Raw genomic sequence first — 72,089 nt, forward strand, 5'->3', positions numbered from 1 at the left:
TTTTAAATCTTTCTCTTTTTCACCTTAAACCTATGCTCTCTAGTTTTGGATTCCCCTATCCTGGGGAATAGACCTTGTTTACCCTATCCATTGCCCCTTGTGACTTTATAAACCTCTTTAAGGTCACTCCTCGGTATCCAATGCTTTTGAAAAAAATAGCCCCATTCTACTCAGCTTCGCTCTACAGCTTAAAACGCTCCGACCCTGGCAACGTCCTTGTCAAACTTTTCTGAACCCTTCCAAGTTTCACAACATCCTTCCTATAACAGGAAGACCGGAACTGCAAGCAGCATTCCCAAAATGGACTTACCAATGTTCTGTATAATTGCAAATTAGCTCCCAACTCCCATACTCCATGCACTGACCAACAAAGGCATGCATAGCAAAAGCCTTCACTACACTGTCTATCCACAACTCCATTTTCAAGGAGCTATGAACCTGCACTCCAAGGTCTCTTTGTTTAGCAACAGCCCCCAGGACCTTATCATTAAGGGTATAAGTCCTGACCTGATTTACCTTTCCAAAATGCAGTACGACACATTTATCTATACCCACTGGCCCATTTGATCACGATCCCATTGTACTCTGAGGTAACCTTCACTCTCCACTGCACCTCCAACTTTGATGTCGCTTACAAACCTAATAACCACACCTCCCATGTTCAAATCCAAACCATTTATATAAATGATGAAAAGCAGTGGACCCACTGGTCCTTGTGGCACACCACTGGTCACAGGCCTTCAGTTTAAAGAGCAACCCTCCATCACCACCCTGTGTCTTCTATCTTTGAGCTAGTTCTCCCTGTATTCTATGTGACCTTACCTTGCTAACCAGTCTACCATGATGAGCATCTTATCGAAGTCCATTTGGATCATGCCCACAGCTCTGCCCTCATCAATTTTCTTTGTTACTTATTCAAAAAACTCAGTTCTTGGTGAGACATGACTTCCCATGCACAAAGCCATGTTGACTATCCCTAATCAGTCCTTGCCTTTCCAAATGCATGTAAATCCTGTCCTTCAGGATTTCCCTCCGACAGCTTGCCCATCACCGATGTCAGGCTCACTGGTCTCCAATCCCCTGGCTTTCCCTTACCATCTTCCTTAAATAATGGCACCATGTTAGCCAACCCACAGTCTTCCAGCGTCTCACCTGTAGCTATCGATGATATGAATATCTCAGAAAGGGGCCCAATCTCTTCCCTGGCTTTGCACACAGTTCTGGGGTACATCTGATCATGTCCTGGGGATTTATCTACCGTCATGCATTTTAAAACATCCAGCACGATCTCCTAAACAATATGATGTGGAGATGTTTGCTTTGGACTGGGACGGATAAGGTTAAAAATCACACAACACCAGGTTTAAGTCCAACAGGTGTATTTGAAAACACAAGCTTTCAGAGCCTCGCCCCCTCCTTCAGGTGTTAGTGAGAGGTGTGGCATCAGACACAGAATTTATAAGCAAAAGATCAAAAGGTCAAAGAACTGATGCAAATATATTGAACAAACCTAAGATGGCTCTTAAATCTCTAATTAGTTAGAAAGTAGTAATACACCTATTCCAGAATTTCTTTCAAGCCACTGCCCTGAGATAACGGAAGGTTTTCTCAGTATACCAGAGCTGACATCTCAGGTCAGACAATGCATTTTAAGTGTGAGGCCTTGTTTAGAATCTGTATGTTAACTTGGAGTCATGCTTGGATTATTTCCAAAGTAGGAATTTATAAAATGCCAAGTTGGCTGTCTACAAACTGTGTGCTTTTTGAACACAATAGAATGTATCTGCAATTACAAATCTGCAAATGCAGATTCACCCCACAGATTTTATATGTGCGTGTGTGTGTGTGTGTGCACGCGCATGTGTGAGAAAGACTGCGAAAGCATGTGTTTTCAAATAAACCTGTTGGACTATAACCTGGTGTTGTGTGATTTTTGACTCTGTAATATGGACATTTTTCAAGACAGCACTATTTACTTCCCCATGTTCTCTATCTTCCATATTCTTCTCCACAATAAACACTGGTGCAAAATACTCAATCAGTATTTCCCCTATCTCCTGTGGTTCCACACATAGGCAGCCTTGCTGATATTTAAGGGGCCCTATTCTGTCCTTACTTACCCCTTTGTCCTTATTGTATTTGTAGAATCCCTTTGAATTCTCCTTAACCCTATTTGCCAAAGCTACCCCATGTCCCCTTTTTGCCCTCCTGATTCCCCTCTTAAGTATTCTCCTACTGCCTTTATACTCTTCTTGGGATTCACTTGATCCTGTGCTCTATACCTGACACATGCTTCCTTATTACTCTTGACCAAAACCTCAATTTCTCTAATCATCCAGCATTCCCTACACCTATCACCCTTGGCCTTCACCCTAACAGGAACATACTGTCTCTGGAGCGTTGTTATCTCATTTGTGAAGGCTTCCCATTTTCCAGTTATCCCTTTACCTGCTACATCTGCTGCCTCTAATCAACTTTTGAAAGTTTTTGCCTAATACCGTTAAAATTAGCCTTCCTCCAATTTAGAAATGTAACTTTTAGATCTGGGCTATCCTTTCCCATAACTATTTTAAAACTGTTAGCATTATGATCACTGGCCCCAGAGTGCTCCCCCACTGACACCTGACACAATTTTCTTGTGCACACTTAACAAATTCCTTTCCATTCTAGCCCTTGACACTATGGCGGTTCCAGTCTATGTTGGAAAGTTAAAATCCCCTTCTGTAACCATTATTCTTACAGATCACTGAGACCTCTTTGCAAACTTGTTTTTCAATTTCCTACTGACTATAATGCAATCCCAAAAAGATAATCATTCCCTTCTTATTCCTCAGTTCCACCCAAATAACTTCCCTGGGCATATTCCCAGGAATATCCTCCCTAAGAACACATGTAATGTTATCCCTAATCAAAATGCCACCCTCTCTCCTCTCATGTCCCTCCCCCATCCTTTATCATAAAGGAGAGGTTGACCCCCCTCTGAAAACTAAATCCAAAACACTCAAAAGAGGATCACCTCACCTTATAATCTGTAAAGGAGTGTGAAAAGTGGTTTAATCTGCCTTTCAGCAACTTCTAGTAGTTAAACTAGAAACTCACTTTACTGTCAAGTAGTAACAATTTATTTACCGAACTCTAACAGTGAACAAATTAACTAAACTATTAATGAACCAAATAAATAGCTTCTAACTAACTTCCCAAATAAAACAAGATTCTAATAGTATGCTGTTCCAATAAATAAAAGTCACAATTATAAAAAAATAAAATTTAATCTCCCAAAATTACAGCCAGGTTAAGTGTCTTCTAGAATATTCTGTGCCTTCGCCATCGATGCTTCTGCCAGGAATGCCTTCTCTGTCGATTCTTCCGTCAGGAATGTTAACTAGTTGTGCTGTGGTTAACTTTGTTATTTCAATTGTGCTTTCTCTAATACATAGACGAGGCCATGAGAGCCCACAATTCTCTCTTGAGAACTGAGGGCTGTTAACTCTGGCAGATGGCAGTTGGTTCTGCTGCTATGTCCAACTGACCTCTTCTTTTATTCCTTTGATGACAAAATAAATTCTCACAATAAGATTGGTCCTATGTTGTCAAACCAGAAGATTTAAATTTAATTGGGTTTTGGTAACTAAGTACTTGGCTAAATTCAAAACTTGTTGTCTTGGTGCAAACTGCTGCTGGGCCTGCTAAATATGCGGTTTGCTACGCATGTTTCAATTCTAATACTCTCCCTGTACTTGCAAACTTTCAATCTGCTGCTCACAGCCATCCTTTTTAAATCTCTAAGCATAGAAAAAACACATCGTCTTTTAAAGGGACCATACAAAGCTTTACCCCTAGCAGTTTACAAATACCAACTCTGACTTTCTGCCTCACAATTCATAAGTACTCTACCCAACTTTACAACTCTTCTTGATGGCATCTATACCCTGGAATATTAAGCTGCCAGTCCAGTCCATCATGGAGCCATATCTCTGCAAATGGTATGACATCCCAGTTCCATGTTTCCACCCATGCCCTGAGTTCATCGGCATTGAAATAAATAGTTTAATTTATCAGTCCTACCTCGTTCTCTGCTTTGTTCCTGCCTGCCCTGACTGTTTGACTTACTCCTTTTCCCAAATGTACCAGCCTCAGACTGATCACTTTCCTCACTGTCTCCGTGGGATTCCACCCACCTCCCATACTAGTTTAAATCCTTCCCAAGCAGGTCCAGCAAATCTCCCTTTCCATATTTTAGTCCCCTTCCAATTTAGGTGCAACTGTCCTAATACAGGTCACTTCGACCCCAGAAGAAATTCCAATGATCCAAAAATGTGAATTCCTCTCCCCTGCATTACCTCCTCAGCCACACATTCATCTGTTCTATCCTTCTATTCCTACCTTCACTAGCTTGTGGCACCGGGAGTAATCCAGATTTTACTACACTCGAGGACCTCCTTGTTTTAAATTCCTACGTAACTGCCTTTGCTCTCTCCTCAGAATTTCATCCTTTTCCTGTGCTAATTGTTCCAATGTGTACGATGACTTCCTGCTGGTCCCTCTCCCCTTTGAGAATACTCTGCACCCTCTCTGAGATATCCTTAGCCCTGGCTTCAGGGAAGCAACACACCATTCTGATGTCTCGCTGTAGGCATCAGAAACATCTGTCTGAGTCTCTGACTTGACAGACCCCTGTCACAATCAAGCGCTTGGTACCTGGCATATCCCTCATTATATTAGAGCCAGTCCCAGCACCAGAAACCTGGCTGCCAGTGCTACATTCCCCTAGGAGTCCATCACTCCCTACATTTTCCAAAATGGCATACTTGTTTGAGATAGGGATAGCCTCAGGAGGCTCCTGCACTATCTGCACCCCCTCTCCTACTTTTCATGGAGGTTACCCATCTACCTGATTGTATCTTCAGTTTATCTCCTTCCCTATAACTGCTATCTAGAACACCTGGACTCCTGTACATTCCTTAGTGCTCCTAACTGCTACTCCAACTGATCCATGTAATCTGAGAGAGTCATGGAGTAATTTTTTTTCAAAATACAGGATTTACAACCAAACTCACTTCCTGCAGACATAATCATCAATAACATGGAAACTCTCCCTAGCCTCCCACATCCAACAGGAAGAGCACATCACTCTACTAAAGACCATTTTTGCACCTTAACAATCTACAGACCCAGAAAATAGCACAGTCGTACTGCTCTAAAAAACACTGATCCAAGCTAGCTTTGTACCAATATTTCACAGTTTTAAAGTTTAATCAAGAGATGGATCTCAAGAAAGCATTTAATCAAAAAAGAACGACTCTACTCACCGTCACACATTTACAAAAAAAGAAGAAACAAACAGTAAGGTCACACCTTAAAAGCAGCCACTTAGCTGCATTCCTAATAAAGGTTTCTCCAAGGTAAGCTGTGAATTTTGCTGTTTGTTCATTCTTCTTAGAATAAACTTTGATGCCCAGATTACTTGGAATTAAACAACAAAGCAGCAGTTGTGCAGGTTTCTTTCTGAAGAAGGATGACTGGACCCGAAATATTAATTCTGATTTTTTTTCTTCACAGATGCTGCCAGACCTGCTAAGTTTTTCCAGCAACTTCTGTTTTAGTTCCTGATTTACAGAATCTGGAGTACTTCTGGTTTTTATTTATGTTTCTTTGTCTGTTTAAATCGCTTCCCAGGTGGCCACTGCCTTTGTCTTCTTTCCTCCATTTTAAATGCTCCCGTTTTGATGTTCTTTCCTCCCCAAAGTTCCAAAACAATGCTTATAATACAATAATTACTGCTCTTACAATTTGGGGAAATCAGCTCCAACACTGAAAATACCTCAAAAAATGAGCAGCTCCTACGGCCACAATTTTTTCCTACACTCCATCTTGGATTAGCCAGAATCCATCAGAATGTCCCCACTGGTGGGAATATCTTCTGAATATATATCCTGTTGAGCTACCTCAGAGTCTTCTTTGTTTCAGTAAGATCATGCCCTATTCTTCAAAATTGTGATGAGTATATACTTAACCTGGTGAGCTGTTATTGATAAGTCAACCTTTGTCTTTTTTTAAACTCAGCAATGCACTGGCACTCCCCTTGGTCCATCTTCCTAGCCAGCTGTAGACAGCTGTTTCTTCTAACTTCTTATTTAATTTGAGGACACTGGTTTGAGACTCGAGTTCCTCACCCTCAAACCCGACTTGAAATTCCAGCACACTATGGTTGTTACCCCCAACAGGATCCTTAACTATGAGATCTCTTATTAATCCGGTGTGGTTTCATCTTACTGGATCTAAACCAGTCTGTTCCAGTCTGGGCTCTATAAACCACGGGTCTAAAAATGATGCGCTTTGTAAATTTGTCCTCCCTGTTATCCTTGTCCATCTGATTTGCCCAGTCAAAATAGCATCATAGAGTCATGTAACGTGGAAACAGACCCTCTTGTCCAACCACCCCATTCCGACCATAATCCTGAACCCATACCTTCTGGCTCAGAGATAGGGACAGTACCATTGCACCACAAGAACGCTCCAGTGCACTGGTCCAAGCTGTTCCAACATGCACCGACCTGGAAAGTTCTAGCATATTTAGCTTGAATAGTGACCCATGATGATATAATCTGGTGTATGGATGCCATAGGGGCAGCATGATGGCTCAGTGGTTAGCATTGCTGCCTGGTAGCGCCAGGGACGTGGCTTTGATGCTGGCCCCGGTTGACTCTCTGTGTGGAGTTTTCCCTGTGTCTGCCTGGGTTTCCCCTGGTTGCTCCCACAATCCAAGGATGTGCAGGTTGGGTGGATTGGCCATGGAAAATACGGGGTTGCAGGGATAGGGTGGGGGATGGGTCTGGGTAGGGACACTGTGGTCTCAATGGGCCGAATGGCTTGCTTCGCACTGTGGGGATTCTATGACGAACTCTTGACTAAAAAACACCTAGTCCAACTCCTGAGTAGCTCAAGAACCGACATCCCAATCACTCAGCAAGACCTCACTCAGTTACTGAGCTATCTGTCCATGTGCTTGCACTGACCCCATACATTTAAACTGCCTGGATGGCACATGGTCTCTTAGAAAGGGGTTTGTATCCTTTCTTCCTCCCCACTCCTCTCAGTGATAGAGTTCTCTGAGGGATGGCGACTTGCACATTTTTGGTGAGGCTGGACTTGAAACGAGTGGAGATTTTGAGGGCAGTGGGTGCTGTGATGATGACCTCTGCTCTCCAAACTCCTTTAGCCTTTCAGGTGATTTCTCTCAGTTGCTCAAAAGATCCCCTGGCACAATTCGAAGGAATTTATAGGAGTCTTTTCTATGGTCCAGGTCGACGTTTATCCCTCAATCACTTCGCAATAGCAGTAGGACACTGTAGGATTTTGTTATTGGGAGAATTGGCCGTCATGTTTCCTTTGTTACGGCAGTGATTACATTTCACAATTTTACTGGTTATAAAGTGCTCTGAGATATCCTGAGACAAGCGCTCCAGAGACCCAGGTAGTGTTCCGGAGACCCCAGTTTGAATCCTGCCATGGCAGATGGTGGCATTTTCATTCAATAAAGATTTGGAATAAAGAGTCTAATAATGACTGTGAACCCATTGTCAATTGTTGTAAAAACCCATCTCGTTCACTAATGTCCTTCAGGGAAGGAAACTGCCATCCTTACCTGGTCTGGCCTACATGTGACTCCAGACCCACAGCAACATTGTTGACTCTTAGCTTTCCTCTGGGCAATTAGGGATGGGCAATAAATGCTGACCTAGCCAGTGAATTAATGAAAAAAATCCTTAATATTCTAAGGAAGGATTACTCGATCCAAACTATTAACTCTGATTTGTCTCCGCAGCCAGATCTGCTGAGCTTTTCCAGGAATTTCTGTTTGTGTTTCCTTCATGCTAAGCTTTGTAGACCATTTCTGAGAAATGTGGTAAGCTGTCATGAATTGGTACATTCTTCATAATCGTTCATATTTTGCTTCACAAGAAACACCATTGAATGTGACAAGTCTGCAAAGAAATGAAATATCTTTTCAACTTATTTTCCCTTTTGAACTTTGGAATATGTTTAGTGAAGCAAAATCTTTCATTACCTGAGGAGAACTGGAGCTGAATTCCTCCCAATACCTTTTCCTTTCGTGTATCTTGTTCTATCTGTTAGAGACACAACTGAGTGAAACCCAATTTCACACATCTCAACATATTTGGAGAAGATTTATTTTGTTCAAAGTCAAAATCTGTTTCACCATGAATCAAATTGATGCTGTGGCTGGTGCATATGCACTTACATTAGTGTATAACTCTCCTAAACCGGAACATTTATCAAATTATATCTCCATCCATTATTAATGCAGCTTCGAAACTACATCTATCACCTTGGGTGACTTCCACACATGAATACAGAAAGATTGGAAGGTTCTCTTTGGTAAATGTGTCTCCCTATTTTCATCAACATTTTCTGGGGCTACATTTATATTATTTTGTTCACCCTTTCAAAATGAACAACTTCACATTTTCTCAAAATATATTTATTTGCTAACTCTTTTGCCCACTTGCGTAACCTATCAATGTCTTTCCGTGTACTGTTTGTGTCCCCTCACAACCTGATTTTCCAAGATGTTGCTTGGCCTGCTGTGTTCATCCAGCTCCACACTTTGTTATCTCAGATTCTCCAGCATCTGCAGTTCCCATTATCTCTGATTTTCCATCTGTTATTGCGTCATCTGCAGAACTGGCTACAGTACCTCCCTTCCTCCAAGTCATTAATAAGTATTGTAAACAGTTGTAATCCCTCTGACTTGCTCTTCTAGCCATAGGTAGTGGCTCGTCCAGTTCAGATGTGGTCAATGGTATCACTAGGATGTTGAAGTCAGGCCAAAGGAAGCAGATCAGACCTGCACACTCAACTTCCTCTCGTCTATGCAATCAGCAGTGTACTGAATCAACCAAAGGTTTGGGGTTACTCCTGCATGGACAACTTGCTTGAAGTGTGGCTGTATGAATTTCTTATTTCCAAATATTCGTGAACGTATATTTGTTTCTCTTTAGCGTTGGCATGTCAGTAAGCAATGATGTACTTTGCTGTCAACATGAGAGTTAAACGTTAACCATGTAGGAGTACAGAGTGCAGTGTATTGTGGTGCACTGGCAGACTGCATTTGCCTGCAACATGACCCCAACTGGAAAAAATGCTGAGCAAACCAGTATGCATTAATGATTTTGAGCAACATGCAAAGAACATTCTTCCTAAAGCAGTGTATGATTATTACCGTTCAGGAGCAGATGAACAACAAACATTAATGGACAACGTGGCTGCTTTCTCAAGGTATTTTTGGGCATTAACTTAGCACTGAACATCTTTATTGATTGTGTGAACCTGACAATGTTATGTGTCTGAGGAAAAAAAAATCACTCCGTTAAACGCAAGGCACTTAGAGAATAAACATAAGGAAATATTCAACAGATAAAACTACTCGCATTTTGAGTCCATCAGTCTGCTTGAGCATGCAAATGTACATAATGATATTTTATACGTTGGATAGAAATGGCTGTTTTTCTACACTAGTGGGTGCTCCATGACAATGTATGACATTGTTCTGAACTTAAACATGGGTACCGCCTGTTTCATGCATCATCAAAGCCTGTTGCTTTGGTAAGATGTTGGCCGGAATAATTTCATGTGTAGACATTAAAATGGTTTGGTTGCAATTATCCCCAGATTGTGCATTGCTGACTGTTTTGCTCAATAGTTTAGTTTGACTTTGGTCAGGTACTGAGGGATCTTTCTCTGTTTGGTTGCTGAATGTAGCCCCTTTCAAATATCTGGCAGTGGGAGAAAAATTAATATTTTATTCAGGACAATAAGAGTTGATCCTGCAATTGTGAATAAAGTACAAGCACAGTGTCAAAAAAGAGAGCAAATTAAAATTCAGAAAAACCACAGAACAGGAGCCTGATGCTGTTCCTCTCAAGGTCCCATATCAATTTAGCCTTTCCAAAATATTGTTAAACCATTTTCTTTTCCTGCTCCTTTGCTCAAGCTACCTCAAGCTTCAGGAAAATTTTGTATAATTGTTCCTGAGAGTGCTGATGGCTGAATCTTTGTTCCCAGCAATATTACTAGGTGCTAATTTATGCTCTCGATTTTGTCTCATTGGTGGGCTTGCCAGGGTTTTGAGCCAGCGATCCTCTCCCCCAACTGCTTAAGCGTTCTTTCCCCTTGGATTCTATGGCGTTGTCAACAGCCTTTCGAACAGATCTGGTCCAGTTCGCTGTTGCCACTGGGTCAGAAAGTTGCAGGTCCAAGGACCACTCCAGAGGCTTCTGGATTACAATGGTGCTGGCAACACAATGCAGTGCAAAGGAAGAGATATTAAACCACATTTCTGCCTGCCCACTCAGAAGAACAGTAAAGATCCGTGCACACTATTTCACAGGAGAGCAGAGGAGGTCAATATCTACCCCTTGATCAGCATTGTAAAGTTGGCTGATCTGTTTTTTTTTGGATGAGCTTGCAATAGAACATAGAACATTACAGCACAGTACAGGCCCTTCGGCCCTCGATGTTGTGCCGACCTGTCATACCGATCTCAAGCCCATCCAACCTACACTATTCCATGTACGTCCATATGTTTATCCAATGACGACTTAAATCTACTTAAAGTTGGCAAATCTACTACAGTTGCAGGCAAAGCGTTCCATACCTTTACTACTCTCTGAGTAAAGAAACTACCTCTGACATCTGTCCTATATCTTTCACCCCTCAATTTAAAGCTATGCCCCCTCGTGCTCGCCATTGCCATCCTCGGAAAAAGGCTCTCCCTATCCAACCTATCTAACCCTCTGATTATCTTATATGTCTCAATTAAGTCACCTCTCAACCTTCTTCTCTCTAATGAAAACAGCCTCAAGTCCCTCAGCCTTTCCTCGTAAGACCTTCCCTCCATACCAGGCAACATCCTAGTAAATCTCCTCTGCACCCTTTCCAAAGCTTCCACATCCTTCTTATAATGCGGTGACCAGAACTGTACACAATACTTCAAGTGCGGCCGCACCAGAGTACAGCTGCAGTATAATCTCTTGGTTCCAGAACGCAATCCCTCTATTATTAAAAGCTAAAACACTGTATGCCTTCTTAATAGCCCTGTCAACCTGGGAGCAAGCTGTTCAACACTCTGGCCTCCTCCATCATAAAGTTCAGTCACTGCTGATTTTTCTTGCCCTTCCTAAACAAAACAAAAGCTCTTCCCAGTTTCTCGCTGGACTTATTGAGTATCTCTGGCAATTTCTGATTTGATTTTGTTCTCCTTTTGAGTTTCCATGCCTTGATTCACTCCCGTACCACTAACAAAAATGTTGAAATTGTTGCCGTGTTTTCTATAAAATCTGTACCGCCCTCATCCGCTAATCTCTGTGGTCCAACGCCCAGAGAATGCCTGGCTTTCTAGAAATCTAAGATGCCCTGTGCTTTGCTGGCCAAAAGGATTTTGGTGCTGCCTCAGAGTGGATTTTTCAATCAGCTCATGGAGATGATAACACTGACAAAGGTGTTGGCGTTGCAGAAGGATCATTCAGCCAACATGGAGAATGCCGGAGAAACTCAGCAGGCCTGGCTGCATCTGTGGAGAGAGAAACAGAGTTCAAGTTTCAAGACCTGTATGACTCTTCAGAATTTATAAACACGGAAGCATCAGAAATAGAAGCAAGTGTAGGCCATTCTGCATTTTGATCCTGCTCTGCCATTCAAAATGATCACAGCTGATCATTCAGCTTGGTTCCCACTTTCTGTCCATAGCCTCAGACCCCTTTAGCCCTAGGATCTGTATCTAACTCATCAGATCTTTCAGGAGGCTGTGAGGTGACCATTCAAAAGATATGCTGCTTTTCCTTAGGTTTGCCCTGGTGTTTTATTTCAGATACGCAGGAGCAGGGTATGTACAGAGTTCTGATTCATGAACAAAACAAGCAAAACCCTGTGGGCGCTGGGAATCTGAAATAAAAACAGAAAGTGTCCGAGAAACTCAGCAGGTTGGGTAGCATCTGTTGAGAGAGAAACAGAGTTAATGTTTCAAACCCGGAGTGAGTATCCTTCGGATTTCTGTTTTTGTCTCTGCACAATGGTGTGTTGCGTGGAGTTCTAGTTTCCCTGCTAAAGGAATAATGTTGTAAAATGTGAAAGAGCTCAGAATAGATTTACAAGGATGTTTCCAGACTTAGACGGTTTGAGCTACGGGGAAAGGCTGAATAGGCTGGGGCTATTTTCCCTGGAGTGTCGGCGGCTGAGGGTTGACCACATAGAGGTTTATAAAATCATGATGGGAATGTATAGGGTACACAGACAAAAGTCTTCTCCCCAGGGCAGGAGAGTCCAAAACTAGAGAGAATAGGTTGAAGGTGAGAGGGGAAAGATTTAAAAAGGAATCTAAGGGGCAATTCTATCACACAGAGGGTGGTGTGTGTATGGAATGAGCTGCCAGAGGAAGTGGTGGAGGCTGGTGCAATTAAAACATGTAAAATGCATCTGGATGGGTACATGAACAGGAAGGATTTAGAAGGATGTAGGCCAAATGCTGGTAAATGGGACTAGATTTATTTAGGATGGTCAGTGTGGGCAAATTGGGCTGAAGGGTCTGTTTACATGCTATACGTGTCTATGGCTCTATGGCTGCCCGAGCTGCTGGGTTTCTCCAGCACTTCTCTGTTTTTAACGCTTTAACTTCTCTGCTGTGAGACCTTTCCAGAAGGGTGCAGAGTCATTTCCCATATCTGCAAACCTGCTATTCATCATTTCAACAAGCAGTTTAACAATGGCCTATACCTCAGGGCATTGATGCTAAGATCTCCAACTGCACATTTTCCCACAGGGCGCTGATGAGTCAGAATGAAAGAGGTTTGAGAATTCCCTCAGTGGCTGACTTCCCTTGTAGCCAGAGGTTGTTGACTGCTGATTGTGCAGCTGTCAGAGTCTTATGGAAACAGCCAACTATGTTTCCTTATGAGAAACGAATTCATGGGTTGTTAGTAATCACTGCCGTGGCATGCTACAGCTCATCACTTATCCTTCACCAACCAACCATTCCGTCACTTGATAAGGTGAAAGTGCCTGCTAGGGGAATAAGGACTAACCTCTCCAATCAACACTCATTGTGATTTTCTGTTTCCCTAACAGCTCTGCATAACCAGGCTATGTTATCTCAGGAGGATAATGATCAAACGTGCGACTAGGCTCCTCAAACAGTGCTTTTGGTGCCAAGCTCAGTGAGGGCGATCGCTTTGGCATGGCCTACAGAATCTGAAATGTAGTGGTAGTGTTTTGCATGAAGTGGAACTATCTGAAGAGGAGCGCACATGGAGGATGGTAGGGCAGCAGGAAGTGGGACTGCTCTATCTGACGATGAAGGCTTGAATGGAGAATATGTTGCAATTGGGGATAGCAAGAATTACTCAGTAGCTTTGGCTAAACTATTGTCCTGAAATGTTACACAATCTGTCTCCAACATAAACACTCCTTGTTACATCCTGCATTACTCCATTCTTTAGAACTTTGGATATGTCTATCTAACTGCATAAGGCAGCCTAACAATGTAGGCTCATAGGCCCAAATGGAGCCTCCCTTGTGACTCAGGCAAAAAAAACACTTTTGAAGGAACTATTACTTAATGTCAAAATGAATAATTCTCTTGAACTCATTGTTCAACCAAATATCAGTCCTTATTGTCAGTCTTCAGTGTTTTTCGGTAGCCCCACTGCAACAATGAGATGGCCCCTCAATGATATTGCCACTGAAGTGGCCACAGAAGGAGGCTATTTGGCCCTTAGTATCCATGCTGCCTGAAAAGATGCTATCCAAATCATGTCCTTTCCTACTGTTGGACCATGGACTTGTGACTCAGCGTCTTTAATAATATCCAACCACCTATGAGACAAATGTTTTCAGGGAAACTTGCAGCTCCCTTTGCTTGGCCTCCAACATACTTCACCATTAAGAGGCATTATTCAGTCCAAGAAGGAATGTAAAATGAAATATGCTTCCCTTGCCTGCTCACTGACCTGTACAAACTGATCCATCTCCAATCAGACAGGAGATGTGAAGCAATTGTTTTAGCTATGCTTCTTTGGAATGAAGTTATTTGCTCTTCAATTCCAATGTTGTCATCTTCATCTAAAAAAAATTGCGAGCATGTTCCTCTGATAGTCAAGCAGCAATTGTGAAATGAAATCAGGAACCTAAACAAAGTTGTGCAAAAAGCTCAGCAGGTCCGGCAGCATCCGTGGCATAGAAAACAGAATTAACGTTTCGGGTCCAGTGACCCTTCCTCAGAACTGGAGGAAGCGTCACCAGATCCGAAATGTCAACTCTGTTTTCTCCTCCACTGATGCTGCCAGACCTGCTGAGCTTTTCCAGCAACTTTGTTTAGGTTCCTGATTTACAGCATCCACAGTTCTTTTGGTTTTTGTGAAATGAAACCATCTTACAAATAGCCGTTGCCTGCAATATAGTTGCTGCTTTATTATCGGATTATTGCAGGGTTTTAATACCATGGGCTGCCAAACTCTTGGGTAGAGACCATGTTGTTTAACAAAATGTTTTTTTACCAGTATATTCCGATTTATTCCTGCACAGGTGAGCAGGCTGACTTGGGAAACATAACTCAGCATTCACAGTTGTTTCTTGAAGCAGAAACAGTCTATTTTGTGACATCTAGTGGGCCCAGTTCCAACTGACTGTCATTCACTTCCAGAAGAGGAACACAATCTGGTGAACACATCTCTATCACATCTCCTCGGCTGGTCAAGGAGGAAGCAGCGGCACAGGTCACTGGCATTCTGATGTGGAGGTGCTGGCATTGGACTGGGGGTGGACAAGGCCAGAAGTCACCTGACACAGGTCCAACAGGTTTATTTGAAAACACAAGCTTTCTGAGTATTGCTCCTTTGTCAGGAGAAGTGAAGAGAAGCACACAGACGCAGAATTTATAGGGAGAGAGATCAATAGGCAGAGGGATGAAAAGATCATATGAGCGGCGTGAGTGGAGTATAAATGGGCTGAATAATAGGCCTCTGCAGATGATCAAAAGTATCAGAAGGAATGACCTATAATCCAATTAATTGAGGTCGAGAGATAATTACAAAAAAAAATAAAAATAAGGCGGTGCTGGAGCACCCCTTGTAGTTGAGCTTTACATCATTTCTCACTCTCTTATCTGTCTTCTTAAATGGAGTCTACACTCACTATTGAGCTGCTGACACTTTACTCACACCATCTGACACTTTTGATCATCTGCACAGACTCACTATTCAGCCTGTTGACACTCCACTCATGCTATTTGTATGATCCTTTCACCTCTCTGCCTATTGATCTATCTGCCTATAAATTCTGTGCCTGGGTAATTTTTTTTTGCTTGTTCTGACGAAGGAGCAGCGCTCCGAAAGCTTGCAATGTCAAATAAACCTGTTGGATTGTAACCTTGGTATCGAGTGACTGCTGGCATTCTGAACATTGCTAGAGACCAGGCTCTTGCTCATCCCTTAGTAGAAGATGATCCTGTGTCCTCCTGCCAACGCATAGACAATCACAGGAACGGCAGGCAGGTTTGCCGGAAACATTCGGGAAGCTGAATTGAACGTTGGAGGAGTACATCAAGAGTATCAATACTCTGCTCCAGCACGTGTCTCACAAAAACACAAGTTTCTGGAAAAGCTCAGCAGGTCTGGCGGCGTCTGTGAAGAAAAAAATTCAGGGTTAACGTTTCGGGTCCGGTGACCCTTATTCACCGGACCCGAAACGTTAATTCTTGATTTTTTTTCTTCACAGACGCCGCCAGACCTGCTGAGCTTTCCCAGAAACTTCTGTTTTTGTTCCTAATTTACAACATCTGCAGTTCTTTGGGTTTTTATCCAAAACATGTGTGTGTCTGCCCCACTCCATGAGCAGCTTAGTGGTTGCCATAGAAAACCAGGTCCAGCAGAATTCCGAGCAGCTGCTAGAAGTACACAGATACACCATTCCACTGCACAGCTATTCTGAACTGTTTATTTCTTTATTGTTCTAATTGTTTTCCACTAAGAATTTGTACTTAAGAATCTGAACCTAGGTACTTTTGTGCCTAAGATGGTGATGTACTAAACTAATCTTTCATCCTATTTGGCCTCTTGAGGTTAGCATACTTCCTGAGTCTCTTGTAGATTTACGCAGTCACTCTCTCTCACTGGCTCTGTCTCTGGGTCAACGAAGATCTCTCTCTCTCGTTGGCCAGCCTGTCCCCTCAGACCATTCCAAGAGCGAAGTCTGCAGGTGAACTCTGCTCTTTTATACCTTTTGGATGTTTTTCTGGAACTTTCTATAGCTCTCGCCCACCAGGGAGATACATTTAATAGTTTGAAACAAGGGTCAGCCATTTAGATGGCACGGTACTTTTAGTTTTTTTGTGTAGCAGGACCCTGTGCCTTTCTGTCTTGGGCTGTCCTTTGGTTAGTGGATGGGTTGTTGGGAGGATGTGTGTCAAGAATAACTGTTGCCTTTTATGTAACGCCATTAGCACGCTGCTGTGTTTGCAGTGTGTCTGGTGTGTGAGTTTGATGATTTCAGCGTTTCACTTGGCCAGTATGTACTCAATGCACCCAGCATCCCTTGCATTTTGGCCAAGTTAGCAATCTATCTGCATTTAGCAGCCAGGAGGCTGCTACACATGTAAGCCATATCAGGTCAGGAGGTCAGCTTTCCTTCCTTAAAGTACATTAGTGAGCCAACAATGTTCTGCAACAAACTGGTATTTATGGGTCATTTGCACTTTGTTTAACAGTGTATTTATTACTTCTGCATCAGCCCTGATAGATTTGCATTCATGCTAACTTGTTTCGGTCACTGCTTGATTTAGTTTCCTTTCAGTCCTTCTGAGGAAAAGTATTGGCAACCTCCCAGAAGGGGAAATCAGTAGAGTGAAGCTGATGCCAAGCACCCTCTTGAGTAACCCATGGTACTTGAGCCTAATAGCATTTCTAACTCTTTTATCTGCTTTCTTAGATGGAGTCTACGCCCTCGTGTGCTCAGAGATGTGTCAAAAGTAGATTTATCGGTGACTTTCTTGGGTCAGAGATTTAACATGCCCATTTGTGTTTCTGCCACTGCCATGCAAAGGATGGCACACCCAGAAGGCGAAGTGGCGACAGTGAGAGGTAATCATCGTTGTTGTCAGCTCAGTTATTTTCTAAGTGACTTGCATTGTAACCCTTGCTCGTTACATAACTGTTTCCTTCACACGTTGTCAATGATCCAATTGGAGCATGCTGAACCTCTAGGTCTGCCTTGGTTGACCCGAAATTGTTTCTAGAGCAGCTCACCCATAACAGCCAAAGATCTCATAGAACTTCTGACACAATGGCGTCCAGCACAGATGGAGTTTCCGCACCATTGTTTGTACTTGTTTTCAAAACAAAAATCACACACTGGCTACCAGGCCTATCCTCAAAACTAGTCACAGATTATCCTGCGCAGGGTGAATTTCTGTAATAAGCATTTAATAAAATGACAGTGTAAGAGGTAAAAGTAGAGTGACCATACAGTAAGTGGAGTTCGCTGTGCCATTCATAAGATTATCTAATCTTTGTCCTTGATTCCACTTAACTGCTTGCTCTTTGTAACCGAGGTAACAAGGTGTGGGGCTGGATGAACACAGCAGGCCAAGCAGCATCTTAGGAGCACAAAAGCTGACGTTTTGGGCCTGGACTCTTCATCAGAAAAGGGTTTCCAAAACATCAGCTTTTGTGCTCCTGAGATGCTGCTGGGCCTGCTGTGTTCATCCAGCCTCACATTTTATTATCTTGGATTCTCCAGCATCTGCAGTTCCCATTATCTGTGTCTTTGTAATCCTTGACTTGTCTGTAGTTCAAAAAATCCATCTCAGCCTTTTGTATGTTCAATGTTCCTGCGTGATTAACTACCCTCTTGCGTAGGGAATTCTGAAAATTCATGACCCTCCGAGAGAAGAAGTATCCCTTGCCTCCCATTTGTTTTTATGAAATCAGACTTGGAGAGACCCTTGAAAAGAAACTTATTTATAGACCCAAACACATCTTTGCTTTCAAACATTAGATGTGTTCTTTTTTAATTTATGAAAAGACAGATCAATGCATACCAATGAAACTACTATAGGCTTCTTAAACAAAAACCATTGTCGTTTAAAATCAGATTACACAGATGAGACACATCCATTGAAAATCGATATGTCTTGTGCAAATTTACAGCCATATTAAACAAAGCTGCGCTCAGTTGCTACTTTTAGATACCTTTAGATCTGTGTGCTATCAGTCTTCCCACTTGGATATTTACGTGAAGATAAATAACTCAAAATATTTATTGCCTCTATACACATGCAGTTGCAAGTCCTTTTTGCATCTCTAATACTTTTCATGTTTGCTTTCCATCTCCTGTTATTAAAGTAGCATTGAAGCGTTTTTTGTACTATTAATCATTGCCTTAGCAGATCTACATTTTTCACACTTTCCATTTGGCCGTGTAATTACATTCATTGATCTGGATTTTGTGGTTGAAATAAGCGTGCGGCTATCAGCACTTCCTATCATCAAAGTGTAACTTGGACACCAGGATGGTATGTGTGCAGTAAAGTGTTGAAGGTTGTTGTCTAAGGTCCAAGCTTCCGAAAACCTGCATCTCCTTCATCATTTAATTACGTAGAATACCATAATGCTCCTCATCTAATTGATAGCCTTGCAGAAAGATCTTATCCATACCAGCGTATACCAATCCCTTTTAACAACATCAAATTTTAAATACTGCCAAATAATCTCTCTGTCTCTGGAAATTGAATTGTCAAATGTGGTGTCTCATTCCAGTCATTATTTCATTCTCTTTGTTTTATTTTCTGTGTCTGATTTAGCTCTGACTTCACTGTAAGGAATGTGGACTGAACAGCTAAAATTGTTGCTTTTCAGACAGCTCCCAGGTACCCGATAGAGAAAGTTGTGGTTTTTGTATTCTTGCTTGATGGCAAATTCCAGTACGAAAGCTCGTGGAGAGTTTCCGGGCAAATATCTCTCCAGTCTGAAACACTCTCTGCCAATCACAAAGTAGCCCAGTCATATTTTTGTGTGATTCCATATAGCCAAACACCAACGCCACTTCTCCGCGCCCACGCCCCCAACGCTCCCCCCCACCCCCACACCATCTTTCTTTCTACAAGACTTGAGAGGTCATTTTTCTTTTCATGTGGCCACTGACCTGTGTGGAGTCGTGCTTACGTAGTACCAATGGTTAAGTACACATTCTGTGTGCTCAGGGCTGTTTGTTCAAAGAATTTCTGCTGACACTGTGCTCAAGTGTTGGACAACAGCCTACAATCCTTTGATTTTGAAATTTCCCTATTGATTAGAGCACTTGGAGTTATAAATAAATACAGAATGCTTTGGTGGCAATTTTGACTTGAGACCAGATGGATGCTGTTGATTGATCCATGCACGTCATTCTGAATGTGAATTCCATTTACTTCAATGGGAACAGGAATCTGGAGACAACTCTAATTAGTATTGCCTCTCTCACACAATCAACTAAAGTCAGCTAAAGGAATAAGAATCCACAACGGCTTAAATTAGCCTTCAGAATCATAGAGTCATAGAGTTGTACAGTGTAGAAACAGACCCTTCATCCAATCATCTGTGCTGACCAGGTATCCTGAATTAATCTAGTCCCAATTGCCAGCATTTGGCCCATGTCGCTCCAAACCCTTGTTATTCAGATACTCATCGAGATGCCTTTTAAGTGTTGTAATTGTACCAGCCTCCACCACTTCCTCTGGCAGCTCATTCCATACACACACCACACTCTGGATGAAAACGTTGCCCCGAGGTCCTTTTTAAGGTTTCCGCTCTCACCTTAAATCTATGCCCTCAAGTTTTGGGCTCTCCCACCCCTGGGGAAAGACCTTGTCTATTTATCTTGTTCATGCACCTCATGATTTTAGATACCTCTATCAGGTCACCCTTCACTCCCACTGACTCTCCAGGGAAAATAGCCCCAGCTTATTAAGTCTCTCCCTATAGCTCACATCCTCCAACATTGGCAACATTCTGGCAAATCCTTTCTGCACCCTTTCAAGTTTAACAATGCCAGAGATATTGTTGTTCCATAGTCAATAAAACTTCTCAGATCTACAAGAAAAGATACCTAGACTGGAATGGATGAGTCAGACAACCATTTGTCTTCTATAAAATCAGAATTGTATGGCATGTTCATTGTTGCTGGGTTGAAATCCTGCAGCTCCCTTCCATGCAGCACTATAGATGAACCTACACCACACAGACTGCAGTAGTTCCAGAAGGTAGCTCACCATCACCATCTCAAGGGCAGATAGAGGAGGGCAGTAAATACTGGTATTGCTGGTGATCCCTCCATTCAAGAAGAGTTTGCAAAAAGCCTGCACATGCTGTGATACATTGAGTTTCTCAGTTTTCAGTTGTGATTTTCAGGTCGCAAAATCCAGCAAAGATTGGTGCACGGTAGTTCGGTCAGAATGGGAACTCTGTTTGATGTGGATCTGTAACAGAGTAGCCAGCAAGTTTACATGATGAACTTTTGATTATAATTTGTAAATGTTTCTTTATGAAGTTTCATTTGTCAGCACTGTATTAAATGAGAGCTGAAACTGATTTTAAGCCAAAAAACTAAGCCAGAAAAAGTGCGGGGGGAGAATGAAAGAAATTTGAGTAAGTGAGACTAAACACCCAGATCAAAAAGTAAAACAGAAGTTAAATCTTCAATTAAAAGGCGAAACAATGACACCCCATACCTGCTGAGGAAAGTTGCCAGTGCCAGAGGGGTTGTTCCACAGATAGTAAGATATGTCAGACTTTTATAAAAGGTACTTAGAGTGGTATGAGCAAACATTTGTCTGTGGCTGTCTCGTCATATCTAGAATAGCATTGCAAGATCTTCTTCACTTTTATACGTTTGGAAGAGAAAGCGACTCCAAATGCTGTAAGCCAGGAACTGCTCCTTATGGAATGCTGCTCTGCTGGGAATCCCTGGGAGATGGCTAACAAGAAGGGAAAGTCACTGATACGGCCGTGGAGATCCTGGTGGATTGGGTGGTGGAGAGGAGGACCATCGTCCTTCCTCAGGGCTGACAAAAGAAGCCAAGGTCCCCAGACATTGCCAGCCTGGTTATGTTTATGGTCAGCTATGCTGCAAGAAAGTCAGTGACCTTCTGTGCTCTGTGATGGTTAAGTGCCATCATTTCTCTCAGCTACCTTTCACTCATTCTGCTGCTCCATGCACCTCATGCAACGGTCTGCTGCTCTCACTATTGTGTGCAACATCGTCACTCAATGCTCAAGCCAACTCCCTCCCCTCAAGCTTCGTTCTCTGTGCTTCGTATTAACTCTCTCTACTTCTGCTCCTGCACCACCAGTCACAGCCACCTTCATCTCCCTCAATCTTTCCTTGGGTCTCACTGCTGGAGAACATGAGGCTGAAAGGGTCAGCATGGGTGGTGGGGTGGCCAACATTGATCTCTGCTACTCCCTGCAAGGAGACAATGCTTTAGATTGTCTCTGCTTGTGTGAGGATGCCAACCTCCACGTCAAAGCAACCCAAGTAAACTTCATGTGCTGCTCTCCCATTGTCACCACTGGGAACGTATTCTTAACCTGCTCAACCTCCTATCCCCAGCTGTTTGATGAATGCCCTCTCTCTTCTTACATAGGCAACAGATTCACACCATACCCCTCAACCTTGGCCGTTCCACCCACCAGCTCCTCCTTCACTTCTGAGGAAGAAGCCACAGAAATCTCAGAGAAAGAAGTGGCAAAGTTGCCCCTGCATCCATTACCAGCTCACGGTATTCTGAAGCATTAGCATTTTCTGGTGAGCAGATCACTGCCACACCTCCACGGGCTTCTGGCACTCATTATATATTTATTCATGGGATGAGGCCGTTTCTGGCCAGGCCAGCATTTATCAGCTGTCCCTCATTGACCAGAGGGTCAACCAAATTGCTCTGGGTCAGGAGTGACATGTAGGCCAGACCAGTTAAAGATGGTAGATTTCTTCCCTGGAGGACATTATTGAACCAGATGGACTTTTCCTGACAATCAACAATGGATTTATGGTAATCATTAAGCTCATAATTCCAGATTTTTAAAAATTGAATTCAATGTCACCACCTGCCTTGGTGGGATTTGAACCGGGGTTCCCAGAACGTTACCCAGGTGTCTGGATTAATAGTTTAGCAATAATACCACTAGGCCATTGCCTCCTTAGCACCAATGGCAATGGACATTGACCGTACTCCATGTGCCCCTTCTTCCCAAGGGAATAAGAGCACTCCACTGGAGGAGAAAACCACATGGAAGAGTCTAGTTCCTCGTCCTCCACCTTGCCTGTGGCCCTCAAACCTGTGGAAGTTGCAGCTGTAGAGGAACAGCCTCCCTCTGGACAGGACACTCTCAAAGCAACCAAGTAAACTTCACGTGCTGCTCTCCCATTGCCACCACTGGGAACGTATTCTTAACCTGCTCAACCTCCTATCCCTAGATGTTCGATGAATGCCCTCTCACTTCTTACATAGGCACCAGATTCACACCATACCCCTCAACCTTGGCCGTTCCATCCGCCAGCTCCTCCTTCACTTCTGAGGAAGAAGCCTCACCAAAGGCCACTGGGTAATCTGCCCAACTTTTCTAGTCCTGCAGGTGTCACTGCAGAACAGACTGCTTCCACCCAGCTGCAGAGCTGGGAAATGCACCCGGGTGTAGAGGGAGGAAGAAGGAACGCGTCATTGCATATTGAACATCAGATCTGCCAATATTAAGCGATCACCTGTCTGATCAACTCTCTTTTTTTGGTTCCAGCACCAGTAATCCAGCTACATAAACTGCATTCCCTTCACAGCATGAGGTGTTAGAACCCTATCTCATTCGCCGACCTCCACTGAACATAACATGTTGCCAGGCTTGAAGTTGGGAGCATCAGACATTGTGTAGCCTTCAAACAGTTGCCAATGTTCACCTTTATTAAAACAAAGAATGAACAAACAAATAAAAAACCCACCGTTGCTTTTTTTGGGGGTGGGCACATGAGCAGGAGCTCATTGCCTTTAGAGTAACAACAACCCCCTTCTACCAACTCAATTCCATTGGAACTGGGTGTCAATGAAGTCTGTCTGCTTTATTGCATCCAACTGTTATGGACCAGACTAGATAGCCTCAATATTAGGAATGTAGCCTAAACCGTAACTTTTTCTCATTTTAAAGTAAATGTCAGCTGCTGTGTTCCAGAAACAGTTCAATTGGTCAAACTACTCGACATTAAGCAAAGCACAATTTATTCAAACGCTATAATTAAAATACAACAAAAGAAAGAAGAACTTGGAATGATTTAACAGAATAATAGGTTATTTTACTGCTGAACAGTAACTGCTCCAATATAGTAACATGCCATAAACACATCTGTGACAAAAAGGCAAATTAAAAAAAACAGATTGTCTCACATATACTCCTGTTGGCAAGAAAGCAATACATGCAGCAGCTCCCTAGAGAGAGAGAGAGAGAGAGAGAGAGAGAGAGAGAGAGAGAGAGAGAGAGAGGGAGAAATAGAGATAAAGATAAGAGAGAGCAAGAGAAAGAGAGAGAGAGTAAAGCAGCCAGGAGAGACTCTGCACCTTTCAAACCTGCTGAGACCCCAGAAATGACTACTGATAGCTAAACCTAAAAATCCTGGATCTCTGAGAGCTTGACCACGCCCATTCAGGTTGCTTCTATTGTTCCAACTTTTACACAAAAACCCAAGGCATGGCAAGTTGTTTATCCTCTCATTGACTGCTTGGTGCCTGACTCCCAGTCTCTCTCTTTAAAAGAAGCCAGGATAAAACACTCCTCTTGAAGCCTACAGCATTGGAATTCAATGCTGCACTGCTCTATCATGCTGAAGATAATGTTCCTCCAGTGCAATGTCCCCTTCCTCCTCCTCCACAGAAGAAGATTACTGCTGCTCCCCCAGCTCCTTGGTATCTATCACATTGTCTCTTTTCCAGCTCCAGTTGTACAGGGCACAACATGCCAGGATTATGCAGCACATTTCTTCTGGGCACCCCCTGCAGACCAAACCATGAACTTCACCTTACAGGAGGTCTTTTTGGTAGAAGAATGGGTAGTATCTTGTACAGTTCAGTCAGGGACTAGTATAATGGAGATATCAGAATGAACTCCAGGTTCAAACCCTACTCTGGACCACATGGTGATGGAAAGTGCAGTGTACTGTGACTGAGCAAGTCAATGATTAAGTATTTCCTGTATGGCTGCCACAGGTAAAGTGGCAGAGTTTCCTGGTCAGCCAGAGGCATGTTGTAGCTTCAGTGCAATGGACTCCCCATATTAACAGACCCTACGTTCAGGATCTTACTATATACAAGTGTTATCCCTCTACGAAGGTGCTGCTACACTCAATAGAGTTAGTCAGGTTTTCTGCCTTTCAGCTCTATTTACTCCATCTCATCTTATCAACATGTCAATCTATTCCTTCGTCCCTCGACTCTTCATCTAACTTTCCTTTAAATGTATCTACAGAATTCACCTGAACCACTCCATGTCACAACAGCTTCCGTGCTGTCCCTAATAAAGAGGCTTCTTCTGGGGTTTGCAAATTGTTTAAAATATGTGTTTTCTCATCAACCTGTTCGGAAATGTCATTGTCTAATGAGCAGGTGGGACCAGGTCTCCTCGCACAGAGGTAGGGACACTTTCACTACATCACAGATGAAGTTTTTGAACACATTCAGACCACGTTTTTTTGTGGAGAGGCATAAAGTAGTTTGCCCTGATGTTTAGATATAGGGGTATGTAGTGATTGTACAGGGTCAGCCATTGGGAACACATAGAATGTGCGTTCCCTGATTGGGGCTGTTAATCCAGTCCAATCAGGGAGCCCTGGCTGACAGAGGTTCTCAGTACAGGAAGCCACACCAGTGCCAAGTACTGTGCATGTGTAAATTAAGGGTGGCCTGGCGATGGAATGCCAGCCTTTGTGGAGTTATTTCACGGGGCATCACAAATGAACCAGCCAACCCATGCCAGTTCTGGTGTGAGAGCTGCCATCTCTTTTACCAGGGTGTCATCTAGGCCTGAAAGTCTGCTCAGTTGCCAAAGAAAGGAGCTCAGCAGCTGCTATGAGTGTGAGTGAGTGGCCGAGGTCGCTTGTCTGGCACGGGTTCAAACTATTGAGCAGTGAAGCAGGCTTAATAAACTAAACAATCTCCTCCTTCTCCTGTTTCTTTATGGTCCAATGCTCAGATCCCACAAGAGAATTGGCTGGGTGGTATGTTATTGTACTATTATTTAGTACAAACGTATTTAACTCAAATGTCATGTCTGCAGTTGAACTGCATTTGCACAACCCAAGCCTAGCACATAAAAAAGCTAACTATTTCTCAATCAGTGAGCACCACCTGAAACGTAACCATAAATTGGCCCATTAATTATGTCTTTTTGCTCATTAAATACAGCATTATCCAGAACTCTTATAGAGTCAGAACCTTGGAATATTGATTTGACAGAAAGATTTCCTAACTGTGTCTTAATGTGGAGAGTTCACTAATCCTCTGCAAATCCAATAATTTATACTAATAACACCCCTTAGCAGAAAATTTTCTAATTGTTTCAAAATGTGCCTGTTGAGTAGATTATAGGCACACTTGGGCATTCTGAAAGATAACTTCTTTGCTATATCAAAAACAACAGATCATACAGATTCCCACTACCTTCTCAAGGGCAATTAGGAACGGGCAATAAAAACTGGTTTAGCCAGCATTGCCCACACCCTCTGAATGAATATTATAAAAAATTAAAATCTTCTTACACAGTCTACAGTAACCAACAAACTCTCCTGGACTTCCCATATAGATAAAACGGCCAAGAAGGCACATAGCACCTCTTCTTCCTCGGGGGGCTACAGAAATTTGGCATGTCCATAAGGACCCTCACCAACTGTTACAGATGCTCCACAGTAAGTTTTCTATCTGGGTGCATTACAGCCTGGTACAGCAACTGCTCAGAGGTAAATCGAGAGAGAAGGGGCGGGGCTGGGGAAGGTAGGTGGGATGGTGATAGGTGAGTGCAGGTAGGGAGTGATGGGGATTGGCCAGTGAGGTGGGTCAGGCGGATTGGTGGGAGAGAAGATGGACAGGTTGTGTCAGGTCAAGAAGGCAGGGATGAGAGGGAGGGTAGGACATGGGTTGACGCCAGGGGTAGAGAGATTTTGAAACTGATAAAATCAGTTCAGTTGCAAACCATTTTAACTCCCCCCTCCCACTCGCTGGGTGACACGTCCTTCCTGGGCCTCCCCCAGTGTCACAGTGACGCCACCCAAAAACTGGAGGAGCAGCACCTCATATTCCAACTCAGGAACCTACAGCCTGATGGCCTAAACATGGATTTTACCAGTTTCAAAATCGCTTCACCCTCAGCCTCATCCCATGACCAAACCTCCCTCTCATCCCCACCTCCTTGACCTGACACAACATGTCTGTCTTCTCCCCCACCTATCCATCCCTCCCACCTCACTGACCAATCCCCACCTCTCCATAACGACATTCACCTATCACTATCCCACCTACCTTCCCCAGCCTTACCCCTCCTCTCTATTTATTTCTGAACTCTATTCCCCCTCTTCCATTTCTGAAGAAAAGTCCCAACCTGAAACATCAACTTGCCTGCTCCTCTGATGTTGCCTGGCCTGCTGTGTTCCTCCAGCTCCACACTGTGTTATCAGTTGTAATTTCAGCCCTGTAGCCATTTGATGCTGACTCTGCTGGCCCACTTCACACACACTCACAGAGGTAACACGCAAATTAGTATTTTAATGAAATACTGTTAAACTTAGCTCCAAATACTTCGATGTGAACCGTCCTTTAAAAAGGTCTTTTAATCACAGCCTTCCAAAGTACAACTTGTAAATGTAAAATTGGCCCTGACTGTGAGACTTTCATTGAACCAGGAGGTGGCGCTCTCGCACCATGAATGATGACATCTTTTCAATCATTTAATCTATCACACAGAAGGCGTGCCTGTGCTGGTCCATTGAATTAATCTCACTTCCTTGCTCTTTTCTAATAAAGTTATTAACTTACTCCCCCTTCCACTGTTCATCCAATTCCTATTTTGAAAATTACTGTTGAACTAACTTCTTCTGTTGCCATAACCATAAGTAGAAGGAGCAGAAGTTGGTCATTCAGCCCATCGAGTCTAGTCCATTATTCAGTGGGTGACCTACTAACCCTCCAATTGACTTTGTTGCCTTTTCTCTATGACCCTGAGTTCCCTTACTGTTTGAAATCTGCCTCACTCAGTCTTGAACACACTTAAGGTCAATTCCCGGAATGGCGGGATTATCATATGTTGAAAGATTGGAGCGACTGGGCTTGTATACACTTGAGTTTAGAAGGATGAGAGGGGATCTGATTGAGATGTATAAGATTATTAAGGGATTGGACACTGTGGAGGCAGGAAGCATGTATCCACTGATGGGTGAGTCCAGAACCAGAGGACACAGTTTAAAAATAAGGGGTAGGCCATTTAGAACAGATTGAGGAAAAATGTTAACACCCAGAGAGTGGTAGATATATGGAATGCTCTGCCCCAGAAGGCAGTGGAGGCCAACTCTCTGGATGCTTTCAAGAAAGAGATAGACAGAACTTTTAAAGATAGTGGAATCAAGGGTTATGGGGATAAGGCAGGAACAGGATACTGATTGTGGATGATCAGCCATGATCATAATGAATGGTGGTGCTGGCTCAAAGGGCCGAATGGCCTACTCCAGCTCCTATTGTCTATTGTCTATTAACCATTCAGCCTCTCCAGCCTCTGCAGTAAAGAATTCCATGAATCCACTATAATCTGAGAGAAAACTTTCCTCCCCATTCCTGTCTTTAAATGGGTGACCTCTTCTACTGAGAATATACCTTCTGGCTAGGACTCTCCAACAAGAGGAAGCAAACTTTTTGCACCTACAATGTCAACTCCTCTAAGGATCTTATCTATTTGATATAAAGCAACTATTAAGTTTCATGATCCACATCGTGGCAGATAACTTTTGAAAATAATTATGAACTTCCCAATGTTCAATGCAATGAATTGCAAAGCAAGATTTCACATTTTCAAATCTTTACAAATATTCAAACATGGGATGTGTGTGTTGCTGGCGGGCCAGCATTTCATGCCCATCTCTAGTTGCCCTTGAGAAGGTGGTAGTGAGCTGCCATCTTGAACTGCTGCAGTCTACTTGCTGTACAATGCCCTGAGGGACGCAATTCCAGGATTTTGACCCAGCAACAGTGAAGGAATGACAACATATTTGCAAGTCAGGATGGTGAGTGGCTTGGTGGGGATCTTGGAGGTGGTGGTGTTCCCATATATCTGATGCCCTTGTCCTTCCAGATGGAAGTGCTTGTGGGTTTGGAAGTTGCTGTCTGAGGGTCTTTGGTGAATTTCTGCAGTGTAGACAGTACACACTGCTGCTACTGAGTGTCGGTGGTGGAAGGAGTGGATGCTTGTAGATGTGATGCCAGTCAGGTCTCATGCTTTCCCAAAGTCTGTTCACCATCTTCAAGGCACAGGTCAGGAATTTGGAGAAATATTCTCCAGTTGCCTTGACAAAGGCATCTCCAACAGCACTCATGAAGATTGATGCCATCAAAGATGAAAAAGCCTGCTAGACTGTGTCCCCATCCATCATCCTAAACATTCACTTAATCCTCCAGCAATGCACAGTGGCAACAGTGTCTACTATCTACGACATGTCTTGCATCAACACTCATTTGACAACACCTTCCAAAACTGCAACTCCTAACACCTCGTGCGGACAAGGCAAAGCAGATACAGCAGAGTGCCACCACCTGCAATCCTCTCTCCAAGCCACACATCATCCTGACGTTTTGGAAAAGATCCTTATTCTATCAGTATTGTAAAGCCAAAATCCCGGAATTCCCTCCCTCTTGGTGTACCTGAAACAAATGGACTGCAGCAGTTCCAGAAAGCCATACACCACCACCTTCTCAAGGAGGGGAAGCAATAGCTGGCCTGGCCCATGATGCCAACATCATGTGAATGAATTAAAAAAGATGTAGTGGCCATCTATGAGAATGGATGTAGGATTCAGAAATGCAAAGACAGTCAAAGCTATTACTGTGATATGTCCTCCAGGATATAAATTGTCTTCACCTCAGGCTCTTTTCCCACAGTGCATGATGATAATGTTCTTATTAATGACAGCTAATGGCTCAGAAAGTCGGGCAATTGCAGTCTAAATAATTACAGACTTCCAAGACAAACAAAAACAGAAATAGCTAGAGAAACTCAGCAGGTCTGATAGCATCTGTGGAGAGAAAACAGATTCAACGCTTTGAGTTCATTGACCCTGCATCAGGACCGAAGTCAATAGTTAACGGTTGTATTTACACTGATGACAGAGTGGTGGGGGGGAAGGAGGGGGCAGGTGGGTGGAGGCAGAACCCAAAGAGAGAGAGAGAGAAATTTCAAGCAGTGGGTCGCACCCTCGACATTTTAACATTGCATAATGCTTTCCATAAAGAATTGCTACTCCAGGTGATTCAGTCCAATAGAATTCTGATATTTATATAAAGATTCTGGGCTGGTGATCCAGTGGGGTGAAGAGGAGTAAGATGATGTTCTGGTCAATAAATGCTCTTTTACTGACAACAACACAGAACAATAGACAATGTAGCTATCACTATGTTGCTATATATGGGAATTTTCTGCTTGTTCAGTTTGGTTGCTGAGACTCCTATTCAACAGTAAAAGACTTCACTCATATTATGATCCCAGTCATTGGTACTGCTGGACAAGTCAAACCCCAGATTAAAACCGGACTCGGTGAATCATGTCTATTTTTGTTAAGCCCCTGAAACAAATTCACACAACCATACTGATATTATAGAGTCATAGAGCCATACAGCATCGAAACAGACCCTTCAATCCAACTCGTCCACGCTGACCAAGCTTCCCAAATTAAACCAATCCCATTTGCCTGCATTTGGCCCATATCCCTCTAAACATTTCCTATTAATGTACCTGTTCCAACATCTTTTAAATGTTATAACTGTACCTTCATCTATCGCTTCCTCATCAGTTCATTCCACATACAAACCACCCTGTGAATGTAAAAGTTGCCCCTCTGGTCTCTGTTAAATCTTTCTTCTCTCACCTTAAAAATGTGCCCTCTAGTTTTGAACTCTGCGAGCCTAGCAGAAGCTTATTGCACCAATGAGCTAATTAAATAAAATCAAGCCAAATGTACAGCATAGTTAACAGGATCTAAAACATGCAGCAAAAAAAAAGTACAGCCTGTTTTCTGACACTATCCTTAACAGAAACTCCAACCCAGCAAAATTACACTCTGATCTTAACTCTTTCGGTTTCTACTTAAGTGACTCCTGACTGTTTCTTGGGCTTGGACAGTCAAGATAATTTGATGAGACCTTTCCAAATCTGCTGTCCTGAATGTTTCCACAAATCTGAGAGCATAAACATTATTATTTTTAATAAACTTTACATTTCCATCCAAATTATTCTGGGTTTGTAAAACTAAACGTTTTCTGCTAAGGTAAGTAGTAATCCCCTGAAGCGGCCTGAAGCAATTCTCCCAGATGAGCAACTAAACTTACTTCAATACTCAACACTGATGTCTTCTAAACTGAATTTAAAACAAAACTTAGCCTATATTCTCTGGACCAAAAACAAAAGGCCGTATGTTTTTAGACAACCTGTTGTAAGTAAAACAGTATAAATATCTTTCTACTGACACCACAGGGGTTACCTGCTGTATGATAAAATGCTGGATTCAGTCACTGTTCCAGAAGGGTTCTCTGACTGTGTGCTGTACCTTTAAAAGAAAGTAAACCTTTTATAGAAGTAACTAACATCACCTACTGCTATTTTGAAATCCAAACTCCAAAAATGCATGTGTATGTTGTAAAGTGTAAATGGAACGCTGCCACAGTCTTACCAGACCATAAGGCTGCTTTGTCATAAGAGAGAGAGAGAGAGAAAAACACTGGTGGTGATTGAACCCGGGAGTTACCACAGCTCAGGTGAAGAGAGAGATTGAGAAAGAGTGTCCTTCTCAGTAACCTCAACCAGTACGGGAACTGGACCCACATTGTTGGTGTCACTCTGCATTACAAACCAGCCGTCCAATCTAAGACAACAAGGTGCAGAGCTGGATGAACACAGCAGGCCAAGCAGCATCTTAGGAGCAGGAAGGCTGATGTTTCGGGCCTAGACCCTTCCCCATCTATAATATACACTGTTGATCACAGTATTTTGTCAGATCTTCTAGACATAATCAAATGCATCATATAAGTGTAAGTCCTTTTCTTCAACTTTATGAGTTATTAAAAACTCTTGCGTGGGATGTGGGCATCACTAGCATTTATTGCATCTCCCTAATTGCTCTCGAGCAAAGACTTAGAATTAGATTCTCGATTGTGGTTGAACAAAACATCAGATGCTGCTGATGGCCTACAGTGCACCATAGATACACTGTGTTACATTGCTCAATCTGTCTACATTCTCCGCTCTTCCATCTCTCTGTGCCCTGGAAATGGCCAGTTGAACATAGAACATAGAGTATAGAACATAGAACAGTACAGCACAGTACAGGCCCTTTGGCCCACGATGTTGTGCTGACCTGTTATCCTACTAAGATCAATCTAACCTGCATACTCAACATTTTACTACCCTAAAGTTGCCAATTAAAGTTCGTACCACCTAATTTGACTCAGCTGATCGAAACCATTCCAACATAACCCGCGTAAAAGCTCTTCAGAGTATGTTAGAAAATAGCAATCATCTCAAACTGAAGTAGTCTGTGTGATGTTCCTTGGCTGAAATTTAAGTGGTAGCCTGAACATGTGGAATGAGTGAGACGAAGTTAGCTTATTTAAGTACATGTTAATCCACATCACCCCAGGTCAACTAGTTCCGAAATGAGTAAATATTCTTCTGAAAGTAGACTCTTGCAAAATGTCACACGTTCCAAAGAAAGCCTCGCTAGGGAGTATTGATGCATTTCGGGTCTGTTATTTTCAATTAGAATTCTCTTGATTGTGGATCAGATATTAACCCATCAAATGCATTTTCGATCTGAGGCTAACGGATGACTTTCTTTCCTCTGACATGTGCGCTCGGCTGAGCAGCCTGTGAAAGTCTCGGCACAGGGATGATGCTCAGCACCTGGGCCACCTCCAGCATTGAGGAAGTGGCTGAGGCAGCGCCCGACGCAGTCCGTTGGCTGCAGTTGTACATCTACAAGGATCGGGAACTGACCCAATCCCTGGTGAGGAGAGCTGAGAAGGCTGGCTACTGTGGTGTCTTCCTAACCGTGGATACTCCCTGCCTGGGGAAACGTTTGGCGGATGTGCGGAACAAGTTCAAACTGCCCCCTCACTTGAGGTAATACAATGCCTTTGGAGCCAAAAAAGAAAATGGTGGCACTTCTGTCGTTTTTTTTACCCTTCGGTCACCAATCATTCCTCAGTAAAAGGCAAACCCGACTCCCAATTCCCACCACAGGGCACAGATTTTAAATCCACCCAGTTCGCAGGGGGTTGAACCCCACATTGTTGACACCATTCTAACCCATGCCAGTGTCCCAAACAACTGAGCCAAACAACATTTTCCAGTGGCAGCACACATACTTTTATAGAAGCAGAACTAGGAATTGCTGGGAAACCATCAGGGGAGAGAGAAACGAAGCTATTGTTTCAAGTCCAGTGACACTTTCTCAGAGTGCACATTTACATACACATTGTCGCCTAGAGCAATTGATTGAAGTGAAGAATCATGCTGTACAGAAAATGTCCTTTGGCCCATCAAGCCTGCACTGACAAAACTATCCCAGTGACATTGACAGGGCAGGCTCCAATTCCTTTACATCTGTATTCATGCTTGTCATCTGCCATTCTGTTACATTGGATGCATTTGCAATTTAATACTTGACTTGTTTGATCATTATTGAATTCCAGTCTCTGGCTCAGAGGCAGGGGCACTACACATTGTGCCATAAGATCTCAGTATACCTAATTTAGTACAGAAGAATTCTACATTTTTAACCATCGTCCAATCCTTCTAATGCTTTTTTTTTGTGAAATTTGCTGTGGCCAATAATTGAAAATGGAGTATTGATGTCACTAAACATTGAGACAATATTTGGACTTCTATTTAAATTTAATTCCTTTCCTTCTTTCCTTCCCTATGAAACTTTGGCTTGACTTTCTTCTTGCGGTATCAATGTATGATGTAAAATGTGCTGCTTCTGAGGAAACATTTCACAATGTAGTTCGTAATCTAGTTACTATTGGGGTCAGCTATTACATCATGGGGGAGATGATGGACTGCTGGTATTATTGCTGGACTGTTAATCCAGAGACGCAGGTAATGTTCTGGGTATTTGGGTTTGAATCCCACCATTGGTCAAATTTGAATTTTTATTAGCTCATTCATGGGACATAGGCATTGCAGGCCAGGCAAGTATTTATTACCGGTCCCTAATTACCTGGACAGAAGTTGAGAGTCAACAACATTGCTGTGGATCTGGAGGTTCATGTAAGCCAGACTGGGTAAGGATGGCATATTTCCTTCCCTAAAGGATGCTAATAAACCCAGCGGGTTTTCCTCACAATTGATAATGGTTTCATGGTCATCCCTGGGCTCCTAAACTCATATTTTTATTGAATTCAGATTCCACCAACTGCCATAGGATGGCTCAGCGTTTCGCACTGCTGCCTCACAGCACCAGGGACATGGGTTCAATCCGACCCTTGAGCGACTATCTGTGTGGAGTTTGCACATACTCCCTGTGTCTGTGTGTGTTTCCTCCGGGTGCTCTGGTTTCCTTCCACAGCCCAAAGATGTGCAGGTTAGGTGGATTGGCCATGCTAAATTGCCCATGGTATTCAGAGATGTGCAGGCTAGGTGGGTTACCAGGATAGAGAAGGGGATGGGTCTGGGTACTCTTCGGAGGTTTGATGTGGACCCGTTGGGCTGAATGGCCCGTTTCCACACTGTAGGAAATCTGATTTGATAGTGGGATTTGAACCCAGATCTGGATTAATAAAATATGGGTGTTGCTGGTAGGGTCAACATTTGGTGCCTTTCCCCAAACACCTTTAAACTGAGTGGCATGGTCAAGCCATTTCTGGGGCAGTTAAATGTCAATCACATTGTGTGGATCTAGAATCTCATGTAAGCCAGACCACATCAGGATGGCAGATTTCCTTCCGTAAAGCAAATTCTCGGTTTTTATCAACATAAGATTGTAATTTTAACAACATAGAAACAGGGGGTATGCAATTCAGCCCCTTGAACCTAGTCTACAATTTAGTAATGTCATGGCTCCACAATAGCCTAACTCCATATACCTGTCTTTGGCACCATTCCTTAATGCTTTTGTTGCACAAAACATTATCTGCCTCAGATTTAAAATTAACAATGGTTCTGGCATCCTCTGCCATGTGTGGAAGTGAGTTTCAAACCTCTCCTACCCTTTGTGTGTAGAAGTGCCATTTAACATCTCCCCTGAATGGCCTTGCCCTAATTTTTCGATAATGCTGCCTAGTTGTAGAATCCCCGACCAGTGGAAATAATTTATCTTTATCTACCATTGTTCCCTGTTAATGCCTTGAAGACTTTGATCTGATCATCTCATAACGTTATTAATTCGAGAGAAAGCAGGCCTAATTTACATAAAATCACCTCGTAATTTAACCCCTGCAGTCTAAAGATCTTTCTGGTAACTCCCTCCAAGGCCAATGAGTCCTTCATAAGGTGTGGAGCTCAGATCTGCTGACAGTACTCCAAGTAGAGTCTAAGCAAATATATGGTCACCATTACAGAGACTACCCTTTTTTATTCCAGATTTATGAATCGATTTGCAGTAACAGCATCTGCCATAGCAGGTTTTCAACTTATGAACACCCCCCCCCCCCCCCCCCCCCCCCACGAAGCATTACTATGGGCCACATTGGCATTAGCACTGCACCGCTATCCCATATAGAAAATGCAGGATTTCCTGGCATAATTTACAAGAGTATGGGGTACGACTTCCTAATGATAAAGGGGTTTAAAAAGGGCAAAATATGTTCAGGGAACTAAGGCTGTTAAGAAGTAGGGGGAAATGGCTGGTAATTAAGGTTAACAAGAGACAGCATCCACGAGTGGTGGCATGGTGGCTCAGTGGTTCGAAACACTATCTCACAGTGCCAGGAACCCTGGGTTTGATCCCTTGTGTGACTGACTTTGCACATTGTCCCCACATCTGTGTTGGTCTCCTTTGCATGGTCTGGTCTCCTCCCATGGCCCGAACCTGAGCAGGTTAGGTGGATCACCCATGGGAAATGCAGTATTGCAGGGATATGGTGGATTGGTGCAATGTGATGGGCCAAATGGCCTGCTCCCACACTGTAGGGGTTTTATATGTAGGAAAAGTTGAGGGAGAGTTATTGGCTGAATTCCAGTCTGCCTTTTTTTCTTGCTCTTTGAAGTAATCTATCAATAAGTGAGGCCAATAAGCTTCCTGATGTGAGCCGTTTTGTTTTCAGGATGGCAAACTTTGAGACACTTGATCTGGCATTTTCCAAAAAGCACTATGGAGATGACAGTGGATTGGCTGTGTACACAGCTGATGCTATTGACCCCTCTATAAAATGGGAGGATATTGACTGGTTGCGAGAGCTGACTCAGCTGCCCATCGTTCTCAAAGGCGTCTTGAGAGGCAAGTCACTGGCTCAACAGCAATGTTCACTTCCAGGTGTGGTGTAGCATGTCCTGTCTTTGTTTTATGTCCTGCCTTGTTGAGCTGGAACACCTTTTGTGATATTTTGCTCAGCTCAGTAAGTTTGTCTGTATGTCGACAGTGAACACAAATGTGAAGCCGTCCACCCTCATGGCCTGCTCTGATATTGCTAGTTGTGCACTCCAGTCTTAGTGTTTGGACAAATGACAAAAGAGTTTATGTCTCTGGGCGTATTGCGGAAGAGAGTTCAGAATCAAATGGAAGGGGTTGGGCTGTCAGTCCCTTGATGGTATGGGAAACAGTCACATGACTTTCCCTAGATTGACCAATTTGTGGTCAGAAGCTGGGTGTGTCAGACTTGTTTCTGGGATGTGGCGCTGTCCTGTAAAGTCAGATTGGGTGACTGCGCTTGTATTCTTTTGAGTTTTGAAGATTGAGAGATGATCTCATCGAACCCCATGAAATACATAGCCTGATCGACAGGACATGGATGGAGGTAAGATGTTTCCCCTGGTTAGGGAGTCTAGAATCACGGGTCATAGTATAAAAAAATGAGGAGAATGCCACTTAGGTCTGAGATGACGAGAATATCAGAGCGCTGTGAATCTTTGGAATTCTCCAGCACGAAGGGTCTTTGAGTACATTTAAGATGGAGATTACCAGTGGCATAAAGGCTTATGGTGATGGGATGAGTCGAAGGCATCGAAGTGTTTGTATTGAATGGTGGAGCAGAATTGATGGGTTGAATGGCATACTCCTGCCCTCATCCTGTCAAAGACGCAGGGCCATTCTCAGGCCAGGAGCAGCACCTTCCAACTTGGAAGGAGTTGAAGACTGAAGTTCAGACAAAAAAAGAAATACGAGAGAGAGAGAGAGAGAGAGAGAGAGAGCAAGAGAGAGCGACAGAGGGTACCTGAAACATCTTCTGCGTGACTTTTAAGACTTTTCAACCTGAAAGAAAACACAAAGCCCTCAGCAGCTGGGTTGAAACTTGCTGAGTGATGAGGACTTAAGAGACAACATATTGGTGCAGGGTGACTGAGCAGAAAGGGATTGAGGGGACGGCCTCAAAACCTCAGCCTGAAGTACTGGATCGTGGCTGGGAGGTCTCTTCCAGGCAACCGGCCTAGCCCCTGGTGGTTAGGGTAGTTCCGTGGGCTGACTGGGAAATTCCCGTAAACGGCCAGTGAACTCAGTGGAGTTGGCCAACTGTGGGAGGGCAAACCTTTTGGTTGCCACCCTTGCCTCTGGGGAAGCGGGGTGGGTTGGGGGAGGACGTGGAGTTAGGGAAGGTGGGGTGGGAGTGGAGGTCATTGGTGACTACAACCCAGCGTGATAGCCAGAGTTTCCATCCTACATTCTGCCCTTTCAACCTTACTCGTCACTTGCAACAAACTAAAAGGCAAAGCTCGGACTGTAAGAGAAAAATGTTACACTTTGAAGAACAAAATACTTTGGAACAAAAATGTAGTGCAGCATTGATGCAAAAAGCACGTGTTTGCAGAGAAAGTCTAACGATCCATCTCGGTGTGGAATTTTATTATTCTTTTACAAGTTCGGCAATCAATCATGTTCATTTGACATGGTGAAGTAATTGAATTAAATACACCATTATTACTGTAATCATATTAATAACTTAAAACGATACAAAAACATTTCAGTGGAAGGGTTTCTTAATTAAGATAAATGGAAGTATCAGTGTACAAAGCGAGCCTGACTGACACCTTGGATATGAAACCATGCCACCTATGGCACCTCTTTCAGAACGTACAGCAGAAAGCTAATAAAAGCTAGGCATCGTGCAAGTGTTAAGATGCACGTCTCCGTCCCAGGACCTGATTTGTTTGGAGAAACCTACACTCTCACAGTTTGTTCAGTCGCTCCTGAGTGTTTGTACAGATGCTGTTATTTCATTTTCATGAGAAACTATTTTAGCTACTGTTACTAACTGCCAGTTCTTTGTAACTTTAGCTGATGATGCCAGAGAAGCTGTTAAGCATGGGATTGACGGGATACTTGTATCAAACCATGGAGCGAGGCAATTGGATTGTGTGCCAGCTACTGTAAGTTAACTCCGAATGTGCCACCGATGGATACTTTATGGTTGTTTGACGTGTAATTAATGGGCTCTGGGTTTTGTTGAGGCTATCATTCGATGTCAGGTCTCGCTTAGCTTCTGGTCATGAAAACAATGAGCTCGACAGCGTCTGTGGCAGGTGTAAAGTGATGCCAGATGCCAAGCTTGAGATTAGCAATGCTGCTCAGACGCTTGCTGTACATCATTGCAGGGTGCCAGTTATAAATTACACCATGAGGCTGCCCAAAAGATGTGTGTAAGACTCAAACCCCCATCTCCCATTAAATCACGCAATGAGTCCACAACGCAGGTGAACTAACATAGCTATGATCCAGTACATCTGGAGCAAGTAAACCCACAGTGCTGTCAGAAAGGGAGTTCTAGGATTTTGATCCAACGACATTGAGGATACCTGATATAGTTCCAGGTTAGGATGGTGAATGTGTCAGAGGGGAATGTGCACATGGTGGCATCCCCATGTATCTGATGCCTTTGTCCTTTAAGGTGATAGAAACTGTGGGTTTATAAAGCAGCACAGAGCAGCCTTGGGCAGGTGCATTCTGTCGATGGTACACAATGCTGCAACTACGTGCTGGTGCTGGATGGTATAACAGATAAGCAAGCTGCTTGATTGTGTTAAGTTTCTTGAATGTTGGAGAAACAAAGGCCAATGGGATGATCATATGACTATTCCATTACATTGCTGACATGTGCAGTTTAGATGAGAGATAAGCTTTTGGCAATCGGAAGATAAGTTACTCATTACAGAGCTGCCAGCCTCTGCTCCTCTATGGCATTTGTGGGGCTGTTCCATTTTGATTTGTGTTTAATGGTAATCCCACAGGTTGGGAAAGGAAGGTACAGAAGTGGTTTTCTTTACTGCTTCATACTGACTTGCCACTTTGACCTTGGTCCCCTGTGCTCCCTCCCCTCTCCTGTCTAAACCCCAACATTGTATCCTTCCTTAATGCAGTGAGGCTGAGAAGAGAAGGAATTGCTGTGGTTAATTTCTGCACAGCAAGCTCCCACAGAAAGCAAGGCAACGATGACCACATAATCTGTATTTTGTTTCAGTGAAGGGATGAACGTTGGCCAGGAATCCAGGCGCAACCTACCCATCCTTTGAAATAGTGCTGCGAGATGATTCACATACACCCGGGAGAACAAATGGGGCATTTGTGTATTGTCTTATCTGTGAGATTGCTTTTCTGACAGTGCAGCACTCCTTCAGTAGTGCCATTAGTCTAGATCCATCTGGTCAGGTCTCTGGAGAGGCAACTCAATCTATAACCTGTTAGCTCACAGGCAGGAGAGGATAGTGGTTTACCAAGATTCAAGGCTCAGAAATGTCAAGGTGCACACTTAATGAAGCTTTTCTCTCACCTTCCCTCAGATTGATGCCCTCACTGAGATCACAGATGCTGTGGGAGGGAAGGTTGAAGTCTTCCTGGATGGTGGAGTGCGGAAGGGCACTGATGTGCTGAAGGCTCTTGCATTGGGCGCCAAGGCTGTGTTTTTGGGAAGACCAATCCTCTGGGGCTTGGCATACCAGGTAAAGTTGGAGTGCTTAAAACTTAGGATACCCTTGGTTGGACCACTATGCTGTCTGAGAGTTTGTACCCTGTCTGTTCTGCCACTACACCTTCTGTCCTCAACGCTGGAGATAGGTTCCTAATTTAATATGGATGCTATTTTCAATGCCAACTGGAGGCCTTGCCCTAGTTTTTTTTCATTCATGGCCTAGGCCAGCATTTATTGCCCATCCCTAATTGCCCAGAGGGCAGCTAAGAGCCAACCACATTGCTATTGGTCTGGAGTCACGTTTAGGCCAGACCAGGTAAGGATGGCAGTTTCCTTCCCTCAAGATGGTTTTTTTCCCTCCCTTGACGATCAGCAATGCATTCCTGGTCAATATTAGACTCTCAATTCCAGATTTCTACTGAATTCAAATCAGCCATCTGTGATGGCAGGTTTAGAGCCTGGGTCCACAGAACATTAGCTGCATCTCTGGATTAACAGCCCCATAATAATACCTCTAGGCCATCCCATCCCATGCCCTCCCCTCCCCTCTGTGAGTGTTGAAACATCAAAAATAGGAGCAGAAGTAGCCTGCACTGTCATTCAGTAGGACCATGGCAGATTATCCAACTCAGTCACCTATTCCTGCTTTCTCCCCATACCCTGTGAACTCTTTAGCCCCAGGAACTCAACCTAACTCCAGTGTTTTGGCTTCAACCATTTTCTGTGGCAGAGAATTATGCACTCTCAGGGTGAAAACATTACTCCTCATTCTCATGAAAGGTGTTGAAATCTAATTAAAATTTCACTGCCCAGTAGCTGAAAGAGGGAGGCTTAGTCTGCTACAACTAGACCATAGGAGGAAGTTCTGTAGTAAAAATAATTTTGCCTTTTGCTACTGGTCAGTGCAAACTCTAAGTTGCTGTGTCCTATAATTCGAATTTCAACCTGGCACCAGGGAAAAAAGTGAAGATATGCATTTATATAGCTCCTTTCACAACCTGAATGGTTCAAAACCAACTGAGCACTTCTGGAGCTGGAGATGTTAATGTTCATTTTAGATCTGAGTTAGATACATTTTTGTTAAGCAAGTGTTCTACGGGGTATGGGCCAAAGTCAGACGTAGTGATTGTAATGAGGTCAGCCAGGTGGACCTCATAGAATGTGAGTTCCCTGATTGGGGCTGTTAACCTGGTCCACTCAGGGAGCTCTGGCTGACAGGTATAAACAGGAGAGTCAGATGTTCCGTTCACTCTGAGAGATGGCTCTGAGGAAGCCAACCAGTGTCAAATACCGTGCACATGTAAATAGAGGGGGGTTTGGTGATGGCGTCCATGGAGTTATGTCAACAGGTTTATGGAGTTCAGCCACAGATCAGCCATGATCTCATTGAATATCAGAACAGGCTCAAAGGTGCTGAATGGTCTACTCATGTTCCAGTGAAGAGTAGCAACAGTTGTAACGTAGGAATGATGCTCATTTATGTGTAGCAATCTGTCACAAATAGCTAACGATAACCAACAAATCTGGCTTTGTAATGTTGATTGAGGAGTAAATTCAATGCAGCGCTAGCGGACCTTCAAAAACTCTGTGAGAGGGATGCCGCAACCTCACAGTTTCACATTGCACACAAAGCACAGCGCCTCTGACTGTGTAGCATCAGCTGCGCTTATAGTGCTCAATCCCTGGAATGGGAATCAGATCCGGAAACCTCTGACACCTGGGCAAGAGTGTTGCGCACTGAGTCACGTCTGACAAAAGGGAGCTGGACTTTATCCCAAGTTGTTCGCCTTTTGGGGCTGGAATTTCTAACCAGTTGAATTCTTTCAGAAAAGCAGGGGCCTTTTTTTAATTTCTGGCCATCACATCTGATGGTAAAGTCTTTTCTTTCTGTTGAGACAATAGGGGGAAGAAGGTGTTTGTGACGTTCTACAGATGCTGAAGGATGAATTCAAGTTATCATTGGCTCTTGCAGGTCAGTGGCATGTGAATAATTGTCTTGGCATTAAGAATATTGACATAGCACTTTGAATCATATCCTGCCAAAAAATGAAACTGTCTCCAATATTATTAGTCCAACTATCTGTCAATCTTTTTCTTCGGTTTTCTTCCTTCGATCCTTTACAGAGTTGTAGAATCATACAGCGCAGAAGCAGACCCTCCGGTCCAACCAGTCCATGCTGACCATAATCCCACACTAAACTAGTCCCACCTGCCTGCTTGGTATATATCCCTCCAAACATTTCTTAAGCATGCACTTCTTCAAATGCCTTTTAAATGTTGTAATTGTACCTGCATCCACCCAATTCCTCCAAAAGCTCATTCTGCACACCAACCACTCCCTGTGTAAAAAAAGTTGTCCCTCATGTCTTTTTAAAATACTTCTCCTCTCACCTTAAAAATATACCCCCAGTCTTGAACTCCCCCACCCCAGTGAGAACAAAAAATCCTTGGCTTTCACCTTATCCAGGCCCCTCATGATTTTACAAACCTCTATAAGGTCACCCCTCAACCTCCTAACACTCCAGTAAAAAAAGTCCGAGCCCACGTTAATATCTCAAACATGCCTGACACTCTTCAGTTTCAGTTATCGTTATTTTACTTGCCTCCTGGCCACTGAATTACTGAATGAGTTGTCAAAAGTCTGAGTCTATTTCATGGTTGACACCTATTTTCCCATATTGACTTGGCTCGGTCAGAAATGACTCACCTGGCTTTGTTTCACTTTGTGTGTGTGTTTTTTTAATGAAACATCAAAAATCCCCTGGTGTGGAGCTAAATGGGCTGGACTGGCATCAGGTCGTCATGGTGACACAAAGCACTGCATTTGTTGATAAGAAGTGAGAGGTCTTGTTGTGTCTGCCACAAGAAACTGTTGCCTATTGAGTACGGTGTTCAGTACTGACAACCCCCACCCAACTCTTGTCTTGCCTTGCCTGTGGTATTTTGGTGTTCCCCACTTGTCCAATGAAATACTCACAGTGTGACATTTGTCTGGTCACCTGGATGCACTACTCTCTCTTTTCAACCTGCACATCGCCAATACGATGTACGATCTTACAGAACACTGACCGGCCTGGGTTGAGTGGGCATGGAGATGATGTGTCCACTCGTAGGAAGGACTAGGACCAGAAGACACAGCCTCAGAGTGAAGGGGCAACCCTTTAGAACTGAAATAGGGAGGAATGTCCTCAGCCAGAAGCTGGTGAGTCTGTGCAGCTCTTTGCCACAGAGGGCTGTGAAGGCCAAGTCATTGAGTGTATGCAAGACAGAGATAGATAGGTTTTTGAGTAGTAAGGGCATCAAGGATTTTGGGGAGAAGGCAGGAGAATGGGGTTGAGGAGCATACGGGCCATGCAGCAGCAGCATTAATGAGCCAAATGGCCTGATTCTGCTTCAATATCTTATGATCTTGACTTAGGATGTAGAAACAGGGGGAGGCCGTTCAGCCCCTTGAGCATGTTCAATTTGGCCCTCGCTGATCTGTAACTTAATTCAATCCATCCACTGTGTTTTCAAATCTCTTAATCTACTTTCCTAACAAAAATTGAACAATTTTGGTTTTGATAATGGACAGGCATAATGCAGCCAGGTTAATTTGAAGAATTTGTTCACTAAGGCCCCTTGAGGATTCCTGAATAACAAATGTTTCCAGTGTAAGTTGGAGCTTGTATGTGAGCACCCTCCTATCCTGGGGCATTCCAGCACCCGTGGCTGGATTGGTTGACCTCAGAATCATCTTCCTTTATGCTAGCTCTGGCTCTCAGGTGGGTGCCTCTCCATCTGACTTCATGTTTTTTAAGGTTCTTTCATTGCACACTTGGCCAAAGGCTGTTCTCGGTGTCAGGGCCGTCACTGTCAACTCACTCCCCAAGTCAGTGCTTATGTCTATGTTTGAACGAAGGCTGGAACAAAGTCAGGAGCTGATTGATGCTAGCGTAACCCAAACTGACCATCAGTGAGCAGATTAGTGCCATCCAAGTGGGTAGGCTCAGTGGGCAACACTGCCGACTGTCAGCACCAGGGACCCGGGCTCAATCCCACCCTCGGGTGACTGCCTGTGTGGAGTTTGCACATTCCCCCTGTGTCTGCGTGGGTTTTCTCCCACAGTCCAAAGATGTGCAGGTTAGGTAGACTTTCTAAGTTGCCCAGAGTGTGCATGGATTTGCAGGCTAGGTGGATTAGAGTTATGGGGTAGGAGTTGGACCTGGGAGGGATGCTCTTTAGAGGATTGGTGGGGACTTGATGGGTCGAATGGCCTGCTTCCGCGCTGTATGGGTTCTATGATTGTACGTGCTGCTTGATAGCCCTGTTGATGACACGTTCCATCATTTTGCCTGAGATTGAGAGAAAGCTGATGGTGTGGTGATTGGCTGGGTTAAATTTGTCCTTTTTTTGAGGACAGGAATTAACTGAGCAGTGTACTGCAACAGCTTAGCAAATGGCATGACTAGTACTAAAGAATATGTCATCGGCACTACTGGTGCAATGTTACCAGGGGCCATTGCCTTCACAGTATCTGATACAGTCAGCTCTTTCTTGATATCAAACTGCCTGAAGACTGGCATCAGAGATGCTGGGAACCACTGGAGGAGGCTGAGATGGATCATTTGCTTGATACTTCTGGATGAAGATCAGTGTGAATGTTTCAGCCCTCACGTTTGCCCTGATGTGCTGCGCTCTGCCATCATTGAGAAGGGAGGTAACTGTGGAACCTCCTCCACCTGCGAGCTGCATGAGGAGAACTGCAGAGCTTAGATTTGATCCATTGCTTGTGAGATTGTTTCGCAGTTTTGCATGCTGCTTTCGCTGTTGTGCGGTTTGTAACATTAACAGATTGACTCCACCTATTTTAAATATGCCTTGTGTTGCATACCCTCTTGCAATGAAGGAGGCTGATCCCATGGTTTGATAGTAATGGTAGGGGTGTGTGTGTGGAGATATGCCAGACAATGCATTACAGATTGTGGCAGAATAAAACTCTGCTGTCGTCGATGGTCCACAGAGTTTCATGGATGTGTTTTAAATTTTAAGTTGCGAGATCAGTTTGAAATCCATCCCATTTAGCACACAACACTCAGAGGGTATGCTTAGGGAGATGGTGTAGCCCAGTCTTCACCAGGACGCATGATGGTTACTTCTTAAGGCTGTTTGACTTGGCAAGTGTTTTCAGGGCCTTGGATAGTGAGAATGGAGGAAGTGTTACACCTTTGATGATTGCATAGAATGTGCCAAAGGTGAGCAGAGAAGTGTTGGAGGGGTGGTCCAGGGTATCCCAGAGGGAATTGTGACCGCGGAATGCTGATAGTGGTGCGGTGGGGAAGATTGTTTGGCAGTGATATTTTGCTGGAAGTGGCAGAAAAGGATCCTTTGAATGTGGAGGCTTCTTGGCTTGGGCTGTTAGGAGGAACATTATCACTGTTCTGGGAGGGGAAGGGGAGAGGGCAGAGGTGCTGGAAGTATGTCAGATACAGGTGAGGGTCCTGTCAACTGTGGTGGGGGGGGGTTATCGTCAGCTGAGGGAGAAGGAGAACATGACAGGGGAGGGGGGGGTCCCCTGTGGAAGGTGACACCATCTGAGCAGACGTGAGGGAGATGGAGAAACTGGGAGAATGAAGTGGGGTCCTTGCAGGGAGCTGGATGTGTGGAAAGTGTTGTTAAAGTAATTGTGGGAGTTGGGTGCATTTGTCATGAATATTGGTGAACAGTCTGTCTACAGAAATGGAAACAATGAATTCAAGGAAGAGAAGGGAAGAGACTGAGATGGACCAGGTGAAGTTGAGGGAAGGGTTAGTTAGATTGTGTTGTTTAGTGCCAGGAGGGACATCTCTTATTATCTTCACCTTGACCAATATTCCTTTCAGTGTATCTTCTGCGTGGGTGGCACAACTAACATGAAGCCTCCTGTGCGCTGAGCTGTGATAATTCTGAAGCCTAATAAACCAAATACTGGTAATAAATGACCAGTTTAGTGCAGGCAGCAAGAATGTTTACATTGCACAGTTCTGACCTGAACTGCAAATTCTCGGTCAGTTCCAGACTTGCTCGAAAACATAACAGTCAGTCTTCTTTGCCGGAGTTTTTTTCACTTTGTTTTTCATTCTGGGCAGGTTAGCGCAGATAAGACAAGTTTTCACACATATTCCTCTACCGTAAAAGAGATATATGCAGCACAGTAACATCACTGAACTCGGAGCTGAGAGGCCGAAACTAATGCGCTGCAGTTCAAGTTGCGAGGCAGCAGCTAGCGGAATTTAAATTCAGTTCATAGGGAACCGACTACTCTTAGCAATGGTGCCATGAAGCAATCTTCGAAGGTGGTTAAAAAAGAAACTTCTGATTCATTAATGCCTTTTAAAAGAAATCTACTGTCTTTATCCAGTCTGGCCTGCTTGTCACTCCAGAACTTAATGGATATGACTCTGACTTGGCTTATAATATAGCCATTCAGTTCAAGGGAAATTTAAGGTGGGCAACAATTGTTGGCTTTACTGACAGTGTGCACATCCCACGAGAGAACAAAAATAGAATTCCGGTAGGTTACTGGACAAATGCAAGTATGTTGAGAGACTCAAGGAAATCAGTTCAAAGCATTGAACCTGGAATTATTCAATCAGGCTTAGTTCCTTCTGCATTTCCTTTACCATCCCTTGAAATAGTGCATTATCCAGAGGTGGGTTGGCCTACCATGCATTGTGTGAGAAATTCCTCAATGGTTTCTCTTCCGCTCCATTACCCTGGAATCCCACAGTAATCTAAACGTTTCTGCATTACCAATTCTCAATTACAGGTATCCCACCCACCCCTTTCAGAACTCAGTTGAAGACACAGTGCTCAGTTTTGCGTGCACATCCTGGTGATTTGTCCGTTGAATGCTGCCTCAGGGCAGCCGCTCCCATTTTCTTCACTCCTGCTGTGTCCAAAGTCCAGTACTGAGTGGGCTGCATGACCCGAAGACACGGCATTCGGGCTCTCCTCCCCAACCCTGCCACGAAAACCGGGCACTGACTTCAGCCCTGCTCCCAGCTCACTGTAGCACTGGAGCCAGCATGTCCCACTGGAGTCTGCAACCTCAGCCTTCCAAGCCCTCATCTTTGCCATCGCAGAGGCAACCTACTTCCACCTTTAGTCCTTTCCCCATCCTTTCCCTTGCCTCAGTCAGCCACATGGCTGTTGTTGGATAGAGTGCCACTGTTTGATCTTGCTGGGATTGACAGTCAATCTGCACCATACAGACAACCCCCAAACAATGATTCCTCAGCTGGACTCAGCGGTGGGCTGATTACCCTACTCTGAACAGATAAGTAGACATGCCACTGAACGTTTGATCTTGATTTCAGACAGAATGATCAAAGCTTCATAGTCACTGAAGAAAGAGCAGCACGGTGGCTAGGTGGTTAGCACTGCTGCTTCACAGTGCCAGGGATCTGGGCCTGATTCCACCCTCAAGCAACTGACTATCTGTATGGAGTTGCACATTCTCCTCGCGTCTGTGTGGGTTTCCTCTGGGTGCTCTGGTTTCCTCTCACAGTCCAAAGATGAGCAGGGTGGGTGGATTGGCCATGCTAAATCGCCCCATAATGTTCAGGGATGTATAGGTTCGGTGCATTGGCCAGGTGGATGCTCTTCAGAGGGCCAATGTGGACCTGTTGGGCCGGATGGCCTGTTTCCACACTATATTGGTGCAATGGATGTGCAGGTGAGGTGGATTAGCCACAGGAAATGCAGGGTTGCAGGGACAGTGTCAGGAGGTGGGATGCTCTTTGGAGAGTCTGTGTGGAATCGTTGAGCTGAAGGCCTGCTTCCACACTGTGGGGATCCTTTGAAGTGACTGCGAGGTGTCAGAACAGTGGTATGTTGACGTGCCTAAGTCTCAATCTGTCCGGTACCAGCTGGCATGGCTGAGCAAGCGATCTTTGTGACAGCACTGGAAGGCTGTAACCCAAGGCTGGAGACACTCAGCAGGTCTGGCAGCGTCTGTGGAGAGAGAAACAGAGTGAACGGCTCTCCTCACAGATACGGCTGGGCTTCTCCAGCGCCCTCTGTGCTTGTTTCAGATTCCCAGCGTGCACTGAGTGTAACTTTTATGGAAGGTTCTGCTTTGAGTTGCAGTTCCCGATGGCAGTCTTAACTTGTTCCTGGGTGTGCAAGCCTGCACAGTTGACTGGGGTGAGGTTCCGGGTGTTAAACAGGAAGCTACGTCCTGTCCCAGCCATGTCAACATCATTGTCTGCTTTGACTTGTCATAGCTCCCAACAAATTTCACTCCGATATTTCCTCTGAGCGCAGTGACGCCAGTTTCTGGTAATTATGTCTGCATGTGTTCACTTGAGTCTCCAGTCAGTGATTAATGTCCCTTTGTGTTTCCCTATCTACGCTGCTCCTCTGCTTTACAGATGCCGCTGTTTTTTGTCAGTCGTCTAGGAAATAGATATATTTTTGAAATACAGAGCAGAATGGTTGCCACGTTACTATGGTAACTTCCTCACACCCTGTTGCTGTGTCTTCCAGTTCTGCAGAGCAAGAATGAAAGGAAGGCCGTGATATCAAAGAAGAAAGTATTCACTTATTTGCAGACTGCTTTTAGTGATTCTTGGGATGTGAGTGCCACAGGCTGGGCCAGCGTTTATTGCCTTTAAACAACACCATTTTTTTCAGTGGATGCAGAGCACATGGTAGGCCAAACCAAGAAAGAATGGCAGATTTCCTTCCTCAAAGGAGATCTAAACAGTTCCTATGGGGGATGAACTTTCAGATAAAATGGTGGATGCGAGCACTGTTACAACAATTAAAACGTTTGGATAAGTACATGAATAGGGAAAGTTTTGGAAGGATATGGGCCAGGTGCAGGCAGGTGGGAGTAGTTTAGTTTGCGATTATGGTCAGCATGGACTGGATTGGACCGAAGGCTCTGTTGCCATGCTGTGTAGCCCAATGACCATATGAGCGATTATGTTGAGTTACACTTAACTTGCTAAAATGCTTTAGGGAAGGAAATCTGCCATCCTTATCTGGTCTGGTCTGCACATGACTTTAGGCCCACAGCAATGTGGTTGACTCTCAATATCTGCAACAATTTGACAGTTTGATGGTGATAAATTCATGAGACTACATTTCATTGGTGATTTGTTAATTTATTTGAAGTTAAATTCTCCCGGATGGCTTGTGGCATTACTCCCGGCCTATTCAAATGCTGGTCCAATGATAGCTGCCACTTTTTCTCAATGCCCCAGATGAGGGGTCCTGAATCTTTGTTAAAGTCTAGGAGGTATCCAGGATGTTCTCTGAACTCAGGTTTAGAAAGGGGAGTTCCTCAACATCTGTTTCACAGTTTTCACTAGGTCCTCCCTTTCTTTCTGCTTTCAGGAGGTTTTACAATATTCTGACTTAGTTTGTGACCCACAACCTTCCCAAAGTGCATTAAAGGGTGAGCCACTTATCTACGCTGCTTCTTTAAGAGCAAAATATATCAGGCCACTTTTTCTACCCCTCCCCCTCACAACTTCCCTGCGGCAGACAACACCTGGCCCAACGTCTCCTGGAAAACAAACAGTGCCTTAGGACATTCCTGGCATTTACAGCCAATAAGGTACCCTTAGGAAAGCGTAGTCACTGTTATGATTTGCAGCAGCCAATATGCACACAACAAACTCCTACAAATCAAATATTTTGTTGTTGTCTGATTTTAGCTCAGGATATGTCTTGATGGAAGAGACACCCTTCTAGGTACCGGTCATGGAGATGTTGTATGTGTACCTTGTCTTTTAGGGAATTCAACTTTAAGGACTTTGCAGACAATGTTGGGGCTCTGCCTGATAGTTCTGCCGTGGTATTCCAATGTCTGCTTCATAGCTTGTATTGTGCTTTGCTGTTTTCAATAAATAATCCCACAGAGTTAATTGATCTCCAATTATTCATTAAGATCAATGCGAACTGCTAGGACGTATGAAAACCAGCCACCTCAGGCTTCCAGAGAAATGTCTAGGCCTCTGTTTTCTTGGATTGTCCTTCATTTCCCATTCAGGAAATCACTCAAACCACGCCACTCCTTGATTTACTTGATCTTCACCTGCCTGAAGTCAGCTGGCTTGGTTCTGCCTGGTAAGAAGCAGCCCAACAGCATGCCAACAAGGGTACCTCTGGTGGTTACCATTGGCCAGACCCCTGACAGGCTCCACTGTGAGTTCAGATTGCTCCTTTGATATCAGAAAATATGTGCCCTTTTTTATTCCTGTTTGCTTTGAACTGTGAAGAGGGTAGTCTCTATAAAACCAAAATAATCCACACAACGCTCAATATTCTTGGATCGGCAAGGCTAATACTTAAATTACTGCATTACTCTCATGAAGATTATGAGTAAAAATGAATGGTTTGCTAGGCCATTTCAGAGGGCAGTGAAGGGTCTCCCACTTTACTGGGGGCCTGGAGGCCAGTAACCGATGACAGCAATAATTTTTCTTGACAAGGACATTAGCTAACCAGAGAGGTTTTTACAACAATCTAACAGATTCATAGCCCCTCTTACTGATTACAGCATTGTTAATTTAATCAAGGGTATTTAAATTCTCCAGCTACTGAAGGGGGATTTGACATGGAATTTTACCTGGAAGTTGTAACCCCACCTCCAGCTGAGAGCTGGGAACCACTTGCCTATGAATTAACTTGAGACAGAAGTCCCAGCCTATGAGTAGGGAGAATGCTACCCTTTTAGGAGTTCTCTCAGTCCAGCAGCATCACCAGGGAGCAGTGACCACTGCTGGGACTATAGGCAGAAGAAGAGACACCATGGATATAGATTTCAAAACTAACTTGCTGTTTTCTGTTGTGTGTTTCCACCTTGTAAATTGAACTATAAATTTCTGCAATCTTGTGTGCTTCAAGTCAAATTAAATGTAACCTGTTTTCTTTCCCTAGACAACTATTACCCAACGTGAAAGGGTGATTAGGTTGCATTGTTGCATTTCAGCAGAATAGACAATGCAGTGGAGTACAACTATCTGGAAGGTCAATGTATTGTATCTCTTTTTAAAGTTATTCTTTAAGAGGCATGCTCATGAATTTGTAATTGCTTCACAGCATGTTATTTCAGGATATACAGATCTCATGAACCAGCTTACCTTGGATCACCTGAAGCATGAGACTCTATAGGAAGCATTCTGCTCTGTTTGAATGTAATAATTCAATATTAGCCCGGACCTGAGGCATGTCCTGTTTGTACATGATGTTTAGTTATAATAAGTATTTGTTGAATTCTTCAATACCTAGTTTCTTACATTATGGGAGGTAACATCAGCATTGCTGGTTCAGGTAAAATATCTTACAGAGGCAAACTCACCAAACTGTGGAAATAGATTCAATACTTATTTTACAGATTAACTTTACAAACTTTAATAACAAACGGAGTAGCACAGCAAGTCAGTGCTTAGCACTGCTGCCTCACAGCGCCAGGGACCCGGGTTTGATTCCAGCCTCAGGTGACTGTCTGTGTGGAGTTTGCACATTCTCCCTGTGTCTGCGTGGGTTTCCTCTGGGTGCTCCGGTTTCCTCTCACAGTCCAAAGATGTGCAGGTTGGGTGGATTGGCCATGCTAAATTGCCTGTGGCACCCAGGGATGCATAGGATATGTGGATTAACCATGGGTAATGCAGGGTTACAGGGATAAGGAAGGGGGATGGGTCTGGGTGGGATGCAGTTCATTGGTTTTGCGTGGCCTCGATGGGCCGAAACTCCCCGCTGTAGGGATTCTGTGATTCTATGAAACTTGGCTGGATGTTTGAGAAGAAAGTGTTTCCAAGTCCGGGTGGAAAGGGCATGTGTGCGAGATTAATGGCATTTCTCTGAAAGTGTTAGCACAGGCACAATAGCTTGAATGGTCTGCTTCTGCGCTGAAAGTTTTACTGATTCTGAAAGTGCGATAATACAAAACAAATTCCTCTTGCAATACTCAGAAGAGCGACTCTAAGAAAACTGCATTAAACTCACTTGCACTGTTCCCCCGTCTCAGAGCCGTGAATTAAATGTAAAATATTGTTTCAGGGTGTCGCAGTGTGAAAGAAATTGACAAATCTCTTGTGAAAAGGAATCTCTGGGCAACGTCTCGTGTCTGAGGACCCTCACTGCTTTAAAGTCAAGATGGAGTCATCAACGACCATTCAGAGCATTTTCAAGAATTCTCTAAGCAGAATTTTGATTCACCATAATACTTTGTTTGAAATTATTGTCACCATGAAAACGGCCAAACGTTTGTTAATCCTTCAGTGATAGTGCTCCAATGTACTGCACAATTTACTGTTTGAAAAAGAGACACATTTTGATATATTTCTAGGTTCAAATTAGACACCAACACTGTTTGAGGGATTGGATATGTCAGATAGCTATCTCAATCATTGTGAGTGCAATTGTACCCTTTTTGTATTTTGTTCCAAAGTTATCCTTTCAGAGAATGTGGGCGTCACTGGCTGGGCTATCATTTCATACTCATTCCGAGCTGCCCTTGAGAAGGTAATACTGAGCTGCCTTCTTGGGTCACAGCAATCCCATGTGATGTTGGAACACTCAGCATGCTGTTAAGGGATAGAGTTCCGCTATCGTGATCCATTGATGCTGAAGAAGCTTCTTACACACTGATATATTTCCAGTTCAGGACAGCGTCTGTTTTAGAGGGAAACATGAGAGAGCCAGGAAATAGTTACATCCCAGCGTTTTCTGAATTCATCTTTGCCAGCATCAAATTACTTAGAATAAACCCAAAATTAATAAACAAACAAGTGACAAATTCGAAGGTCTTCGATTTTCTCAGATTGGCAAAGGCAGAAGTAAGAGGAAGAGATAGTATGAACTGCTGATGCTGGAGTCAGAGATAACACAGCGTAGGGCTGGAGGAACACAGCAGGCCAGGCAGCATCAGAGGAGCAGGAGCAATATCGGCCCAGCATTTCTGAGGAAGGGTCCCAACTCAAAACATCAGCTTTCCGGCTCCTCCGATATTGCATGGCCTGCTGTGTTCCTCCAGCTCCACACTGATTTATAGTGAGAGGGAAGGTCGATTTATATCATTCTTGCCCCATCTCTCAAAGTGCTTTACATGGGAGGATTTATTGTGCCCAGTCCTTATTACTAAAAACAAAACCAGAAATTGTTGGAAAAGATCAGCAGAGCTGGCAGTATCTGAGGAGAGAAATCAGAGTTAACGTTTCAGGTCCAGAACAGTTCTGCTATTCCTTCTTCTTAGGATTAATTTTCCCTATTATTCAGTTTTAGTTGTTTTAAATGTAGAAATAAATGTACAAACATACGAGTTTGGAGCAGAATTTGGCCCTTCAGTCCTTCAATTCACTTCACCATTCCATGAGATCACAGCTGATCTGCTGGTATTCCAAATTCTACATTCCTCTATCTCCACTAACACTTCAGGCCTCATGGGTCTTTGTCAGAGCTGGAAACTTTTTTCCTTAAACAGCAATCTGCAGTCCAGGCACACCTCACTCCACCGCATCATTCCTACTTTGTGTGAAATCCATTAAGCAGAAACTGACGCGTGGAGAAATTTGCAGAGACAGAGAGAAAGGTTGAGAGTTGAAAATGATTAGATAATAGACAGGAGATGAATGCAAGATTGGATAATGTTGTAAGGCAAAAGCAGGGGTTTTAATGGAAAAAGATGACAAATATCAGTTGACATCTGGAGTGTTCAAGATATTTTCTACTCAACCTAGTATGTGTCTCTGGAGACTAGAGAAATATGAACCCAGGACTTCTGCCTCAGAGGCAGCGACACTATCACTGTATTGAAAGAGGCCTCTCTCAACATTAAAGGTATTTTCTAATCAACCTGTTCAGTGATTCTGTTATCGACCCCTGGAGGAAGGTGGAACTTGAACACAGGGCTCCTGGTTCAAAGGTACGAACACTAGCACTGCACAGCAAGACCCCCATTTTGAGTCTTTTATTTTTTAAAATAACTTTTCTCGACCTATCCTTTTGATTCTTTTCACCAACTTAAATAGCCTTAACATTTCAAATATCCTTTAATCTTAGATAATTCCAGAGTGCTTTTTAATCAAGCTTGATATTTCTATTCAACCTGTTCTGAGATGTTATTACACACCTTTGGAGCATATGAACTTGAGCCCAGATTTCTTGACTCAGAGGCAAGGATACTACCGCAGTGCAACAAGAATCCTCTCTAGAGTGTGTAAGCTGTTTTTCTAATCAAACCTGTTCAGAGCTGTCATTATACACTTCTGGAGAAGGTTTGACTTGAATCCAGGCCTCCTGTTCCATGGAGAGGGACACTACCGCTGTACCATAAGAGGGCCAAGAAATGAAGGAAAGAAGTGCCATCTTGTGTGTTTAATTGTTCTGTGCCCGATTCAGTGAGTTTGCTGACTGATTGACCCTCATAGTGCTTGATTGGTTGAGCCTGGGCGTTGATTTGGACCAATGCAAACAATTTTCAGACTGATCGTATTTTTTGTAAATTTTAGTCTTCCGGACTCACTTCTTATTTCTAATCTCTGTATATGTGTTTTGTATAATTATTCTTCTCGAGTTTCGTAGCTAATAAACTTGCTCTTTTTTTCTTAATTCAACAAAGCCTGGTTAAACTGAGTCCTCTTAAAACATCGAATTTTAATGGGACAGGAACAAAGGTGTCCACAGGAAGAGAATCCTTTTAAAATTAACCTTGGTGCAAACACTTGGGGGTTGGGTAGTTAAAGGAAGTTGAACAAGATTGCCCCTCCTCACCCAGGAACTTAGCATTTGCGATATCCCAACTAGAACCATAATGATTGAGGGACTTTTTTTTAGATTCCCTACAGTGTCGGCCCAACAAGTCCACACTGCCTCTTGAAGCATCCCACCCAGACCCATCCCCCTATAAGCCACACACCCCTGAACACTACGGGCAATTTAGCATGGCCAATCCACCTAGCCTGCACATCTTTGGACTGAGGGAGGAAACCCACGCAGACACGGAGGGAATGTGCAAACTCCACACAGACAGTCACCTGAGTCTGGAATCGAACACGGGTCCCTGGCACTGTGAGGCTGCTGTGCTAACCACTGACCCACAGTGCCGCCCCTACTATGGGTCTCCAGCAACCCATGCAAAGTATCATTCCTATTGAGTCAGCACTCATTCAGCCATCACCAAGAATGCAATTCCAATTGGTCTAAGGTATTGTGGATGTCATTTTGGTTGAATATAAATTAATATCTATTCAGATGTTGTTTACTGGTGAGTTGGTCAAACGCATATGGAGGTAATTAGGAATGAAAGCATGGCCCCTCAAACCTGCCCCACTATTCATTATCAACTCTTACAATTGTTGTCAGTGATGTGGCTCTAAGATCAGGTTCGCCAGCCACGCAGACATCCACAGAACATCTGACAAGCGACACAGAATTTCCTAGATGGACAATCATACTCATTAGTAGCTGATGATGGCAATGTTATGATTGAGTTGGAGGAGTGCACTGTATTCTTCTAGTTCCATTATTCCTTTGGTCACAACATGAATTGATTTATTTTAACTAATTATGTATTTCGTCTCTAATTGTGAAGTCCCCATAGTCTTATGGGGCCACAGCGCCACCAGTGTACTTGAGAGACAACTGGTGGAGGGAAGACATTAAGTGGGGAAGTCCTTCATGGTAATCTTAGCCAGAGCAGTAATGGAATCCATGACGCATTACAAAGCAGCACCTGAGCTAAGCACACTCCACTGCCACTGAGCCTTCTTCAGCACTAACACCAGTAAAAGTTGGAAAGCAAGAAGCTTGAGTTTCTGAAGAAGGCTCACTGGACCCAAAACATTAACTGTTTTTCTCCCTCTGTGAATGGTGCCAGGCCTGCTGAGTTTTGCCAGCAATTTTCAGCAGTTTTTGCTTCTGATTTTGGAATCGGGAATGGAATTCCCTCCCCAAGGGCATTGTGGGTCAACCCACAGCAGGTGGACTGCAGCGGTTCAAGAAGGCAGCTCAACACCTTGACAAGGGCAACTAGGGATGAGGCAATAAATACTGGGCCAGCCAGAGACACGCATGTGCCATGACTGAATATTAAAAAAAATGGAAGTTTGAAAATGTGAAATCTTGCTTTGCAATTCATTGCATTGATCATCGCTAAGTTCATATCTATTTTTAAAATGTGTCTGCCTCTATGTAGATTCTGAGACCTAATGGTTACTTTATATTCAATATATAAGATTCTTACAGGGCTTGACAGGGTAAATGCAGAAAGGTCGCTTCCTCTTGTAAGAGAGTCTAAGGTATAATCTCAGTGGAAGAAGTCAGCCATTTTAAATAGGAATGATGAGGAAAGTTTTCTCTCAGACTGCAGTCAATTTATGGAATTCTTCCCAAGGGCAACTACTGAGAAGCAATAAATGTAGGCCTGCCCACATCCCACACATAGAGTCATAGAGCTGTACAGCATGGAAACAAACCCTTTGGTCCAACTCATCCATGCCGACCAGACACCCTAAATTAATCTTGTCCCATTTGCCAGCATTTGGCCCATATCGATCTAACCCTTCTTATTCATATAGCCATCCAGATGCCTTTTAAATGTTGTAATTTTATCAGCCTCCATCACTTCCTCTGGCATGCACCACCCCTCTGTGTGAAAAAAGTTGACCCTTAGATCTCTTTTAAATCTTTTCCCTCTCACCTTAAACCCATGCCCTCTAGTTTTGGACTCCCCTATCCTGGGGAAAATACATTGTCTATTCACCCTATCCATGTCCCATGCAAAAGTATTTTCAGAATCAGCAGTCTTGTTTTGGCCAGCTTAAACTTCTGATCATTCTTTCACTCAAAACAATCCCAAACTGTGACAGAGACTGATTATATGAGGTTTATAACAGAAAAAAAAATCCATCGTTGATGCAATAACATTGTCACAATTCAGATGCTTGCAGTTAGTTGCAGGAGATTAACTCTGTAGAATACCTGCTCAAAAATGACTGCCAGATGTGTGTCCCTGCATAATAGAGATAATGGGAACTGCAGGTGCTGGAGAATCCGAGATAACAAAGTGTGAAGCTGGATGAACACAGCAGGCCAAGCAGCATTTTAGGAGCGCAAAATCTTTGGGTCTAGGCCCGAAACATCAGCTTTTGTGCTCCTAAGATGCTGCTTGGCCTGCTGTGTTCATCCAGCTCCACACTTTGTTGCCCCTGCATAACATTGGGATGTTGGTCTTCTGAGCTTGTTTTGATCAGTAGTATCAGGATTTTAACAATAAAATTCATTTAAATAATTGACATTCAACAGTGGGAAGCACAGCTGTTAACTTGTGCACATACTTGCAGATACTTTCTGGTCTAAAAGTAAATACATAGAAGATAGTACCTGTGGTGTTCTAGGTATTTTCTCAACACCTTGTTAAGATGCATTTTATACACCTCTGGAGCAGGTGGTCCTTCAACCCGGGCCTCCTAGATCAGATATATGGACATTACCACATGTTAGAAGCGCCCTCTTCCAGGGCTTAAAGGTTGCCATATCCAGACTGCAATTGAACAAGTGGTTGAGTTCTTCAAAAATTAAGCTTCCTATCAACCCTGTCCAGATTTTCTATATCTTTGTTTGGCCCCTTTCCCAAGTTTACATATTGAGGATAAAAGATAGAGTAGCAAAGTACTGAATGAGATCTGAAGGATGAGAAATCTGCCAGGTATTCTCAAAAGAAGACAAATGGACTTCTTCAGGCTATTTTCTATGCAAAATGATTAGAACCAAATTAACCCAGTGGAGGAGACTAATGAAAGCAAAGCAAAAGATTGATAGTAAAAGAAGCAGCTAGACAAAATGACAGAATGATTAAACAGCAGAAGGAAGCCATTCAATCCATCATTTTAGTGCTGGGTCTTTGAATGAACAAATCACTTGGTGCCATTCTCCCTGTCGTCCTGCACAATATCCTTGGGTCTAACCTCCTTTTGAATGCATCAGTTGAACTAGAACTCTACCAGGCTCTCAGGCATTGCATTTCATTCTGAAACTACTTGATAAGCTCGAGAACTTTTCCTGGTTAACGAAGTGTGGAGCTGGATGAACACAACAGGCCAAGCAACATCTTGTTATCTCGGATTCTCCGGCATCTGCCGTTCCCATTATTTCTGATACAACTTTTCCTGGTGTTGTGTTTGCTTCTTTTTGCCAATTATTTCAATTTTGTGCCCTCTCATTCTTGCTCCTTCCACAAGTGGGAACAATTTCTCCTTCTCTGTTTTGTCCTCATGGTTTTGAATGAAAGACTTTGCTTAACTCTTTGCTTGTGGAATTCATTGCCGCAGAGTGCAGTGGAGGCCGGGACGTTGGATGCCTTCAAGGCAGACATTGACAAATTCTTGATCTCAAAAGGAATCAAGGGCTACGGGGAGAGTGCAGGGAAGTGGTGTTGAAATGTCCATCAGCCATGATTTAAATGGCGGAGTGGACTTGATGGGCTGAATGGCCTTACTTCCACTCCTATGTCCTATGGTCTTATGGTCTTAACTCAGATCTCCATCAATGAGGTCTTCACTGTTGCTGCGAGCAGAATGCATGGAGGGTCACAATCCCCATGTCGCTCCCTATGGCACTCAGACGATGACAAACATACGAAGTGTGAATGCAGCTTCAGATTTTAACAGCTATGCACACTTTGTTGCCCACAACCCTGCAGTGTCGTATGCACCTGGAATATTGTGTGCAGTTTTAATCCCCTTATCTGAGGCAAGATGTTCTGGCTGTGGAGGGAGTGCAAAAAAATGTTCACCAAACTGTTCCCTGGGATGGCAAGACTGACGTATGAAGACCGGCTGGAGTAGTAAAGACTATATTCACTGAAGTTTAAAAGAATGAGTGAGGATTCCATAGAAGCTACAAAATTACAACAGACCGCAAAAAGGGTAAAGGATGTTCCCAAAGGTTCAGAACCGGTAGTCTCATTTTAATGATACAGGTTAGGCCATCCAGGACTGGGATGGGGTAAAGTTTTTTCACTGGAATGTGCTGAGTTTGTTGAATTCTCTGCTGACTTGAGGCTGAAACATTGAATGCTTTCAAGAGGGAGTTAGATATAGGTCTTAGAGCTAAAGGGCATGGGGAGAAAGTGGGAACAGGATAGTGAGTTAAATGATCAGCCATGTTCATATTGAATGGAACAGCAGGCTCCAAGGGGTGAATGGCCTACTCCTGCTCTTGCGTTCAATGTTTCTACGTGGGATTCTGTATGCTCATTAGACTAAACTCTTCCTTTATATTTTCTTTACTGTAGCAAGAACAGGTCCAGAAGTTTCTCTGTTTGCCAAATATTGTCTGTGCTTGTTTAATTTTCAGTACTGTATCTCTGCAAAACATTTCTACACCTGGAGGCATTTCTGGAATTGTCTCCTATGAAACTAAAATAACTACTAAGGCTGGAGGGTCAATTGAAAATTTCAGAACTGAGATGGGTGGGTTTTTGTTATGCGAGGGCACTAAGGCCATGATGTGGAGGTGCCGGTGTAGGACGGGGGGGAAGGGCTACAAAGTCAGAAGTCACCCAACACTAGGTTAGAGTCCAACAGGTTTAATTGAAATCACAAGCTTTTGTAACACTGCTCCTTCGTCATAGTATTAAGGCACACAGCACCAGGAGCTGGTGTTAAGATTCACATCAGCTGCGATGTAGTTGAGTGGTTTGAACAGCAGAAGGGCTACTTGTGGCCTGGTTTTATAAATGAAGTCAAAATGTATCTGCAGTCATAAACACAGCATTCTGTGCCTTGTAGGCATGGTGCTAAAATTAAGAGAGAAATATATCCATCACATCTGCACTAAATTCATCCCATTTTTACACTTTTGAAAAACATCTTTTGCATATGTTCCACAGAATAGAACAGCTGCAAATTTTTCCTGAGCGTCTAGTCAGAATGTAATGGAAAAAGATTTGCTTCACAAGTTGGAGTATGAACTGACATTGGGAAATTCATTCCTATTGCTTCATCTTACGAGGTATTGCATCAGTAAGAATTTTATAATAACTTTGACTCTAAATCGTTGTCAGTTATTAAAAAGCCATCAATCACATTTGGATCCATTCAGTCCTTAGTGAAGCTTTGACACGGTGTCATTAGGAAAGCTTTTGAAATCTCAAGGTTTTGAAATACACCAGGTTTCTTATGTCTGTTGAATTCCCTCGTAAATAATTAACAATGATCGCTCACAAATAAATCGACCTCAATGTTACAATAAAATGGTGTGGTCTTTTTTTTGAATGTTTTGACTGATTAAGATTGGTGACAGTAAGTCTGTAATATTACAAACTGTCTGCATATCTAGTCCTTAGATTGCCTTGTGTCAAATGCTGCGGAAGTGGAGGTGATAGCCTAGTGATGTTGTCACTGGGCTATTAGTTCAGAGACACGCCAGGAAATGTCATGGGGGCGTGTGTTCGAATTCTGCCACAGCAGATGGTGGAATTTGAATTAAATTTAAAAAGCAAAACTGGAATTAAGTGCCCAATGATAACCATAAATCCATTGCAGGTTGTTGAGGTGGAAAAGCCCATCTGGTTCACTAATGCCCTTTAGGGAAGGAAACTACCATCATTACCTGGTCTGACCTACATGTGACTCCAGACCCACAGCAATGTGGTTGACTCTTAACTGTCCTCTGGGCAATTAGGGATGGGCAATAAATGCTGCCTAGCCAGCGATGCCACATCCTGTGAATGGATATTTAAAACAATAGGGGCAGAATCTTATAGCAGCCCTGACCAATGTGGGCAACAATGAGAAATCTGGTAGAATCCCATGAGGACCGCAATGAGGCTGGAAACAACCTGTGACATCTTGGAGTTAAATCCCCAACATTGACATGAGATTTTTTGCTGGGCAGTGATGAATCGCTTATCAAGGGGGCTTCTTATCTGTTATAAACTGCATTCCACACCTCATTAATGTACAGTACCATCCAGTGTGAGTAAACTAGAGGCTGAGGATTCTCCACGTGGACATCCGAACAGGTTCCTGGTCTCTTCAGCTTTGTGGTGGTTGTGAAGAGCCTCCATGTTGGACACTAGGCAGCAATATCTCATGGCATGCTCCATGGGAACTAGTTACATGCATCCCATGTTCTTAGAGATTAGATCTGACATGTGCCAGCATCTAAGGACTGTCATAGCGGTTCATAACCATCAAAGTTAAGAAATCACACATTACAGTCTTTTCATAGCCATGAGTCTGCAGACATTCCGAGCTGGGCTTGCCCCATGAGGGCTGGCTATCCCCTGCGCTGGGCATGCTTTCTTGCAGGAGGCTTCTGTGTTCAGTGCTGTACCTCGGCCTGAAATGGTGCTGATCATTACAATGCCACAGCAAGGACGCTGTGTACTCAGACCCAGATCATGGACTAGACCAGACTCTATCTCTGGGTCTTCACTCACTCTCATTCACCTTGAGCTGATCTGGATGCTCTCAGTATCTCTGTCTTGCCTTGCCTTTTTGTTGCCTTGAGCCCCAGCCAGAGATACCATGCTCCGTTTAAAGTTTTTGAAAAAGATTTGTAGCTCGGGTTGTGGATGAGGTTGTAGACTTGCTCACTGGGCCAGTGGGTTTGTTTGCAAATGTTTCATTACTCTGCTAGGTAACATCGTCAGTGCGCCTCTGGTGAAGCACTGGTGTTCTGTCCTGCTTGTTATCTATATCCCTCGGTTTGCTGGGCTGGTTGGTATTAATTCTGGTTTTATTTCTCGGTGGTTTGTACACAGGATCTAATTTGATGTGCTTGTTGATGGAGTTCTGGTTGGAATACCAGGCCTCCAGGAATTCCCTGGCTTGTATCTATTTGACTTGTGTGATTATCAATGTGTTGTCCCTCTCTCCCACAAGATTTTCGTCCTAGGTCCAGTTCAGGTCACTGGATCCAAAATGTTAACTCTGCTTTCTGTCCACAAACGCTGCCTAACATGCTGAGTTTCTCCAGCAAGTTCTGTTTTTTGTTTGAGTTGTAATCTGACCTCACATACAAATTAAGCTCGGGCCTTTGGCCTGCTGAATTGGCGTCTGTGGTTGATCTGTCTATTGCTCTGGTTGCCGAGGTGTAATGGTGAGCACGCGGGTTTCTGGCTGCTGGGATCTGAGTTCAAGTCCCGGGGCAGCCTATTTCCTGGTCACTTTAGTGCTCAGCCTGGGGAAGTCACTTTTTGGCACGGTGGCTCAGTGGTTAGCACTGCAGCCTCACAGCGCCAGGGACCCGGGTTCGATTCCAGCCTCGGGTAACTGTGCGGAGTTTGCACATTCTCCCCGTGTTTGCGTGGGTTTCCTCCCACAGTCCAAAGATGTGCAGGCTAGGTGCATCTGCCATGCTAAATTGCCCGTAGTGTTCAGGGGTGTGAGGGTTATAGGGGGATGGGTCTGGGTGGGATGCTCCAAGGAGCGGTGTGGACTTGTTGGGCTGAAGGGCCTGTTCCCACAATGTAGGGAATCTAATCTCATGGGTTTAGCCACAAGCAGGATATTTGTATCTAATGGGGAAATGCTTATGTTCGCTCTTTTGATATAAGAAGAAGATATTGGTAGCAGGGTACTGGAAGACTGAATTGACATTTATTACAGTATTCATACATTACAGTCACAGGCACTTCAGTCGTGGGGCTAATACTCAAGTTATTGGCAGGTTGGCACTGCTGCCTCACAGCACCAGGGACCTGGGTTTGATTCCACCCTTGAGAAATTGCCTGTGTGGAGTTTGCACATTTTCCCTGTGTCTGCGTGCGATTCATCCATGTGCTCCCACAGGCCAAAGATGTGCAGGTTTGGTGGATTGACCATGGGAAATGCAGGGATGGGACTGGGTCCAGGTGGGATACTCTTTGGAGGGTCAGTGTGAACTCTTGGGCTGAATGGCTGGCTTCCACACAGCAGAGATTCTTTCACACAAGAAGTAGCATGTTACGCTTCTCATGGTGTGAGTCTGTAGCTTTTATTCCCTCAGCTTGCACGTGATCATATGGTGATAATGTCAACCTCATGTCTCTCAAAGACAGATTGAGATACTAACAATGGGACCCAACCTCAAAAGTGACATCTATTTCAGGCCAGTAAGAAGGAGTGTTGCATCCAATCACAGAAAGACATCCCTGTTCCTCTGCCCCCATCCTCTCGTTATGTAGACCAAGGTACATTTGCCCCAAATACTTACAAACATTGCAGAATTGAAAACAAAAATGCAGTTGTGCAATGCTCTGTACTTTTGCATTAAAAATGAATAGGATAGGGATTGAAATGTGAGGGCCACATTACAGCACCTACACTGTAGCAGCATCAATCTCTTCATCACATTGTTTAGAATGGGTTGGACCTACCTTCATGGGATTTAAGCTTGTTTGAAAATGTCACAATATGAAATAATCCCTTAAATGGAGCTTGACTGAAGTAACTTTTTTCCCCAATTGAGTCCTGTGGAAGGTGTGACCTGTGGTTCACAGCTACCATTGCCATCGTCACATTCAAAAGGCTACTGTTTCTTCAGGACCCACCCTAGAGATATGGAGTCATAGGGTCTTACAGCGTGGAAACAGACCCTCCGTCTAACTAGTCCATGCCAACCATAATTCCAGACTGAACTAATCCCACCTGCCTGCTCCTGGCCCATATTCCGCCAAACCTTTTCTCTTCATGTGATTATCCAAGTGTCTTTTGAACATTGTAACTGTACCTGCATCCAACACTTCTTCTGGAGGTTCCTATCACACATGAGTCACCCCCTGTGTCAAAAAGTTGTCCCTCATGTTCTTTTAAAACCTTTCTCCTCTCACCTTAAGAATCGGCCACATTAATTGATTAGTAACACATACCTAGAACAATTGGTTCAGAGATGGTAGGAACTGCAGATGCTGGAGAATCTGAGATAACAAGGTGTAGGGCTGGATGAACACAGCAGGCCAAGCATTTCTGAAGAACAGTCTTGGCCCAAAACATCAAACTTTCCTGCTCCTCTGATGCTGCTCAGCCTGCTGTGTTCATCCAGCTCTACACCTTGCGCTCCTAGAACAACTGGGATTATTTAGCAAGAATTGTCCAATAATGGAGTCACAGCTAATGTTAGGCACTGAATTTTTCAAATGGCTATTTGAGTAGTCTGTTTGTTGTGAACAGCCTGAAGAGACATGCTAGATGCTATAATCAAACAGTTGTTAGGATGTACAGCCTAGATACATAAATAGCTACAAGATACTGAGAAAAGTCATACTTATTGTTTGTCTTAGCCATGATCAATTGTTAACACTTAATCACACAAATAAACACACAGTTAAAATTCTGTGCTGTAAACAGTCTGCTCAGAATTGTTTTATTAAAAGCAAAAAAAATGTTGGCATGAATTAAAATGAGGAAAGAATGATTGGAGCCAATATTTAGCTCGCAATGCAGCCAAATAACACAATCAGCTACATTCACAACTATACTTAGTGAGTGTTTTATTCACGGAATTGATTTGCTATTGACGGAGCAGTCAATTTCATGATTTTAAGGACTCCATCAATGTATATCTGTTGCAGTGCTCTGTCTACCAGAGTCATGGGATTGCATACCACAATCTTGTTTCATGTTGAATATCGATGGTTAGCTCTTAAGTGCACGGTCTCTTAAAACTACATGCACATCACACCAAATGGGGAAACTTCACAGTAAAAGGAACTATTGTTACAAATAAGTGATTTTTGCAAGCTAAGATGTCAGCACTGGCAAGTGACTCAACTTATGAGACTGTCGACCAGCAAAAAGTGGGTATTCCCAGGTCAGGTATAGTTATGTCTCTTTATTCCAACAGTTTACATCAGCGCAACTGCCTTCCCTACAACAGTGTGAAAAATTTTACCATCCCCTACACCAGAAACAAGGTAACTACTTGAACCAGGCTGCCAAAATTAAATTTATAGGGCCAAGAAATGCCAGGTTAGTGAGAGACATAGAAATCTGGGTACGTCATCAATGCTTCTCAAGCTCATCAGTTGAGATTTTTCGGGAATTTCCTATCATTTCACTAAATTCTCAAAATGGGTGGAGTATTTGCGTGGTAAATGGCAATTTGGTAACAGTAACATTTAAAAATGGAAAACCATGCATTCATATGTGTGCATTTCAATGATTATTATGATGGCGTAAAAATTGTGGAAGGCACACCTTGGATTCTCTAGATATTTTCCGATCTGGGCAGATCAAATGCTGGGAGTAGAGAAGATTAGCATTTATGTACCGCCTTGCAAAATCTCAGCACGTCCCAAAATGCTTCACCACCAATGTAGTAAATAGTGAAGGCTAAAAGGCCAAGTGGTGTGTGTTTTTCGAAAAAAAACTCTTGTTAAGTGATTTGTTTTCTTAAAACAAAATCAATTCTGTTGCCTGCAACAGGACCAAAGCTTTTGGAAGTTCAAAATATCTTTGCACTTTTATTTTCAGCTCAGCGGTATACATATTTCTGAATTTTATTCAAACGAGAAAATGTTATAAGCAGCATGAGAAAAAAACATTGTGCTGCGATGCAGGGAGCAGACCTGCCAACACTTCTGCCTGTTATGTTAAGGCATGAATAAGTTTAAAGACTTGAGAAGTAATATATATTTTCCTGTAATCCCTAGACAAATAAAAGGCAGACAGTATTTCTGCTTAGCACATTAAAGCTTGGCTGAGTTTAAAAACCCTGGAGAGTACTTTGGAGGTTTTGGAAAATGTCATTTGGCTGAAAGGAAAGACCAGAAGCTGCCATGTCACAGATGTAACGGTGTATGCAGGAAGGTAATCTACCCATTTATAGCTTTGCGGCTACTGCAAATATCAGCTGATGAATATTTATGTTATCCCTGGCAAAATCTGCAATGCAAACAAGGAGGGTATAGGGAGGGGAAAGGAATGGCTGGGTGGGGAGGGGGAGATGGAGTTGGAAAAGTGGAGGAAAGAGAGAAAAAGCTCTGTTGTCGATGCAAAGTGCAGAATGGTTGTCTGAAATCTGTGCGATTTCTTTACCAAGACTTTCCATGCTCAATCAGGAGCTGCTGAATGAAGCCATTATGCGCTGAGAGGCAGCACGCAGCAGGAAGGGACTCCAACAGTCGCCGACCATTAGTGATGTATGTAGTTCCTTCCTGGGCCTTGCAACTTCCAGTTTGAAGCTGGAAACGGCGTGGGGAGCTGGTTGGGTTGGCTTCCAGTAGATCCGTCTGCCTATGCCCACTGCTAAAGGAGTAGACCCTTTCGCATGCTGTGAGTGTTTAGATGCAGCAGCTAAATTCATTATGCACCCTTACATTCACCTGTTACTGCACAAGAGGTACCTCCAATGCCAACAGGAATCAATTGACTTTGGAGGCTCTGGACACCCAAACCCACCTTTCCAAGATAGTAGGAACTGCAGATGCTGGAGAATCTGAGATGACAAGGTGTAGAGCTGGATGAACACAGCAGGCCAAGCAGCATCAGAGGAGCAGGAAGGCTGATGTTTTGGGTCTAGATCCTTCTTGCAAAAAGCATTAGACCCTGTGTGTACTTTAAGAGCCAGGTGCTAGTACAGATGGAGGCTGCTGGGGGGTCTCAAATAATTTTCAGCAATGTGCTGGGCGACCTCATATATTTGATAATGTTGATGTAATCCCAAACATTACTTTGGCCAGGATGGCAATACAGTTTATAGAATCCCTGCAGTGTAGAAGGGGGCTGTTTGACTCCTGGAGTCCACACCCACCCTCCCGAGAGCATTCTAACCCGTTCCATGTCCACAGCCCCACATTGCCCATCGCTAACCCAACAAGCCTGCACACTTTAGCGTAGGCAATGTAGCACGGCCAATCCACCTGACCAGCGTATCTTTGGACTGTGGGAGAAAACCGGAGCACCCAGAGGAAACCCTGGGTGCACAGACACGGGGAGAACGTGCAAACTCCACACAGATAGTCAACTGGATGTGGAATGGAACCCAGGTCCCTGGCGATGTGAGGCAGTGGTGCTAATCACTGAGCCACCGCATCAACTAAGTTGATTGTTTTCAACTGATCTTCTCCCCAAGCTTTGCGTAAATGGTGTGTCCTTCAGTTTATCATGAAATGAACCAATTATACAGCAAATGTTGATAAAATAGTGAGGTGCGTTTTTTATCTGAATTTCAGATGGTAACTGGGAGGGTATGTAGACACAATTGATCTGTGCTCTGACTACCAGAGTGATGGAGTGGTGTGCCACAATGTTGTCTTGAGGTGAATAGTGATGGGCAGCACTTTAATATATGCCATCTGGAAGGGACATGTACATCAAATCAAATAAGGAATCTTCATGACAAAAGGAACGGAGCATTATTACAGATAAGTGGTTTCTATGATTTAAGAGCAAAAAAAAAATGAACAGGAGACATGTCTTTGTTTAACAGCCTCTAAAATGCTTTAAGTTTGAAGCAGTAGCTTTGAAGAATAGTGAATGTTTTAAGGGGCATGAAAGTTGAGAACAGTAACTGTTTGGCCATTTGCTGAACAGGACCGACACAGATCAGCAAGGGAGGCAATGGCCAGTGGTATTATTACTGGATCGTTATCTAGAGACACAGGTAATGTCCTGGGGAAGCTAGGTTCAAATCCTGCCATCACAGGTGGTCGAATTTGAATTCAATAAGCACCTGGGATTAAAGAGTCTAATGATGACCATGAGTTGATTCTAGTGGGGTTGGGAACACCCATTTGGTTCACTAACGCCCTTTAGGGAAGGAACCTGCCATCCTTACCTGGTCTGGCCTACATGTGACTCTAGACCCACAGTGATGTGGTTGACTCTTCATTAAGTATGGGCACCTAATGCTGTTCTGAGGAAGGGTGACCAGACCCAAAACATTAACTCTGTTTTTTCCTGCCAGACCTGCTGAGCTTTTGCAGCAATTTTGTTTTGTCACTAAATGCTAGCCGAGCCAGAAATGCCCATATCCTGTGAATGGATGAAAAAAACAGCCAAGCCACAGCACCTTACAGGATGGTCATCAGTACTTTGACATCCTAATTAACAGCCAACCAAGGAAAAATCACAAACACTACTGTTAACCAATATGCTTTTAACACGTATGAAATTGCCCTTGTTTGGTATTGAATTTCCAGCAATTATGGAGTTACTACCAACTTCCTCCATTACACTACATCATGCACAAATTTTCAACCAGCTGCTTGGTAGCACAAAGTGTATTGCTGAAAAGAGATGTATGTTGCCAAATGTTTATTTTTTTTTGTCTTGCACACATCCGGACACATTCAAGAATGCCAAATTTCAAATGTGATTGTTTGAAATTTGGCATTCTTGTGATTATCCTGACCATATAAGCTGGAAAGCAACATGTCTCTCTTTTCAGGAATTTTCATACGTTTCATAATAAGGACAAGGGATACATTAATAATTTGTGGGGAGTGGTGGAGATAACCCAGTGGAATAAGATCATCTGGAAGAGAGAGGAACAGACTAAAATAAACTATTTCATGATCTCAGAATACCCCAAAGCATTTTGCGGGCCAATAATATGTAGCCTTAGTTATAATAAAGTAAATGTACACAGCAAGGTGCCGCATATTATGACAAAGTCAATGACCATAGCATCTGTTTTTCAGCCTGAGGGATAAATGTTGGACAGGACACTTCCAATCCCTTTATTTATGCTCTGGGAAATTTTTAACATCTAGTTGATGGCAGATGAAAATCTCGTTTGGAATACTGCACTTCCGAAAGTTCAGAGTTCAGCACAACACTTACAATTCCAGTGGAGATTATGTGCTCAACTCTGTAAAGGTAGGACTCAAGCCCATATGATATTAGGGAAACTGCTTCCTGCTGAGCTTCACTTGTTGTGGGCAAAGCAGGCCAACCTGAAGCCCTCCTCACTATTTGCATGCCTCACTGGTCTAAGCAGTTCGAGTCATAGAATCCCTACAGTGCCGTAAGAAGCCTTTCAGTCCATCAGGTCTGTACTCACTCTCCGAAGAGCATCTGACCCAGATCCAGACTCTGCCTTTGTAATTGTGCATTTTGCACAACTAATCCACCTAGCCTGCACATCTTTGGACTTTGGGAGTAAAACAAAGCACCCAGCAGAAAAGGGGAGAAGATGCAAAAACCACAACATTCAAGCGCAGCTTCTTCCTTGCTGTAATCAGAATTTTAAACAGAGCTCTTGAATGTTAATTGTGAGCTCTCTGTCTGCACCTTCCCTGTGGCTGTAACACTCTATTCTGCACTCTGTTCTGCTGCCCTGACACATCTTGTATGGCATGAACTGCCTGTAAGACAACACTTTTCACTGTATCTCGATACATGTGACAACGACAAATCAAACTCAACAGCAGATGGCTACTCAAGGCCGACAGTGAACCTGGGTCCCTAGCATTGTGAGGTAGCAGTGCTAACCAGTGAGCCACCACAGAAGTTTGGGAGATTGTTGTGTAGAGAAAGGCCTTTCAACCCATTACGTCTGTACCAGTTAAAAACAGCCACCTAGCACTTGACCCATAGCCCTGTTTGCCTTGGTATCACAAGTGCCCATCTGAATACTTCTAAAATATTATGTGTTTCTGCCTCTACCACATTTTTTGGCAGTGGCTTCCAGATTCCCAGTGTCCTCTGGGTGAAAAAGATCTGATTCTGCATTCGTGGCAATGATAGACTTGCATGTATATATCGCAACCTTTATGACCTGAGAATGTCACAAAATGCTTTGCAGCTTGAGTGCCTCCGAGGAGTAGTAGCCCTGATGATGTAAGGGTTGGGGAAATTAATTTGTGTGCAGCATGCCCCTACAGACATCAATGTGATTCTGATCAGGAAATCTGCCACTCTGATGCAAACTGAGAGACAATTGTTATTTTGGACCATGGGAATAAATCTCTCACCTTTCTTTGGAACAGTGCCTGGGGATCTTATAAACCTGCCTGCGACGGCAGACAGAGGGTTATAAGCCAAATTGGACTAGATTAATTTAGAATATCTGGTCGGCATGGACGAGTTGGACCAAAGGGTTTGTTGCTCTGCTGTACAGCTCTGTGACTCTATGAGTATGAGTACAAGTGATTACAGACTGTGTTCATTGATAATGGGAACTGCAGATGCTGGAGAATCCAAGATAATAAAGTATGGAGCTGGATGAACACAGCAGACCAAGCAGCATCTCAGGAGCACAAAAGCTGATGTTTCGGGCCTAGACCCTTCATCAGAGAGGGGGATGGGGTGAGGGTTCTGGAATAAATAGGGAGAGAGGGGGAGGCGGATCGAAGATGGAGAGAAAAGAAGATAGGTGGAAGAGATTACAAGAGAGTTGCAGTGGGAGAGAGATTCCCTGAGATTGGTCCGGAGGGAGGAGGGTAACTTCTTCAGGTTAGGCATCCCTGGAAGAGGCTTCGCAGTGAGGTTAAAATTGTATCAGTGATAATGGGAACTGCAGATGCTGGAGAATCCAAGATAATAAAGTGTGAAGCTGGATGAAAACACCCTCCTCCCTCCGGACCAACCTCAGGGAATCTCTCTCCCAGTGCAACTCTCTTGCAATCTCTTCCACCTATCTTCTTTTCTCTCCATCTTCGGTCCGCCTCCCCCTCTCTCCCTCTCTGATGAAGGGTCTAGGCCTGAAACTTCAGCTTTTGTGCTCCTGAGATGCTGCTTGGCCTGCTGTGTTCATCCAGCTCCACACTTTGTTATCTTGGATTCTCCAGCATCTGCAGTTCACATTATCTCAGATTAAGAGACATTTCAGTTCTGAAATGAGACTGTTTCTCCCTCAGGTGAATGAACTAACATAAAGTGAATGACTCTTGTCAAATTGTGCTTACGATCTAAATGGTGAAATCAGTTCGGCAGCGAAAACAATTATCACACATTCTGGTTAGTTTGCCACTACGCTTGTATATAAGTGTGCAGGTAGAGCCCTCGATAAGTGTTCCAGTTTGGTTCATATTTCTGCATAAACAACATGACATGAGCACAGTGTGAAATCACTTATATTCATACTCATACAGTCCTAGAGCTGTACAGCATAGCAACAAACCCTTTGGTCCAACTCGTCCATGCCGAGCAGATATCCTAAATTAATCTAGTTCAATTTGGCTTCTAGCCCTCTAAACCAGCGCGGTGGCTCAGTGGTTAGCACTGCAGCCTCACAGCACCAGGGACCTGGGTTCGATTCCAGTCTCGGGCGACTGTCTGTGTGAAGCTTGCCCGTTCTCCCCGTGTCTGCGCGGGTTTGTTCCAGTTTCCTCCCACAGTCCAAAGATGTGCTGGCTATGTGGTTCGGCCATGCTAAATTGCCTGTAGTGTTCAGGGGTGTGTAGGTTATGGGGGATGGGTGTGGTTGGGACGCTTTAAGGGTGGTGTGGACTTGTTGGGCCAAAAGGCCTGTTTCCACACTGTAGGGAATCTAATCTAATCAACCCTTCCTATTCATAAACCCATCTGGATGCCATCTAAAGGTTGTAACTATACCAGCCTCTGGCAGCTCATTCCGTATGCACACCATTCTCTGTGTGAAAATGTTGCCCCTTCAGTCCCTTTTAAATCTTTCCCCTCTCACCTTAAACCTATGCCAAGAAGTTCAGGGGACCATCTTGGGATGTGTGTCCACAGATCCCCGAAGGAGGCAAGGCTGGCTAGTAGGATGGTTAAGAATGCATCTGAGTCATTTGCCTTTCTCAGTTCTGGAATAGGTTATAAGAGCAGAGAGGTCATGTTGGAGCTGTATGGAATTTTATTTGCAGTGTGCCGGTCTGATGACCAACTCTAGGAGGAATGTAATCACACTGCCGAGAGTGCAGAGGAGATCTGCCAAGATATTGCCTGGGAAGGAGCATCTTTGCCATGGAGAGAGGCTGGATAAGCTCAGTGTTTTCTAAAGAGCAAAGAAGACTGAGAGGAGACCTGAGTGAGGTCTATAAGATTATGAAGGTTATGGACAGAGGGAACAGAAAGCAAGCATTCCCCTCAGTCAAGTGGCAATAACAAGGGGGTGTTATTTTAAGGTGAAAGGCAGGAGGTTCAGAGACGATTTGAGGTTGTTCACCCAGAGTTTGGTGGTGGTCTGGGAGACACTGCTTGGGAGGGCGGTTGAAGCAGGAAACACTACAACTTATAAAAAAGTACTTGGATGAGCACATGAAGTGTTATAACATTGCTGGGAAGTGTAGATTTACTGTATCTTTGTCAGTACAGCCTAGATGGGCCGAAGGGTCTTGTTTGTACTGTATGATGCTGTGACTTTGCTTTTCAGGGTGGGCCAGATCTTGCAGTTATATAAATGCACTCATGTAGAAGACTCTCAGATCATCGAGCCATAAAAGTTCCTCAAAGTTGCCCTTAGCCTCTCGGGTAGAAATGGAGACACTATCACGCTCCCTCTGATGTTCCGTTGGCAGTGTGGGATGCTGCTGTGCAATTGGTGCGGATTGGGGAGCTGTTTGCAGTTCTGTCAAGTTGTTGAATATTTTATGGTGAGAGATGGGTGGGTTCTGGTTAAGCAAAGGTCTGTCAACAGTCCATTCTAGTTGACAGAACTAGATGGGAACTAATGCAGCCAGGTCAGCCTTGACTCCAGGTCACGCGATGGAGCAGTCTTGAGGGGTGAGCGGCCTCCTTCTGCTCCTAATTCATACATATGCATTCTAGAGAAACGATGGCTCCAATTTTAAGTGCTGCTGAAGGGCAGGCTAAGAGGAAGCATTATGGACATG

At 43.7% G+C, this 72,089-nt stretch overlaps 1 protein-coding gene across 1 annotated transcript; it reads left to right on the forward strand.

Annotated features, from left to right (window-relative positions):
- The first annotated feature begins 8,825 nt into the window (after nucleotides 1–8,825).
- On the forward strand, nucleotides 8,826–53,971 carry hao1 (hydroxyacid oxidase (glycolate oxidase) 1). The gene is made up of 8 exons (XM_048535560.2): nucleotides 8,826–9,300; nucleotides 16,999–17,150; nucleotides 32,195–32,450; nucleotides 35,597–35,769; nucleotides 37,762–37,853; nucleotides 39,261–39,419; nucleotides 41,291–41,360; nucleotides 51,422–53,971. The coding sequence occupies exons 1-8, from the start codon at nucleotides 9,164–9,166 to the stop codon at nucleotides 51,490–51,492; spliced, it is 1,110 nt and encodes a 369-aa protein (XP_048391517.1). The 5' UTR covers nucleotides 8,826–9,163; the 3' UTR covers nucleotides 51,493–53,971.
- The last annotated feature ends 18,118 nt before the right edge of the window (nucleotides 53,972–72,089 follow it).

This window comes from Stegostoma tigrinum, chromosome 9 (genome assembly GCF_030684315.1).
Source record: "Stegostoma tigrinum isolate sSteTig4 chromosome 9, sSteTig4.hap1, whole genome shotgun sequence".
NCBI classification, from domain to species: Eukaryota; Metazoa; Chordata; class Chondrichthyes; order Orectolobiformes; family Stegostomatidae; genus Stegostoma; species Stegostoma tigrinum.

Coding starts and splice junctions, on each gene's coding strand:
- hao1 (XM_048535560.2), top strand. CDS start 9,164: ATGCTGAGCAAACCAGTATGCATTAATGATTTTGAGCAACATGCAAAG. Junction 17,151..32,194: donor CGAAGTGGCGACAGTGAGAG/GTAATCATCGTT, acceptor TCGGCTGAGCAG/CCTGTGAAAGTCTCGGCACA. Junction 35,770..37,761: donor TCTCAAAGGCGTCTTGAGAG/GCAAGTCACTGG, acceptor TTGTAACTTTAG/CTGATGATGCCAGAGAAGCT.